The sequence below is a fragment of the Oncorhynchus nerka genome, unplaced genomic scaffold, assembly GCF_034236695.1.
Source record: "Oncorhynchus nerka isolate Pitt River unplaced genomic scaffold, Oner_Uvic_2.0 unplaced_scaffold_7___fragment_2___debris, whole genome shotgun sequence".
Classification (NCBI taxonomy): domain Eukaryota; kingdom Metazoa; phylum Chordata; class Actinopteri; order Salmoniformes; family Salmonidae; genus Oncorhynchus; species Oncorhynchus nerka.
The window spans coordinates 66,944-139,032 of NW_027040330.1; the positions used below are offsets into that span (position 1 = coordinate 66,944).

At 42.5% G+C, this 72,089-nt stretch overlaps 2 protein-coding genes and 2 long non-coding RNA genes across 5 annotated transcripts in view; 2 read left to right on the forward strand and 2 right to left on the reverse strand.

Annotated features, from left to right (window-relative positions):
• LOC135570481 (uncharacterized) overlaps positions 1–4,912 on the reverse strand; it is a 6,663-nt gene extending 1,751 nt beyond the window's left edge. Inside the window, exon 1 of the long non-coding RNA XR_010463542.1 lies at positions 1,176–4,912. This is a non-coding gene — a long non-coding RNA (uncharacterized LOC135570481). The remainder of the gene's footprint in view (positions 1–1,175) is intronic.
• Positions 1–5,766, reverse strand: part of LOC115112895 (rho GTPase-activating protein 17-like) — a 30,930-nt gene extending 25,164 nt beyond the window's left edge. The window contains exon 1 of the mRNA XM_065016514.1: positions 4,922–5,766. Coding sequence (XP_064872586.1) covers positions 4,922–4,974 — 53 coding nt within the window. The 5' untranslated portion in view covers positions 4,975–5,766. The remainder of the gene's footprint in view (positions 1–4,921) is intronic.
• Positions 5,767–9,325: 3,559 nt separating this feature from the next.
• LOC115112639 (uncharacterized) lies at positions 9,326–12,776 on the forward strand. The gene is made up of 5 exons (XR_003860984.2): positions 9,326–9,890; positions 10,240–10,331; positions 10,453–10,571; positions 10,683–10,746; positions 11,128–12,776. It is a non-coding gene; the product is annotated as an uncharacterized LOC115112639 (long non-coding RNA).
• A 5,599-nt stretch (positions 12,777–18,375) lies between these two features.
• Positions 18,376–56,693, forward strand: LOC115112896 (aquaporin-8-like). 2 transcript variants are annotated; one of them, XM_029639931.2, is made up of 5 exons: positions 18,376–18,757; positions 19,330–19,456; positions 43,678–43,892; positions 44,183–44,317; positions 44,540–56,693. In XM_029639931.2, the coding sequence occupies exons 1-5, from the start codon at positions 18,480–18,482 to the stop codon at positions 44,580–44,582; spliced, it is 798 nt and encodes a 265-aa protein (XP_029495791.1). In that variant the 5' UTR covers positions 18,376–18,479; the 3' UTR covers positions 44,583–56,693. The 2 variants fall into 2 exon arrangements, with proteins under 2 accessions (XP_029495791.1, XP_029495792.1); XM_029639932.2 differs by having other exon boundaries at positions 51,608–56,693.
• Positions 56,694–72,089: the final 15,396 nt, after the last annotated feature.

A 72,089-nucleotide genomic window follows, 5' to 3' on the forward strand; every position in this document is an offset into this window, starting at 1 on the left:
GGTAAAATAGTGTGCTATAGCATGCAACAAAGAAATGTGCATCTGGGTGAAAACACAAGGCTGTTAATCATCATTAGGACTGTTTTCCTCAAGACATTGAGTTTGCTTCATATTTTGTTTCCTTTGCTTCCTTATTTCCTAGTATCGTGATACTGATATCATGACAACACTACCTAGAGAAGAGTCCCCTCACCAGCTGGTTCTGGGGCTCTGTTCACACACACACACACACACACTCCACCAAGCCCCTGGAAGCAACACAATTAGAATCAAACAACTATTTGACACTGGAAATAATCAACAAAAAAAAAAAAAAACAGAGCAAACTAAAATGTTATTTGGCCCTAAACAGAGAATACACAGTAGCAGAATAACTGACCACTATCACCACCATTTGACCCAAAATGAAGAAAACCCTTGACTGTGTACAGACCGAGTGAGCATAGCCTTGCTATTAAGAGAGGCCGCCATAGGCAGACATGGCTCTCGAGAGAAGACTGTGCCCACTGCCCACAAAATGTGGAAACTGAGCTGCCCTTCCTTACCTCCAGCCAAAGGTATGACCATATTAGAGACATTTTTCACACAGGTCACACAGACCCAAAGAATTTGAAAATTGTTTACATTGTTAAAAACACTGTAAATTGAGGATAATAACATTTGAAATATTTTTATCCTTTTGAAAATGTAATGTTAAACAAAATTGAGAAAAACATTATTTCACTTGCTTTGGCAATGGGTAAACATATGTTTACCCATGCCAATAACAACCCTTTAAATTGTATTAGATAGAGAGGGAGGCAGAGCAAGAGACAGATAAGGAGGCAGAGAGAGAGAGAGCGCGAGAGAGAGAGAACGCGAGAGAGAGAGAACGCGCGAGAGAGAGAGAGAACGCGAGAGAGAGAGAGAACGCGCGAGAGAGAACGAGAGAGAACGAGAGAGAGAGAGAACACGAGAGAGAGAGAGAGAGAGAGAGAGAGCGAGAGGCTGCAAGCCAGGCCCCAAAACCAAATCCAGGGGAGATTAGAGTCAAGAGACGTTTTCTGGAACCTGAAGCCTAGCTGCCTGGTGAGGCCAGATGGACATTCAACCTCCGAAACCAGAAGACATGGTCTGTGTTCCAAATAGCAAAAGTAGTGCACTATAAAGGGAGTAGGGTGCCATTTGGGACAGACCTGGTTCCAGCGGCAGCAGGCAGCCAGGGCCTGGGGGGACATATGAGACATTACTCACCACATCTATAGGACTACAGAGAGAAACACACTTTAAAACATATTACTAAACCACAGGACAGTTATTTGGTGTATAAACAAAGATGAGTTGCCCATTTTCAATAACAAATGCCACATTCACTCACTCAACCATACTCAAACTAAACTGCATCACTAAAAATAGACCTACTATGATGTCCCAGCCCAGGAGCAACAAAACAACAATTGTTTAGCCTCTGTCAGCTGACCTGGGCTAGCAGAGTGAATGGAGCTGACTGACAACACTAGGCTCTGTAGAACTGTGTCACTGACTAACCACGAGGTAGCTTTGTGACCTAGCTAGCTGGCTACAACAGAACAGGGTTACTTGGATCACTGAACAACATAAGTTAGGCTACACCCTGCCACCAGCCAGAGAATGGTCTCCATGGCAACGTGCTATCGAGAGGGTAAATTAATACTTTATAGGGGGTGTTGCTGGCCTTCTCAACACTCAATCAGCTTGGAGAGGAGGTTGAGTTTGTTATGTTAGCAACAGTTGGCCGCTCAGGGCTCACAAGATAATGGATATCGAATAGAGATGAAAGGATAGGACTTGTGCACAACTGAGTAGCTATAATGCCTATTGGTGTGAAGTAGCCTACTGTTCCTGTCTGGTTTTACAAGATGTTGTGCAAAGATGAGCTGAGCCCACTTCTGATCTGTCAATTTCAGTGTCAAATGGATCTACCACAGAGTTCCACAAAGCAAATTATTACAAGAACAGACAAACGCATACTTCACTGACACCCAACCCTTTGGGAAACTAAGGAACTGAAGAATGTCTTGTGGTTTTAAACAACTCTGCTGAGATGTGCAACCTGTCTGTGACAAGCTGTGGCTAGACTCCTTACTCAATCATCTCACCACTCCGCTTGAAAAGGCCCCATCTTATCATCACTAATGTACAGATCTAATCCCACTATCACCACAGAGGTACCTCACCAGCTTCTATCTGTCTGAGGCGTTCAAGAACTTGGGAGCTCAAATCAAGAAACGAGAGCAGGTAAGGATCCACATGGTCTTTGACACAGTTACTGCCCTTGCGTTGGTCACGCCAGTGTTTTTTCACCCATTCTCTCTTCTTAGAAACAGCACTTCTCTGGGGGGCCATTTCCTGTTTGGTGAAGAATGAGAGATTTCCTCAGAGTAGCTGACTGCTGAACACAGTGTTCTGCTCCGGCACAATCACAGGAACAGGCTAAGGGCCCTCGTCTATCACACACATTCACATGCACGCTTGTAGCTTGCACACAAACAGATCCTCTCACACACACACACACACGTCTGCTTTCCGCATCACACACACACTCCTGATTTACTGTTAGTCAAATACAGTGAAGAGATGTTGAGTATTCCAGCGGTCCTGTCTGTGGACCCTGAGCCAGCGGCACAGCGCTGAAGGAACATTAATGGGATACTCTGTGAGCACTCTCAGGATACGGTTACACAAAACAACATGCCAGGATTAGTCCTAATTGGAGATGGCAACTTGGATGTTTCTCAGTGCTAAATTGCCAATCAAATGATGCCAGTGGGACAAAAAGTACAGAGTAGCTTAGCCTTGCAGATATTTTATAGAATTAGAGCTAGATCCTTTGAACATTGTTTCTCCCCATAGAATTATAAATTGTAGAATGGACATTCAGATTCAAATCTATGTTCCAATCCACGTATTTGTGGCATTTCCACAGATTATTTCTAGGTGACTTTTTTATACTTTAACGAGAGCAGAGCAAAACGTCCCAGTCTGAGATGTTATCTTTGCTGTTTTTCAAAACTCTTCAATTGCTTTCTTTCCTAGTCACCTTTCCTCCATTACTCAAGGCGGGGCAACGCAGGGCAGGCCTCTCCTTTTCAAGGGTACTGTTACATGGAGGTTCTATATCTCCCGCCATGGAAAAAAACCTATGGAATTAGAGATCCGATGCCAAGATATTCCCAAAGATTGCACTTCTTTAAAGGGCTGTTCTCTCAAGGGTGGTTCCACTACTGGCAAATAGGCCAGGGTGCCTAGGCTATGGTTGGTCAGGCTCTAATACACAATTAATTGGTATATACAACCTGCAACTACTGCCTGATCAATTTTGTAATTGTTTCTTACAAGTCAGAATGTAGAAAAAATAATAATAATAAACTTACTCTACCAGTTGTCTGTCCTTCAGCTGCTCGAAATGAGAAAATATTGTTCATCTTAAAAATACATATCTACAATTCAAAACAACAAAAGGTATGGATTCTTCTCCATCCTCCCCTGATTGAGAATATAAATGTTTTATTGTCATGGCATGCTTAGTTCAACAGCTATTTACGAGAGAAAACGGAAAACATAAAACTAACTTCACCTCGTGACAAACCAAACCAAATGCTACCGGCTCTCTAAGTCAGGTAAACAATACTTTCCTGTGGATATTTTGCCTCAAATTGAGCAGCTGAAGGACAAACCACACAGACAACCGGTAGAGTAGGCCTTCAACATTCTGGGTTGTACAATACATTTACACGATTTACAGGCATTAATTGCAGATGGTATATACCAATTAATTGTGTATTACAGACTGATTAATCAGACTATATTGTGCCATACTTATCTTTTTTATTTGACCTTTATTTAACTAGGCAAGTCAGTTAAGAACAAATTCTTATTTTCAATGACGGCCTAAGATCAGTGGGTTAACTGAACGACAGATTTGTACCTTGTCAGCTCGGGGATTCCGGTTACTAGTCCAACGCTCTAACCACTAGGCTACCCTGCCGCCCCATCTCAAGCATTATGTAGCTTGTTTAATGCGTTATGCGTTAAATCTTGCGGACTGTCATTTTGTGTGCCAAATGCAACTCCAGAGGGTTTGAATCGGCAGTTTTGTGTTTAGCCTGAGTGAAAGTGGAATGCAAGAGCATAAATACTAGAGGTGGAACTGTTCTGGGGGCCTTTAACACACCTGTGCTGTCTTGAGCCACACAAATGTAAATAAGGATGTTAGCTCTTGGTCGTCAGCATCAGTTGATCGAACTTGATTGTCCTGGCTGCCTCAGCAGATTAGGCTGACATGGCATTGAATTGACATGGCCTGGCAGAGTTGGAGGACTGGTGACTCCCTGATCTACTGGAATCTGTGCACACACACAAACACCAGGAAAAATAGCCTGAATCTCTTCTTTAAATGTCAGTTAGATTGGGGACAATAAGTTGAATAACAGCTGTTGCAGGGCATGCACTTTCCTATACCATGTAGCTCCAGCATCTGCCATCATGTGAAGTAGTGCATCGCCACAGTGCTTGGATAAGAGCTGTCAAATATCTTCAGCTTGCTCAGCAGTAGGAGTTGCAAATCTGCCTGTTACCGATGTAAAATGTGCGGAATGCATCCTGGAGATTAGATGTGATGCTAAATTCACCATGAAACTAACTGGAAACGTTTAGACTTACAGTCATGTAACAAAACCGTTATACAGAAACGTGTGAAGAGTTTAGGAAACCTCAGCACTCTTTCCTTGATGAATAATACTCCAGATAAAATGGGACAATAACATTAGATCTAGGATTAAAGCCTTGACGTTACCAGCTGTTTTTTATTCATACACAACGATGTAGAAAATCAAAAGACAGAACTTGCTAGCTAACAAATTGCTAGATTGTTAACAATTTAGCAACAGCTAATGTTACTTGCCTGCCAACTGTTTGGTTGGCGAGTTGTTTCATCCGATTGAACTGTTTCTTCATTTTGCGTCCTTCTCCAGTGGAGTCGTGCTACTTTTTAGAACTGGAAAAGTAAATCCTGTGATGTGCTTCATCAGACAAGAGTCCTTTTGTTGGCCATGAAGTTCACAATATAGCCAACTAACAGTCAGTAGCTTTGTGTCGAAGATTAGCTTGCAGCTAGCTAAAGCTATGAACCAATTAAAATAACTAGTCACTTTTTAGCTAGCTAGTTTAGGTTAGTCTTCAAGTGGTTGTTTCAGAAAAAAGTTATTCCGTCGCGTGCTGACGACATCATTAAAGCCATGTATTTTATCAAAAAGCTAGAAAACCATCCAGAGTTCCGCTGACTGCTTGCAGCCTTTATGCTGAATATCTATCTGGCTAACCACCGTCGAACACTTTTCCCAACCAGCTAGCTAGCAGCACACCTCTCTCTTTGCCAGCACAAGCTGATGATGGCGTTGAATGGGTGGCAGGAAGAATAGGTTGCAAAAGCATCCATATACCGCCATCCCCAGCACTGTTAAATGTGCTGCTGACTGTGGGGCTTGGGACAGTTTACGAAAGTCATCTTGCTCGCTCCAGTGACACAATTCAGTACTGCAGAATTTGCACTGACCTCTGGATGAGTTTTTTTATCATGAAGATGTTGAATATGCCAACATTACGCAGCAAAATGTACACATAGCTATTAAAACAATCAGTTTAGTTGAAATATCAAACTGTTGTTCAATGACATACATAATCAGTTGTTGACATCAGGCCTCGTCTTCATCAACAACAATTTATCATCAACTTTCACTCCCTAATCGCCTACCAGTGACGTCTCATTGCGGTACGCGCGCCTACCAGTGACGTCTCAATACACGTCTACTTACGTGACATGTGTCGTCATCTGATTCTCATGATTAATGTCGTGGATGCAAGGTCCGATCACTTCTGACACCAATGTAATGAAACAGGCAGGGAGCAGGTCACGAGCCCTCGACCTTCTAGCCTGGACGGCTCTGACTTAGAATACGTGGACAACTACAAATACTTAGGTGTCTGGTTAGACTGTAAACTCTCCTTCCAGACCCATATCAAACATCTCCAATCCAAAGTTAAATCTAGAATTGGCTTCCTATTTCGCAACAAAGCATCCTTCACTCATGCTGCCAAACATACCCTTGTAAAATTGACCATCCTACCAATAATGGTCATTTACAAAATGTTTTGGATGCAGTCTATCACAGTGATAGATGGACATGTGTCGTCATCTGATTCTCATGATTAATGTAAAACAATTTAATTAATTTAAATAATCTTAAAGTAGATCAAATAAGATAAGATAAAATAGAAGAGAGAAGGTTTTACTGATAAAGTTGCACCCCATTATTTTTATTTCACTTTGCACATTCTTCGCAATACTACCATTCCAGGATGCAAGGTCCGATCACTTCTGACACCAATGTAATGAAACAGGCAGGGAGCAGGTCACGAGCCCTCGACCTTCTAGCCCGAGGTCCGGCGCGCTATCGACTGTGCCGCAAAAGCATGCTGAACCGCAGAGTCGATTTCCGCGCTTATAAACCCAGGGTCGTTACAATATAAATAAAGGGGGCATATAAACCATACATAAAGAACCATAAATAAAGGACACCATAAATAAAGGATAAATAAAGGGAGCATATAAGCAGACAATGAAAACTCTTACAATATTCAATGATTACATTTCTCAAAATCAGGTTATAGGCTACATGTGCACCACCAAATCAGAACAGTAGGTGGAATTAAGAGATGAAAATAGACCAAATTATTAGGGTGAAGCACATACAGTTTGCTACACCACATCCACTTAGTCAGTGGTAGAAAAAGTGCCCAATTGCCATACTTGAGTAAATGTAATGATACCTTAATAGAAAATGACTCAAGTAAAAGTCATCCAGTAAAATACTACTTGAGTAAAAGTTTAAATGTATTTGGTTTCAAATATACTTAAGTATCAAAAGTAAATGTAATCGCTAAAATATACTTAAGTATAAAAAAAAAGTATAAATAATTTAAAATGTCTTATATTACGCAAACCAGACGGCATCATTTTCTTGTTTTTTTATTTACGGATAGCCAGAGGCACAATTCAACACTCAGACATAATTTACAGACAAAGCATGTGTTTAGTGAGTCCACCAGATCAGAGGCAGCAGGGATGACCAGGGATGTTCTCTTGATAAGCACATGAATTAGACAATTTTCCTGTCCTGCTAATGTAAAGAAATGCTATTTCTTATGCAGGTGACCAGCCTACTGCTAATACATGGCTACAACTCACAGTAAAGCCTGTGGGGTCCCCTACAGGATAGCTCCCACATTACACACTAACTGCCAAACCAGCGCACACACATAATCTCCTTTCTAGCCGAACATTGTGTGCCCGAAGAGGATTCTACGATGACGGACAGACAACTGAGCCAATGGCGGAAGACTACAGACTACACCCAGCCTGAACCAATCCAAAGATCCGATCTTCTAGAATCAACCTACTTTCTGTTCCACATATAAGGGGTGTGCTGACTGTTAACGGCCTCTTTTCCTGCTGTTCTGTGCGAGCTAACGGGAGAGCCGTAATTACGCGGTACCAGATATCTTCACTCTGAATAAACTGTCGCTTGTCATACAATTTACCACTTTGTCTGAATCGATCCTTGACCGGCTCACCCTTCTACATATTTAATTACTAACACTAATCATTCAAAATGAAACGAGTACTTTTGGGTGTCAGGGAAAATGTGTGGAGTAAAAAGTACACTTTTCTTTAGGAATGTAGTGTAAAAGTAAAAGTTGTCAAAAATATAAATAGTAAAGTAAAGTACAGATACCTTAAAAAACTACTTAAGTAGTACTTTAAAGTATTTTTACCTAAGTACTTTACACTACTGCACTTAGTATTACTTTCTTAGCTACAGTATACATATCTTCCTGGCATATTACATAATTTATGCAGCAGCATTCACGACATGTTTGGACTCACCGTTGTGCTCTGCTCAGTTGAACAGGAAGGTGGCGCGGTGGACCTTAGTGGGCAAATTTTGTCATCAAAGTCTGGCATTCTCTAGATTTATTGTGCTTTCAAGACAACCGGGAACTGGGGGAAAAAAGATCAAATCATGATGACGTCAGTGATCTTCAGTTCGTAGCTCTAGAAAGAGGCCAGAGTTCTCGATTTACAAGTTGGATGAAAGTTCAAAACGTATTTTCCCAGTCGTAGCTCGTTTTTCCAGTTGTCTTGAACTCACTTTGCAGTTCTGAGTTAACAGTTGTTATGTGCGCGGCAAAATCATGCTTCATTGACAGCATATGTCCAATGTTAAATGTTTATAACTTGAAACTAGGAAAAGAGAACCTTAATCTTAGATTTGGGACCTCACAGCCACTCCACTGAATAGCAGGCTAATGATTGATTTTGCAATGCTTGCCGTTAGCCACTGATTCCTTCCAAACCACTCATTGTTGAATTTACGATTTCAAACTTGTTGTGTAATATTTATGTCCAATGAGCACCGATACGTTTAATCTAAAATGTATCTTCGTTATTTATCTTCATATGACAAGGATTAAAAATGATTTTCCAGTAGATTGTCAACTTCATTCATGATGATGACTGCTAGCTAGGATTTTGAAAGTATGATGTTGACATTATCATTCCAATCAAAGCTACTGTAGATATAACGTGATTTGATGTCATTTTATCTCGGGCCAATGACCTTGAGCCTACTTGGATGGGCACTTCTAATGTAACTCTATGGCAGCACCCAAGGAGCTTGAATTTTTTCGAGCTCTACCCTTGGCAGTGACGTAGTGTCCTTATGAGTGACAGAACACTGAGCCAATCATTGCGCAAAGCTCCGTATTTTCTGCTGGCTTGCCCCAACACCACAGAAAGTACTGTTCTAGGCTGAAACACCTGCATTTTGGAGCTCCCTTACTCAAGAAAACAAAAAAGAGACCATGTTTGCATGCGGCTTTATTAACTTATTATTTTTTTTTAAACATTTTTTGAAAACTGATATGTGACATGCCAAAATAATATGTGATAAGTGATATACCAAAATAACATGCAAAACAGACAAGCCTAAAAAAAAATGAATGACGGGTCGCCGCTGGACATAGAATATGCTTGATAGTGTAGCGACCCGCACAGAGACAGCTGTGTGTTATGTATTATGCTATTAATTGGTTGTGTTGTACTTACCAGCACCCAGTGTTCGCGGGGTCCGACATGCCAATCAACCTGCTATCTGCCAATCACGAGAATGCCTGGAATGTTCTGAAGCCGGGCATCCTGGTGGTTGGTGGAGTGGCGTGGGGGCTTGGCAGGGGGATGGAGCGTTGCATGTTAAGACCATGTTTAGCCATTGTTCTCTCTCTTACGTCTGGTCTTCGCAAGAGAAGGTCACGGTTGTTTTATAGGGTGTCTTTCATTTATTTGGCGTGGGCTGCGGCCAAACTGTAGCCTGTGTGGAGTTTGGTTAATAAACCGTAAATTCGTAAACTCAATTTTCTGTCTGGACAATTGTTCCTTTATGAGCTAGCCAGGACATTACAATACATTATAACAATCCCAAGTACATTTGATGCGTCTCTAAAATTACACATTGTAACAATCCCAGATCTGTTGAGATGTAACCTAACGTAGCAGACGTAAAATAGATATCTAATATCGTTTTAATGCATTTCGTGTATTGGTTGTGGTGGATAGAGACTAGGCCAATGAAAACGTAGGAAAATGAATTGAGCGTTGCATTATGGGTAAATATACTGTATATGCCGGAAGTTGAAGACAGGCTACATCAGCTTAGCTCAGAATTTCTTGCATAAATTGTGACAGACAGTACATTATTTAACTGTTGCTAATTATATCTACCTCGTCCATCTACTTGAGTTTGACCACCTGCCCGGTAAAGATTTTTGCTCGGCTGCGAAGCAACGGTCAAAGCTAACCAATGTTAGCCACATTGGAACAGCTGATGCATGTGGTGTTGTAGAAGTTGTTTTTCAAATGTACAAGCTGCTGCTTACCTAGGTGATCCGAATTGCAACATTGTATGCGAATGCAACAAGTCAATTGCCTCCCTTCGGAGAAGCAACCAGCCTGCCTTTAGTATTTATTCAGATTGTGCCCAGTAAATGACACGCCCATATTTAATCATTCAATGTTACTTTGATCTTATCCCGTCATAAATGGGAGCATATTATTTTGTATGCTGCATTTGGGCATGTTATACTTACCATTTGTTTGATTTTCAGATATGCAACCAGTAAAGGCTACTGGACAGACCCCTATGTCCAGTATTTTGTGAGGCCAGTAGGAGAACGAAGGGCTCCAGAAATCAACTGAGGCAAGTCCATGTATATATCGGCCAGAGCCAAAAACACATTTGTAACATTTTTTTTTTTTTAAATAGCTTGAAGAAGGTCTGCTTCATACTATGTTACTAAATCTCTGTTGTCTTCTGTTAGGTTAATATGCCTGTTTGCGGGGAATGAACCACCTGGATGCCTTCCTCAGGAAGATGGTGTGTAACTGTCAGATAGTGAACCTGGGGGCAGGGCTGGACACCACTTTCTGGAGGTTAAAGGTACTGGTCTAATAATCCCATTAAACAAATGCATTTATTTTACAGTACAATCCATGCTTGTCCTTGGTTTGTACTTTCATTGTCATTTGTTTGTCATATTTGTGTTTTTAGGATGAAAACCTCGAAACCATGTCGACTTTCCGATGATTGCTGGCAGGAAAATACACAACAAAAAGTAAGCCGTTTTTATTTTTCCTCTTTAGAAAACTTCATATAGATCACAGTTTTATTGGTTTTGACATAATTGTGGTCTCAGTAATGTCAGAAATTGACCTGTAGAGGGAGGCAGAGCCTGTCCAGCTAAACGTGTAGTGAGATCATCTCTAATAAGAAACACACCTTAATGTGTAGTTATAATGTTGTGCACCTCTTCGGGACAAAACCACTGCTGTCAAAACCTCTCATTGAGACCTATTCCACAGATTCATTATTACTAAGTCATGATTTTAAAGACATTGACTGATACAAATCAACATGATAACTGAATGGGATTGTCTCTTATGGTGACATTTGATTTTCACTTAGTCTTCATTTGTATTGTCTGTGTGTGTTTCAGATAGCCACAGCCTAGACTCAAACAGGCACTGCATCATCGGTGCTGACCTCAGGGACATCCCAGGCCTAGATGACAAATTGAAGAAGTTCCACCTCAACCCAGAGTCAGTGAAAATAACATATTGAATACGTTTTAATATTTTGTTGGACAGCTTTGCAAGAGTCTAGCCAATTGAAGTAGCAGTATACGGCTGTATCAGTGGAACAGCAGTTGTGCTGTAGCAATACAATACAATATGTTTGGTATGGGATTGATGTTTTGGGCTGGTAGTGTTCTTTCACTGTACCTAACTCGTATTTATGGTCCTGGCCAACGAGGCCGAATGTTCCGCAGTCAGTTCCTGATCACGACAATCATATACAGTTCAGTCAGAAGTAGAGGTCGACCGATTATGATTTTTCAATGTCGATACCGATTATTGGAGGACCCAAAAAAAAAAAGACAATACCGATTAATCGGCCAATTTATTTATTTGTAATGACAATTACAACAATACCGAATGAACACTTTTATTTTAACTTAATATAATACATCAATAAAAACAATTTAGCCTCAAATAAATAATGGAACATGTTCAATTTGTTTTAAATAATGCAAAAACAAAAGTGTTAGGGAAAAAAGTAAAAGTGCAATATGTGCCATGTACAAAAGCTAACGTTTAAGTTCCTTGCTCAGAACATGAGAACATATGAAAACTGGTGGTTCCTTTCAACATGAGTCTTCAATATTTCCATGTAAGAAGTTTCAGGTTGTAGTTATTATAGGAATATTTCTCTATACCATTTGTATTTCATATACCTTTGACTATTGGATGTTCTTATAGGCACTATAGTATTGCCAGTGTAACAGTATAGCTTCCGTCCCTTTCCTCGCCCTTACCTAGGCTCAAACCAGGGACACATCGACAACAGCCACCTTCGAAGCATCGTTACCCATCGCTCCATAAAAGCCACGGCCCTTGCAGAGCAAGGGGAACAACTACTCAGAGCGAGTGACGTCACCGATTGAAACGCTATTAGCGCGCACCCCGCTAACTAGCTAGCCATTTCACATCAGTTACACTAGCCTAATCTCGGGAGTTGATAGGCTTGAAGTCATAAACGGCTCAATGCTAAAAGCACACCGAAAAGCTGCTGGCAAATGCACAGAAGTCCTGTTTGAATGAATGCTTACGAGCCTGCTGCTGCCTACCACCGCTCAGTCAGACTGCTCTATCAAATATCAAATCATAGACTTAATTATAACATAATAACACACAGAAATATGAGCCTTAGGTCATTAAACTCAGTTTTTCACAATTCCTGACATTTAATTCAAGTAAAAATTCCCTGTTTTAGGTCAGTTAGGATCACTACTTTATGTTAAGAATGTGAAATGTCAGAATAATAGAGAGAATTATTTCTTTCAGCTTTTATTTCTTTCATCACATTCCCAGTGGGTCAGAAGTTTACATACACTCAATTAGTATTTGATAGCATTGCCTTTCAATTGTTTAACTTGGGGAAAAACATTTTGGGTAGCCTTCCACAAGCTTCCCACAATTAGTTGAGTGAATTTAGCCCATTCATCCTGACAGAGCTGGTGTAACTGAGTCAGGTTTGTAGGCCTCTTTGCTCACGCACACTTTTTAAGTTCTGCCCACAAATTTTCTATTGTTGTCCTTTGTGATGGCCACCATTTTGTCCTTAAGCCATTTTGCCACAACTTTGGAAGTATGCTTGGGGTCATTGTCCATTTGGAAGACCCATTTGCGACCAAGCTTTAACTTCCTGACTGATGTTTTGAGATGTTGCTTCAAGATATCCACATAATTTTCCCCCTCATGATGTCATCTGTTTTGTGAAGTGCACCAGTCCCTCCTGCAGCAAAGCACCCCCACAACATGATGCTGCCACCCCGTGCTTCACGGTTGGGATGTTGTTCTTTGTCTTGCAAGCCTCCCCCTTTTCCTCCAAATGTAACAAGGGTCATTATGGCCAAACAGTTCTATTTTTGTTTCATTAGACTGGAGGACATTTCTCCAAAAAGTCCCCATGTGCAGTTGCAAGCCGTAGTCTGTTTTTTTTATGGCGGTTTTGGAGCTGTGGCTTCTTCCTTGCTGAGCGGCCTTTCAGGTTATGTTGATATAGGACTCGTTTTACTGTGGATATAGACACTTTTGTACCCGTTTACTCCAGCATCTTCACAAGGTCCTTTGCTGTTGTTCTGGGATTGATTTGCACTTTTTGCACCAAAGTGCGTTTATCTCTTGTAGACAGAACGCGCCTCCTTCCTGAGTGGTATGACGGCTGCGTGGTCCCATGGTGTTTATACTTGCGTACTATTGTTTGTACAGATGAGCGTGGTACCTTCAGGCGTTTGGAAATTGCTCCCACGGATGAACCAGACTTGTGGAAGTAAATCATTCTTTTTCTGAGGTCTTGGCTGATTTATTTGGATTTTCCCATGATGTCAAGCAAAGAGGCACTGAGTTTGAAGGTAGGCCTTGAAATACATCCACAGGTACACCTCCAATTGACTCAAATTATTAAATTAGCCTATCAGAATTTTCTAAAACAATGACATTTTCTGGAATTTTCCAAGCTGTTTAAAGGCACAGTCAACTTAGTGTATGTAAACTTCTGACCCACTGGAATTGTGATACAGTGAATTATATGTGAAATAATCTGTCTGTAAACAATTGTTGGGAAAATTACTTGTCATGCGCAAAGTAGATGTCCTAACCGACTTGCCACAACTATAGCTTGTTAACAAGACCCCATAATGACAAAGCAAAAACATGTTTTTAGAAATGTTTTCAAATTTATAAAAAACATAAATACCTTATTGACATAAGTATTCAGACCCTTCGTTATGGAATTGAAATTGAGCTCAGGTGCATTCCATTGATCATCCTTGAGATGTTTTACAACTTGGGAGTCCACCTGTGGTATATTCAATTGATTGGACATGATTTGGAAAGGCACACACCTGTCTATATAAGGTCCCACAGTTGACACTGCATGTCAGAGCAAAAACCAAGTCATGAGGTTGAATGAATTGTCTGTAGGACTCTGAGACAGGATTGTGTCGAGGCACAGATCTGGGGAAGGGTACCAAAAAGATTATTCCGCATTGAAAGTCCCCAAGAACAGTGACCTCCGTCATTCTTAAATGTAAGTTTGCAACCACCAAGACTCTTCCTAGAGCCAAACTGAGCAATCAGGAGAGAAGGTCAGGGAGGTGACCAAGAACATGATGGTCACTGACAGAGCTCCAGAGTTCATTTGTGGAGATGGGAGAACCTTCCAGAAGGACATCCATCTCTGCAGCACTCCACCAATCAGGCCTTTATGGTAGAGTGGCCAGACTGAAGCCACTCCTCAGTAAAAAGCACATGACAGCCCTCTTGGAGTTTGTCAAAAGTTACCTAAAGGACTCTGACCATGAGAAACAAGATTCTCTCATCTGATGAAACCAAGATTGAACTCAGGCCAGAATGCCAAGCGTCACGTCTGGAGGAAACCGAGCACCATCCCTATGGTGAAGCATGGTGGTGGCGGCATCATGCTGTGGGGATGTTTGTCAACGGCAGGGACTGGGAGACTAGTCAGGATCGAGGGAAAGATAAACATAGCAAAGTACAGAGAGATCATTGATGAAAACCTGCTCAAGACCTCAGACTGGGGCGGAGGTTCATCTTCCAACAAGACAACGCGCTAGTGGCTTCGGGAAAAGTCTTTGAATATCCTTGAGTGGCCCGGACTTGAACCCGATCGAACATCTCTGGAGAGACCTGAAAATAGCTGTGTCTAACCTAACAGGGCTTGAGAGGATCTGCAGAAAAGAATGGGAGAAACTCCCCAAATACAGGTGTGCCAAGCTTATAGCGTCATACCCAAGAAGACTCAAGGCTGTAATCGCTGCCAAAGGTACTTCAACAAAGTACTGAGTAAATGGTCTGGATACTTATGTAAATGTGATATTTCAGTTTTGGGGGGGGGGAATAAATTAGCATATTTAAAATAAAAACAGTTTTTGCTTTGTCATTATGTGGTATTGTGTGTAGATTGATGAGGGGGGAGAGGGGGGAGGGGGGGGGGTTATTTGATTTTAGAATAAGGGTGTAATGTAACAAAATGTGGAAAATGTCCAATGGGTGTGAATACTTTCCGAATGCACTGTATGAACGACAAGACACTGGTAGCTTAAGGACATAAGCCCTAGCCTTCATTTCATTTTATCCATCTGTCTGCTCTGCACTGTCTGTTTCTAATCTTCATTCAGACAACATAAAGCAGGTTTGCTGGATGTTAGAGAAAAGTAAAAGGAAGATTTATTTTTATTTGTCAAGTATTTAATGTGCCATTGTGTTGTGAACTGAAATATTTTGTTTATTTAGAAATGTATTGCTAAGACCGATATTTTCTTATGTATAGAAATTAGGAGTTAATACTTTGGATGCACTTTAACAGATCTGTTTGATTCAATTGCTGGATTTACAGTAGCAATAGATACATTTGCATGTAACTAGGATTCTTGTCTGAAAGAAATCAACAGGGCATTTTCACTCAGCAGAGCAATTTCAAGTCCTCGCAAGTGATACCACAGTACCAATGAAATGACAATGCACGTCTATGGCAGTTGAATAAAGGTGTTTAATATTTGTGTATGAAAACCTGACCACCATCATGTGGTCTACAAATTGTACATTTGATACCATGAAAGTCCAATGTCATTTCCACATGGATGACACATTATAGTTACAGGGCACAGAAAGGAAATGTTTGAGTTTCGCCTGTCGCCCTCTGTGAACTGTGTCCTGATGGTCAGACCTGTGTTATTACAGAGAAACATTAACCCAATATGACCTTGTGTACACTGAGCTAGAGATAGCAGCACTAGAGCACTGAAGACATGGTAAGGCTAGAGAGATGTTTATAACACTGAATTATAGTGCCTAGTAAAAATACATACCACTTGCACAGTCTTTGCATTATTTTGCTTATTTGAGCTCTTCTTGCCATAATATGGACTTGGTCTTTTATCTTCTGTATACCACCCCTACCTTGTCACAACTGATTGGCTCAAACTCATTAAGAAGGAAATAAATTCCACAAATTAACTTTTACCAAGGCACACCTGATAATAGAATTCCAGGTGACTTCATGAAGCTGATTGAGAGAGTGCAAAGCTGTCATCAAGGCTACTTTGAATTATGTAAAATAGATTCTGATTTCTTTAACACTTTTTTGGTTTCTACATGATTCCATGTGTTATTTCATAGTTGTTATGTCTTCACTATTATTCTACAATGTAGAAAATAGTAAAAATAAAGAAAAACCCTTGAATTGCTAGGTGTGTCCAAACTTTTGACTGGTACTGTATATTAATTTTAAAAATATATTCCAAAAGATATTTACAAGATTTCTAAAAAGTAGTGCACTGGGCCTTTACTAGTCCTGTATTAGCAGACCAATATAGCCATCTGTAGCGCAGACAAACATTTTATGTCTAGGGGTCTTATGCTTAGTTAACTGCACATCAGGTGCAGGAAATTAGGTGATCATCAGTCAGTGTCGCAGACGTTTTGAGTCTTTAGTTTGGGCATGCCTGTTTGTAGTTTTATTTTTTGTATATTTATTTTAGTCACCATCTGAACAAATAATAATCCGCTTGGCTGGCCGACCAAGAGGTCAAGAAGGAGCTGTGCCTGGACCCTGGTAAATTGGCCGTTTCCTGGGCACATGTACATTCAACACAGTCCTCATATGCTGATATTTCACATTGATGCACTCCTTAAATCAGGTTACAGACCAGTTAACTAAACATAAGACCCCTAGACATAAAGTGCATCAACATTAGGGGGATAAGTTTCGTAACATGTATAAACATCTGTGTTCCTCAAGGTTCTGTTTTAGGACCACTATTGTTTTCACTATACAGTGTATATTCTAACTCTTGGTGATGTCATTCGGAAACACAATGTCTACTTTCAATGCTATGTGGATGACACACATCTGTACATTTCGATGAAACATGGTGAAGGCCCAAAATTGCCAACCCTGGAAGCCTGTGTTTCAGACATAAGGAAGTGGATGGTGGCAAATGTTTACGTTTAAACCCGGACAAAACATAGTTGCTAGTTCTAGGTACCAAGAAACAAAGGGATCTGCTTTTTGATCTGGCAATTCATCTTGATGGTTGTACAGTCGTCTTAAAGTGCGTTCTGTCTGGTGCATATGTTGGATTTAACGAACGAATGGGTCAAACTGTATGTGTCAAACTATGCGTAGATGGCCTGACGGAAATGGCAGCAGAAGGTGAATGTTGATCTTTTGTTGCACACCTATCCAGATGATGCAGCGTACTCTTTTGCGCAATGACGCTATTGGTGAAATCCTTTATCCTGAAAATAATTTATACCAGCCCACTGGTTTTCCTATTTGCGATTAAACTTTTCCCATCACTGATAGCAAATCTATAATCCGGAATGGCCTTACCAGTAGGCTCGGGCAGTATACCGTATACAGGGGTATTTGGAAACGTTTTTCAATAAATATTAATATTTGTAGATACTTTTTAAGTAAATACCTGCAGCCAACTTGTGCAATACCTTAGGAGATTAAGCAGATTGTGTTCTTCATTTCACCTGTCACATTGTCACAGATGGATTGCCTGACCTTGCAATTAGTTTATTTTCATTTGCGCTCGTTAGCATATTTAGCTAGCAGCCTCTATGGCAATTCGCAATTATTTGTGCTAATTTTGTTAGTATACTGGTAATAGACACCCAATGGGCTTTTTGCGTTTTTAGCGCCCCCCTTGTGTACTAAAATGATAATACCATTAATCCCGGGATGAGTAAAGACGGTATGACGATATGAAAATATGGATACCATCCAACCCTACTTACCAGTTAGTACGGGCTATACAATGTGTGAAAATAAAGATTTATTTCCAACTTTTCCTGAGTTCACACCATATCTCCCTAAAGGTGCCCTGACATCTGGGATCACAAGGCAATCTGGTGTGGCAACTACTATGGAGTATGGGGACAAGGGAGCTCCAAAAAAATGTATTTCACACATTGTATAGCACGTACGACTGGTAAGGCATTCCATCATCAGTCTGTCATGCACTACAATAGCCACTTCCGCTACAGCTAAATACTATGGACATATGGGGATGTGTGCCAAAACATGCTATCATAGCAAAGGGAGGTGGCGTTGTGGCGATACTCCCACGCATATCCCGAGACCACCCTAATGTGACGGTCCTGTCTGCACTCTTATCAGTGCATGTGTCACACTCTGGCTGACCAGTTGACAGAGCAGGTGTAAGTGACACACTGAGCAGCAGTAGTCAGCAATATGTCTGTGATAGAGTCAAAGACGGAGCTCTTCACCGTGGCTGGGACTGACACTGGGGACTCAGGGCCAGGTTCAGGGGTAGTCAACTCCAGGAAAATAGTCACCACCTTTGAGAGATTTATCCAGCCGTGCTTGGCTGAGGTGTTAGGATGCACTCTCTTCATCTTCGTGGGATGCGGGTCTGTTATTGAGAATGCCGGCGTTCCGGGGAGCATCCAGCCCGCTCTGGCTCATGGGCTGGCGCTGGCGATTGTTATCGCTGTACTGGGAGAGATCAGGTAAGGACATGTTGGCACCTGGTAACATCTCACTCTGAGGTCAGAATGTTTTTGTCATGTTCTCATAACTTGAGATTTACTATAACTAGAGTCTGACCAATATATCGGTATTATCGGCTGATATTGGCCCTTTTACTGCTTTATCAGTATCAGCAATAACTCAACCAATAACCGATATTCAATAAATAGGATGAAAAGGGAATCTCATGCTGATCTGAACACTTGTGGCCATTCTTATGATGTGTCATTATTGTTACAATGTATGAAATCAACATTTGAAGCATATTTATTGGACAATTACTCTTTTGGATGCCAATTCATGATAATTCAGTGTGGACAATTACACTTTTTAATTCCCAGCTGTAAAACAGTATATCGGCACATATATCGCATATTTATGTAAGTTTAGTAAGTTTTCTCCCCCAAAAAATCGGAATCAATATCGGACCACAAAAAACATATCGGTAGGGCTGTAGTTATAACAAGTATATTAAACTCTTTTATCAGTGTGATTTTCCTAATGCATGAGTATCAGTAGCAAGTACTAAACATGTTATTCTGTCTGAATCCAGTGGTGGCCACTTCAACCCAGCTGTGTCTGTGAGTGTGTGCGTCAGTGGAGGACTGGACGTCATCCTACTGGGGCCATATATACTCTCACAGATAGTGGGGGGGGTGACTGGGGCTGGATTGGCAAAGGTAAGGGGGGTTTTCACATCAAGTTTGTTTAGAGCGGGGGATTTTTTTTAGCTCTGGAGTGATTACCCCCTAAATTTGTTTTTTTGGGACAGGAGTAAATATGAACCGCAGTGCACACCAAACAACCGCTGTGGTTCGCTCAAAAGTACAGTCTGTCTGATTCCATTTGTATGTGGTGTGCTTCACTGCAGGTGAGAATGCAGTAAGGGCCAAACAGATAAAAAATAACCAGAGGCCCGCAGTGTTGTTTGTTTGACGCAATGTCAAAACTTGATAGGTCTGAAATATTTTGTGAGTAGCAGTGCATTTATGAGCACATCCTGTGGAGCTGCAGGGGAGACTGGGACTGGTTGTCACACTTCTTACTGTGTATATTTCTCAACAACGGTATATCTATATCATAAGAACCTATTTTAAACAAGAAAGCAGGGTCTTGGGTAGCTGACTAAACTCCACTCCATGATGAAGGAAGTTTATGATGAACTCCACCAATGGAATGGAGCAGAGACCAGGCTTTGTGGAATTCAGCTCCTACTACATCGTTTCGCCCAAGGTCAATACTTTTAAAAAGTGTACTTATGAAATGTTTACCTTGTACCTGTTTGTCCTCTGTAGTTGCGTTACTTTGTTTGCTGAAATGAATACTTTTTCTAAAAACAAGAATCAAATACAACCACCGACTGTTTGCTCATTGCTGTTGCTCTACAATGGCAACTCAGCGTAAATGAGCATGTGCCAATTGAATCTCAACAAGTCAGTGGTATTTCCTTAACATGTTTTGAAAAAGTATGGATTTCAGCAAACAAAGAAAGGTGGAGTTAATCAGAAACTTCCTTCACCATGGAGTGGAGATTAGTCAGATAGGTCTTGGGGAAGAAATGGGCCTCCTCCTATTGGAGTTATTATTCATTAAACACACTGTCCGTTGGAAATGAAGACATTTAGCCTACATTCTTAGAAATAGTCATATTGATTTTGATAGAACAATATTCATAACACAATTCAACAGCTTAAACCTTGTAGGTAGATTTGTTATATAATCACTCCCAATTTAGCATAAAGGCTACTTTCACTTTGGACAGGGGGGTCATGTCCCCCCTACATTCTGAAATTGCACTTTTGTGCATCCCCTATCATTGCAATGTGATACCAAATAATGCAATTCTTTAGGACCTTTGGGGATGCCTCAGAGTGGTCGGGTAGGCTTTTTGGAGATTTCAGTCAGTTGGATTTAGGATCATGCAGACACCACAAAGCATGCAGACAGGATCTGTGAAAGGCAAAGCTTCTGGAAGGCTGGCTGGAGAGTTGAACAGAGTCAGCTGTCAGTGTGTTGAGCTTTTTCTCCGAGTTGTTAAAGCAAGCAGAGCAAAACTGTCTACTCTTTAGTTGACTGATGTAACTGCTGTTTAACCTTATGGGAAAAAAAGTTAACTAGTGGTTGTTTCCAGTGCTGAGATATTAACTAGTGTAACTGACATGTAACGTTAGATAATGTTTCATCCCCTCTCAACTGAGGTGAATCAAATAGCTAGCTAGTAGCTAACTAACCACAACCAGGTCAGCTCTGGACTCTAGTTATCTGGCAGATAGCGATATGAGGTGGTTACTATTATTATCTAACAGCTGTTGTGTGTCTGGAAATGTTTTGTAGCCTTAGATTTGTCCTGTTTCAACAGTAGTAAATTAACTTGGCTAGCTTTCGCCAGTTGATGTATCGTTAGAGAGAGAGCTGGCCAAATGTTGGCTAACGTTAGCTATTCTTTTTGCCTCAATCAGACTAGACCTGAATTAAATGATGAAACTAGCAGCCAAACGATTGAAGACCGATATTCTGATGTTTTTTCAGTGCAATGTGAGTTTTTATTAGTCAGTATAGCAATGTAATTAGTTATTGATCTGTCAGTTTCCCTAGCTAATCCCCTACTTTTCACATAAACACAGTAATAAACTGCCCTACATTTTTTTAAACATTTATTTAACTTGGCAAGTCAGTTAAGAACATTGACAGCCTAGGATCAGTGGGTTAACTACCTGTTCAGGGGCAGAACGACAGATTTGTACCTTGTCAGCTCGGGGATTTGAACTTGCAACCTTTCGGTTACTAGTCCAACACACTAACCACTAGGCTACTGTGCCGTGTACTAACTGGTGCACAGTCAGTACACAACACTATTCTCATATTGTCTTAGCAGGATCAGATGGTGACAGGTGTCCGAGCAGGTGTCAGACAGCCAAGTCTGTTCACACTGCTATGCTTTATCTTGGCCAGGTCGCAGTTGCAAATGAGAACTTGTTCTCAACTAGCCTACCTGGTTAAATAAAGGTGAAATAAAAATGTTTTTTTTTTAAAGTAAGACAAGTCTACAGAGCTCAGGTGAATTTTGCAGTATATTCAGTAAATGATCAAAGTTCCAACTTGAATTGATGAGTATACTTACAGTAGCTAAAGGACAGCAGTCTATCTTAGTGTCACGACTTCCGCCAAAGTCGGCCCCTCTCCTTGTTTGGGTGGTGTTCGGCGGTCGACGTCACCAACCTTCTAGCTATCATTGATCCATTTTTCATTTTCCATTGGTTTTGTCTTGTCTTCCTACACACCTGGTTCCAATACCATTCATTACATGTTGTGTGTTTAACTCTCTGTTTTCCCTCACGTCCTTGTCAGAGATTGTTTGTTGTATGTAGGTGTGTTATTTGTTCTGGTGTGCGATGGGTTTTGCACCCTATTATGTTATTTTTGTATACTTTGGTTTTCTGAGGTTTTTTGAATGTTTATTAAACAGCTCCGTTTTTACCAAGTTCATTCTCCTGCGCCTGACTTCCCTGCCACCAGAACGCACCACATTACAGAATCTCTGACCACACTATGAAGTCAGCAGGAGAGTATACCCCGGCCATTGAGATGGAGGAGCGCTTCCAGGAGCATGCAGCAATGCTTTGCCAATTTAGCACCGCCATGGATCGCGTTGTCAAAACTATGGACTGCTGGGAGAGACAGGGAGTTTTTCCAGCACCTCCACCAGCCCAACCGGGGTCTCTCTTGAGCGCTCCTTTCCAGCCTGAACCAAGTTGAATCCGTCTCTCCTTACCCCGACGGGAGGGCAGTTGAACCTTTGCAGTTGAACCTTTATCTGGCCACCGTCCACCTGGCTCTATCGGACCGTGAGAGAGTGTCTGCCCTCATCTCGTGCCTCACCGGGAGAGCCCTGGAATGGGCCAACACTGTGTGGAGAGGGAGATGCGGCGTTGGACCAGTTTGAGGAGTTCACCCGCCGTTTCCGGGAAGTCTTCAACCACCTGCCCGAGGGGAGAGCGGTGAGTGAACGCCTCTACCATCTGAGGCAGGAGACGAGGAGCGCCCAGGAGTTCGACCTGCAGTTTGCCCTGGAGTTTAGGACCCTGGCTGCCGACGCGGGATGGAACGTCAGGGCCCTGATCAACCAGTATTGTTTCAGTCTGCGCAAGGATGTCTGTTGGGAGCTGCAGAGACACCACCCTCACTTTCGACCAGCTGGTGGATCTGTCCATCCGGCTGGACAACCTGCTGGCTACTCGCGGATGTCCAGATCGGGGTCTGGTAGGTCCATCCTCCCGCACCCCCTCTCCAATACCTCTGGAGCTGGGAGGTGCAGTGCGCAGGGAGACCGGAGGGGGTTCCCACTCGTGCACCGTCTGTGGCTGCAGAGGTCACACTGTTGGTTCCTCTGGGAATCAAGGATTCTGGGAATCCCAAGAGTCATGTGTATCCCCTCTCACAGGCAGAGATGGAGGCTATGGAAACATATGTCTCCAAATCCCTGCGTCAGGGGTACATTCGCTCCTCCACTTCACCCGCCTCCTCAAGTTAATTTTTTGTGAAGAAGAAGGATGGGAGTCTGCGCCCGTGTATTGACTATCAGGGTCTGAATCAGATCACTGTGAGGTATAGTTACCCGCTACCGCTCATAGCTACAGCAATAGAGTCAAAGCGGGGTAGCAGGGTAGCCTAGTGGTTAGAGCGTTGGACTAGTAACCGGAAGGTTGCAAGTTCAAACCCCCGAGCTGACAAGGTACAAATCTGTCGTTCTGCTCCTGAACAGGCTGTTAACCCACTGTTCCTAGGCCGTCATTGAAAATAAGAATCTGTTCTTAACTGACTTGCCTGGTTAAATAAAGGTAAAATAAAAATGCACAGGGTGCACTTCTTCAGCAAACTAGATCTCAGGAGCGCGTATCCGAGAGGGAGACGAGTGGAATACGGCTTTCAGTACCAGCTCTGGGCACTATGAGTATCTCGTCATGCCGTACGGGTTGATGAATGCGACATCAGTCTTCCAAGCCTTTGTAGACGAGATTTTCAGGGACCTGCACGGGAAGGGTGTAGTAGTGTATATTGATGTACTCCGCTACACGCGCTGAGCATGTGTCCCTGGTGCGCTTGGTCGCCTGTTGGAGCATGACCTGTACGTCGAAGCTGAGAAATGGGGTCAGGCAGCCAGGGAAGACCAATGATGGAGCTGTGGTGAATTTTTGCAGATGCAACACTTTATTCTCTCTGTGCAGAAAACGTGGACAAGTCAGATACTTCAAAGATTGAAACTATTTTAAGGCAGTCTGACAAACATCCAAAAGTTGATTTCCAAACTGTATGACACAAAACATGTCAAACAAAAATGTGAGAAAGACCTGATGTAATTGATGATGAATGGATACAGATATGTTTGAATGCCATGTCATGTTCATATAATCTCAGACATGAATTACTGCAGTTTAACACCATCCATAGAACATACTATATTCCAGTGAAACTGAATTACATGCACTCAGAAATGTCATTCCTCTGCTGCAGGGGTAAAACACAAAAAAGGACATGTTTCAATATGTTATGGTCTTGTGAAGGCTGGCTGAATTCTGGCAAAGTATGTTATTTTATCTCAGCATGTCTACAGATTCTCCCTTCTCCCTGTTTATGTTTGCTTGGAAATGTTGATACTTGAGACTGTTATCAGAAGAAACTGTGTAATCAAGCATTTATAGCAGCTAAGAAATGCATTGCCATTATTTAGAAGGTTGGTTATCCTCCCACAATGTCACAATGGATGGTAGAAATGTCAAGTTATGTATCACTAGATTTTATGTATTACTATATTAATAGTATACTGGGCAACTTTCATAAGGTCTGGATAGCTTATATGGAATTCAGTACGACAAAAGGAATCTGTTTTGAAAACATGCCCACGTCAGAGGAGATATCTATTAAGGCAATCCCTAGCTGCTGGGCTGCTCAGTCCTGGAACTTGCCGTCCTGTGGGTTGTCACTCTGGCCTTGGCCTAACACACCCGAAAACCAATAATGAATGTTTCACTAAGATCCTAAAGCTGAGTTGGGTTGGGACGCTGCAGGGTGTTGGACCCTTAGGGACATATTGTGTGCAAGTAAAAAGAGCTCTACAGTACTATGAGGCCTATGACATGAATTATACTGAACAAAATATTTTGCTGAGTTACAGTTCATGAAGGGAAATAAGTTAATTTAAATAAATACATTAGGCCCTAATCTATGGATTTCACATGACTGGACAGGGGCGCAGCCATAGGTGGGTCTGGGAGGGCATTGGCCCACTCACTGGGGACGCAGGCCCACCCACTGGGGACGCAAGCCCAGCCAATCAGAATGAGGTGTGAGCCCCACAGTAGGGCTTTATTACAGACATACATACTCCTCAGCAGAGGTTGTCTTAATATGGACAATCAATCACTCAAACATGTTTAATAATGATCTCTAACCTAGCTTGATGACTGTGGGCATTGGTGCTTACTTTTTGTTCTAAATAGACACAACATATTGGATTGTGTAGAAATGCAGGAAATGAGCTTTAGATGGTCAAAAAAAAGTCCTACACAGACCCCCCCCCAACCAAAGTTTTGCCCCTGCCTATGATCCTAATTTCCATGTCTTGTCCAAGCAACAATTTAGAAATCAGTTTGAAATAGGCTACAGCTCTCCCTTTCCCCTTTTCAACAATATCAATTCATTGTTCACAGATAGCCTACTCCTAAAATTGAAACAATGAGAATACCAAGACTTGTTTTCAAAATCAATTAAATATATATGTTTACTCACCCATCTCACACAATATCCTATAATGACAAAGTGAAAACATGTTTTAGACATTGTGGCAATTTTATTGAAAATGAAATTCAGAAATAACCATTTACATAAGTATTCACCCCCTTTGCTATGACGCACCAAATTAAGCCAGGTGCTTCCAATTTCCTTTGATAACCCTTGAGACGTCACAACAACTTGATTGAAGTCCAACTGTGGCTAACATAAATTACAGAATGAAAAGAAGGAAGCCTGTACAGAATAAAATGATTCCCTTAAATGTGCACAAGGCATCATGAAATCAGCAGATTATCAAGGTTTATTATAGCCCAATGTTCAACCCAGTGTCTCCATTGAAGGTTGTGGGTCTTCCAGCAGGACAAGGCCCCAAAAAACATATCATAAGTATTATTATAATATTTGATTTAAACTTTATTTAACTAGGCAAGTCAGTTAAGAACAAATTATTATTTACAATGACAGCCAACACCAGACAAATTGTGCACTGCCCTATGGGGCTTCCAATTAAGGCCTGTGATTTGAACCAGGGTGTCTGTAGTGACACCTCTAGCACTAAGATGCAGTGCCTTAGACCGCTGCACCACGCAGGAGCCCCAAGGAATGTTTCAAGAAGAAATGCTGGACTGTCCTGGAGTGTCCAGTGAAGATTCCAGACGTTGTTGGAGGGCACCCATCAAACATTGAAGAATTAGAGCATTTTGCTGCTGAAGAGTGGGACAAATTGCCAGTAGAATGGTGCAGTAAGTTCAATGATGGCTACAAGAAGTGTTTGTCCACAGTTATCTTGGCCTACGGCTGTGCAACCAGGTACATTCGCCTTTATTTTGTCAATTAAAATTGTAAACTTAAGTTAAAAAAAATAAACTAGTTCTGCATTGTTGAAAATCCAATAACAGGGTGTTACAGGAAAGTGTTTAGTTATGTGTTCATATCCTCGTGGGTTTACAATATTAAAACACACAACCCCTGCTCGTCAATGTTTAGAGATGCTGCTAGAAATTGTCAAGATGGATGACCTCTTGCAAAGAAGTTGCACATATTAACCTTAAAATTACTAGGCTACACAGCACACTCCAGATTGGGAGAAATAGGCTAAATACTGTGACAACCAACCAATGATGAGAGAACCAGCCCCAGTATCCTAACTTCAACCAAACAGTGAAGAGAGAACCAGCCACAGTCTCCCCACTTCAACCAACCCATGATGAGAGAACCAGCCCCTGTCTCCCATATTCAACCAACCCATGATGAGAGAACCAGCCCCAGTATCCTAACTTCAACCAAACAGTGAAGAGAGAACCAGCCCCAGTCTCCCCACTTCAACCAACCCATGATGAGAGAACCAGCCCCAGTCTCCCATATTCAACCAACCCATGATGAGAGAACCAGCCCCAGTCTCCCCACTTCAACCAACCCATGATGAGAGAACCAGCCCCTGTCTCCCGTATTCAACCAACCCATGATGAGAACCAGCCCCAGTCTACCGTATTCAACCAACCAATGATGAGAGAACCAGCCCCAGTCTACCGTATTCAACCAACCAATGATGAGAGAACCAGCCCCAGTCTACCGTATTCAACCAACCAATGATGAGAGAACCAGCCCCAGTCTCCCATATTCAACCAACCCATGATGAGAGAACCAGCCCCAGTCTCCCGTATTCAACCAACCCATGATGAGAGAACCAGCCCCTGTCTCCCATATTCAACCAACCCATGATGAGAGAACCAGCCCCAGTCTCCCATATTCAACCAACCCATGATGAGAGAACCAGCCCCAGTCTCCCCACTTCAACCAACCCATGATGAGAGAACCAGCCCCTGTCTCCGTATTCAACCAACCCATGATGAGAACCAGCCCCAGTCTACCGTATTCAACCAACCAATGATGAGAGGACCAGCACCTGTCTCCCATATTCAACCAACCCATGATGAGAGAACCAGCCCCAGTCTCCCCACTTCAACCAACCCATGATGAGAGAACCAGCCCCAGTCTCCCGTATTCAACCAACCAATGATGAGAACCAGCCCCAGTCTCCCCACTTCAACCAACCAAGGATGAGAGAACCAGCCCCTGTCTCCCATATTCAACCAACCCATGATGAGCGAACCAGCCCCAGTGTCCCCACTTCAACCAACCCATGATGAGAGAACCAGCCCCAGTCTCCCCACTTCAACCAACCAAGGATGAGAGAACCAGCCCCTGTCTCCCATATTCAACCAACCCATGATGAGAGAACCAGCCCCAGTCTCCCCACTTCAACCAACCCATGATGAGAGAACCAGCCATAGTCTCCCCACTTCAACCAACCCATGATGAGAGAACCAGCCCCAGTCTCCCCATTTCAACAAACCAATGATGAGAGAACCAGCCCCAGTCTCCCGTATTCAACCAACCCATGATGAGAGAACCAGCCCCAGTCTACCGTATTCAACCAACCCATGATGAGAGAACCAGCCCCAGTCTCCCGTATTCAACCAACCCATGATGAGAACCAGCCCCAGTCTCCCGTATTCAACCAACCCATGATGAGAGAACCAGCCCCAGTCTCCCGTATTCAACCAACCAATGATGAGAGAACCAGCCCCAGTCTACCGTATTCAACCAACCCATGATGAGAACCAGCCCCAGTCTACCGTATTCAACCAACCAATGATGAGAGAACCAGCCCCAGTCTCCCGTATTCAACCAACCCATGATGAGAGAACCAGCCCCAGTCTACCGTATTCAACCAACCCATGATGAAAGAACCAGCCCCAGTCTCCCGTATTCAACCAACCCATGATGAGAGAACCAGCCCCAGTCTCCCGTATTCAACCAACCCATGATGAGAGAACCAGCCCCAGTCTCCCGTATTCAACCAACCCATGATGAGAACCAGCCTCAGTCTACCGTATTCAACCAACCAATGTTGAGAGAACCAGGCCCAGTCTGCTGTTTTCAACCAACCCATGATGAGAGAACCGCCCCCAGTCTCCCCTTTTAACAGCACCTTGCAGTTATTACAGAGCGACTATTGTGTTATTTCCTACCGCATGTTGCAAAGCAAGTGCAATATGACGATAGGTACACACAAGTGTTGCTCCATATGATCATAGATGTATTTAACATGAGAATGTTCGTTCATTAAACAAATTACTTGCATCACACATAGTTTTGCGTAGTCTACGCATTTGAGTTAATTTGACGTTTGGCAATATGTAACCAACTAGACCAAGTTACCATAACGCAATGTAACAAACTATCAAACTGATTCGAATGATAGCTAACAAATTTATGTGAGAAAATGTCAATAGCTTGGATATTAGAATAGGTCTAAAAACAAATCACAAGCATTTGGATCCAAACAAAGAACATTAATAAATGGCAATATAATCCCAATGTAATCCCAATATAATCCCAATAAAACCCCAATAAAACCCCACTTCAACCAACCCATGATGAGAGAACCAGCCATAGTCTCCCACTTCAACCAACCCATGATGAGAGAACCAGCCCCAGTCTCCCGTATTCAAACAACCCATGATGAGAGAACCAGCCCCAGTCTACCGTATTCAACCAACCAATGATGAGAGAACCAGCCCCAGTCTACCGTATTCAACCAACCCATGATGAGAACCAGCCCCAGTCTACCGTATTCAACCAACCCATGATGAGAGAACCAGCCCCAGTCTCCCGTATTCAACCAACCCATGATGAGAACCAGCCCCAGTCTACCGTATTCAACCAACCCATGATGAGAGAACCAGCCCCAGTCTACCGTATTCAACCAACCAATGATGAGAGAACCAGCCCCAGTCTACCGTATTCAACCAACCCATGATGAGAACCAGCCCCAGTCTACCGTATTCAACCAACCAATGATGAGAGAACCAGCCCCAGTCTCCCGTATTCAACCAACCCATGATGAGAGAACCAGCCCCAGTCTACCGTATTCAACCAACCCATGATGAAAGAACCAGCCCCAGTCTCCCCATTTCAACAAACCCATGATGAGAACCAGACCATCATCCCATTTCAACCAACCCATGTTGAGAGAACCAGCTCCAGTCTCCCGTATTCAACCAACCCATGATGAGAGAACCAGCCCCAGTCTCCCGTATTCAACCAACCCATGATGAGAGAACCAGCCCCAGTCTCCCGTATTCAACCAACCCATGATGAGAGAACCAGCCCCAGTCTCCCGTATTCAACCAACCCATGATGAGAGAACCAGCCCCAGTCTCCCGTATTCAACCAACCCATGATGAGAGAACCAGCCCCAGTCTCCCGTATTCAACCAACCCAGGATGAGAGAACCAGCCCCAGTCTACCGTATTCAACCAACCAATGATGAGAGAACCAGCCCCAGTCTACCGTATTCAACCAACCCATGATGAGAACCAGCCCCAGTCTACCGTATTCAACCAACCAATGATGAGAGAACCAGCCCCAGTCTCCCGTATTCAACCAACCCATGATGAGAGAACCAGCCCCAGTCTACCGTATTCAACCAACCCATGATGAGAGAACCAGCCCCAGTCTCCCGTATTCAACCAACCCATGATGAGAGAACCAGCCCCAGTCTCCCGTATTCAACCAACCCATGATGAGAGAACCAGCCCCAGTCTCCCGTATTCAACCAACCCATGATGAGAACCAGCCTCAGTCTACCGTATTCAACCAACCAATGTTGAGAGAACCAGGCCCAGTCTGCTGTTTTCAACCAACCCATGATGAGAGAACCGCCCCAGTCTCCCCTTTTAACAGCACCTTGCAGTTATTACAGAGCGACTATTGTGTTATTTCCTACCGCATGTTGCAAAGCAAGTGCAATATGACGATAGGTACACACAAGTGTTGCTCCATATGATCATAGATGTATTTAACATGAGAATGTTCGTTCATTAAACAAATTACTTGCATCACACATAGTTTTGCGTAGTCTCACGCATTTGAGTTAATTTGACGTTTGGCAATATGTAACCAACTAGACCAAGTTACCATAACGCAATGTAACAAACTATCAAACTGATTCGAATGATAGCTAACAAATTTATGTGAGAAAATGTCAATAGCTTGGATATTAGAATAGGTCTAAAAACAAATCACAAGCATTTGGATCCAAACAAAGAACATTAATAAATGGCAATATAATCCCAATGTAATCCCAATATAATCCCAATAAAACCCCAATAAAACCCCACTTCAACCAACCCATGATGAGAGAACCAGCCATAGTCTCCCCACTTCAACCAACCCATGATGAGAGAACCAGCCCCAGTCTCCCGTATTCAAACAACCCATGATGAGAGAACCAGCCCCAGTCTACCGTATTCAACCAACCAATGATGAGAGAACCAGCCCCAGTCTACCGTATTCAACCAACCCATGATGAGAACCAGCCCCAGTCTACCGTATTCAACCAACCCATGATGAGAGAACCAGCCCCAGTCTCCCGTATTCAACCAACCCATGATGAGAACCAGCCCCAGTCTACCGTATTCAACCAACCCATGATGAGAGAACCAGCCCCAGTCTACCGTATTCAACCAACCAATGATGAGAGAACCAGCCCCAGTCTACCGTATTCAACCAACCCATGATGAGAACCAGCCCCAGTCTACCGTATTCAACCAACCAATGATGAGAGAACCAGCCCCAGTCTCCCGTATTCAACCAACCCATGATGAGAGAACCAGCCCCAGTCTACCGTATTCAACCAACCCATGATGAAAGAACCAGCCCCAGTCTCCCCATTTCAACAAACCCATGATGAGAACCAGACCATCATCCCATTTCAACCAACCCATGTTGAGAGAACCAGCTCCAGTCTCCCGTATTCAACCAACCCATGATGAGAGAACCAGCCCCAGTCTCCCGTATTCAACCAACCCATGATGAGAGAACCAGCCCCAGTCTCCCGTATTCAACCAACCCATGATGAGAGAACCAGCCCCAGTCTCCCGTATTCAACCAACCCATGATGAGAGAACCGGCCCCAGTCTCCCGTATTCAACCAACCCATGATGAGAGAACCAGCCCCAGTCTCCCGTATTCAACCAACCCAGGATGAGAGAACCAGCCCCAGTCTCCCATATTCAACCAACCCATGATGAGAGAACCAGCCCCAGTCTCCCGTATTCAACCAACCCATGATGAGAGAACCAGCCCCAGTCTACCGTATTCAACCAACCCATGATGAGAGAACCAGCCCCAGTCTCCCGTATTCAACCAACCCATGATGAGAACCAGCCCCAGTCTACCGTATTCAACCAACCCATGATGAGAGAACCAGCCCCAGTCTACCGTATTCAACCAACCAATGATGAGAGAACCAGCCCCAGTCTACCGTATTCAACCAACCCATGATGAGAACCAGCCCCAGTCTACCGTATTCAACCAACCAATGATGAGAGAACCAGCCCCAGTCTCCCGTATTCAACCAACCCATGATGAGAGAACCAGCCCCAGTCTACCGTATTCAACCAACCCATGATGAAAGAACCAGCCCCAGTCTCCCCATTTCAACAAACCCATGATGAGAACCAGACCATCATCCCATTTCAACCAACCCATGTTGAGAGAACCAGCTCCAGTCTCCCGTATTCAACCAACCCATGATGAGAGAACCAGCCCCAGTCTCCCGTATTCAACCAACCCATGATGAGAGAACCAGCCCCAGTCTCCCGTATTCAACCAACCCATGATGAGAGAACCAGCCCCAGTCTCCCGTATTCAACCAACCCATGATGAGAGAACCAGCCCCAGTCTCCCGTATTCAACCAACCCATGATGAGAGAACCAGCCCCAGTCTCCCGTATTCAACCAACCCAGGATGAGAGAACCAGCCCCAGTCTCCCATATTCAACCAACCCATGATGAGAGAACCAGCCCCAGTCTCCCGTATTCAACCAACCCATGATGAGAGAACCAGCCCCAGTCTCCCGTATTCAACCAACCCATGATGAGAGAACCAGCCCCAGTCTCCCGTATTCAACCAACCCATGATGAGAGAACCAGCCCCAGTCTCCCGTATTCAACCAACCCATGATGAGAGAACCAGCCCCAGTCTCCCGTATTCAACCAACCCATGATGAGAGAACCAGCCCCAGTCTCCCGTATTCAACCAACCCATGATGAGAACCAGCCTCAGTCTACCGTATTCAACCAACCAATGATGAGAGAACCAGGCCCAGTCTGCTGTTTTCAACCAACCCATGATGAGAGAACCAGCCATAGTCTCCCCACTTCAACCAACCCATGATGAGAGAACCAGCCCCAGTCTCCCGTATTCAACCAACCAATGATGAGAGAACCAGCCCCAGTATCCTAACTTCAACCAAACAGTGAAGAGAGAACCAGCCACAGTCTCCCCACTTCAACCAACCCATGATGAGAGAACCAGCCCCTGTCTCCCATATTCAACCAACCCATGATGAGAGAACCAGCCCCAGTATCCTAACTTCAACCAAACAGTGAAGAGAGAACCAGCCCCAGTCTCCCCACTTCAACCAACCCATGATGAGAGAACCAGCCCCAGTCTCCCATATTCAACCAACCCATGATGAGAGAACCAGCCCCAGTCTCCCCACTTCAACCAACCCATGATGAGAGAACCAGCCCCTGTCTCCCGTATTCAACCAACCCATGATGAGAACCAGCCCCAGTCTACCGTATTCAACCAACCAATGATGAGAGAACCAGCCCCAGTCTACCGTATTCAACCAACCAATGATGAGAGAACCAGCCCCAGTCTACCGTATTCAACCAACCAATGATGAGAGAACCAGCCCCAGTCTCCCATATTCAACCAACCCATGATGAGAGAACCAGCCCCAGTCTCCCGTATTCAACCAACCCATGATGAGAGAACCAGCCCCTGTCTCCCATATTCAACCAACCCATGATGAGAGAACCAGCCCCAGTCTCCCATATTCAACCAACCCATGATGAGAGAACCAGCCCCAGTCTCCCCACTTCAACCAACCCATGATGAGAGAACCAGCCCCTGTCTCCCGTATTCAACCAACCCATGATGAGAACCAGCCCCAGTCTACCGTATTCAACCAACCAATGATGAGAGGACCAGCACCTGTCTCCCATATTCAACCAACCCATGATGAGAGAACCAGCCCCAGTCTCCCCACTTCAACCAACCCATGATGAGAGAACCAGCCCCAGTCTCCCGTATTCAACCAACCCATGATGAGAACCAGCCCCAGTCTCCCCACTTCAACCAACCAAGGATGAGAGAACCAGCCCCTGTCTCCCATATTCAACCAACCCATGATGAGCGAACCAGCCCCAGTGTCCCCACTTCAACCAACCCATGATGAGAGAACCAGCCCCAGTCTCCCCACTTCAACCAACCAAGGATGAGAGAACCAGCCCCTGTCTCCCATATTCAACCAACCCATGATGAGAGAACCAGCCCCAGTCTCCCCACTTCAACCAACCCATGATGAGAGAACCAGCCCCAGTCTCCCGTATTCAAACAACCCATGATGAGAGAACCAGCCCCAGTCTACCGTATTCAACCAACCAATGATGAGAGAACCAGCCCCAGTCTACCGTATTCAACCAACCCATGATGAGAACCAGCCCCAGTCTACCGTATTCAACCAACCCATGATGAGAGAACCAGCCCCAGTCTCCCGTATTCAACCAACCCATGATGAGAACCAGCCCCAGTCTACCGTATTCAACCAACCCATGATGAGAGAACCAGCCCCAGTCTACCGTATTCAACCAACCAATGATGAGAGAACCAGCCCCAGTCTACCGTATTCAACCAACCCATGATGAGAACCAGCCCCAGTCTACCGTATTCAACCAACCAATGATGAGAGAACCAGCCCCAGTCTCCCGTATTCAACCAACCCATGATGAGAGAACCAGCCCCAGTCTACCGTATTCAACCAACCCATGATGAAAGAACCAGCCCCAGTCTCCCGTATTCAACCAACCCATGATGAGAGAACCAGCCCCAGTCTCCGTATTCAACCAACCCATGATGAGAGAACCAGCCCCAGTCTCCCGTATTCAACCAACCCATGATGAGAACCAGCCTCAGTCTACCGTATTCAACCAACCAATGTTGAGAGAACCAGGCCCAGTCTGCTGTTTTCAACCAACCCATGATGAGAGAACCGCCCCCAGTCTCCCCTTTTAACAGCACCTTGCAGTTATTACAGAGCGACTATTGTGTTATTTCCTACCGCATGTTGCAAAGCAAGTGCAATATGACGATAGGTACACACAAGTGTTGCTCCATATGATCATAGATGTATTTAACATGAGAATGTTCGTTCATTAAACAAATTACTTGCATCACACATAGTTTTGCGTAGTCTACGCATTTGAGTTAATTTGACGTTTGGCAATATGTAACCAACTAGACCAAGTTACCATAACGCAATGTAACAAACTATCAAACTGATTCGAATGATAGCTAACAAATTTATGTGAGAAAATGTCAATAGCTTGGATATTAGAATAGGTCTAAAAACAAATCACAAGCATTTGGATCCAAACAAAGAACATTAATAAATGGCAATATAATCCCAATGTAATCCCAATATAATCCCAATAAAACCCCAATAAAACCCCACTTCAACCAACCCATGATGAGAGAACCAGCCATAGTCTCCCCACTTCAACCAACCCATGATGAGAGAACCAGCCCCAGTCTCCGTATTCAAACAACCCATGATGAGAGAACCAGCCCCAGTCTACCGTATTCAACCAACCAATGATGAGAGAACCAGCCCCAGTCTACCGTATTCAACCAACCCATGATGAGAACCAGCCCCAGTCTACCGTATTCAACCAACCCATGATGAGAGAACCAGCCCCAGTCTCCCGTATTCAACCAACCCATGATGAGAACCAGCCCCAGTCTACCGTATTCAACCAACCCATGATGAGAGAACCAGCCCCAGTCTACCGTATTCAACCAACCAATGATGAGAGAACCAGCCCCAGTCTACCGTATTCAACCAACCCATGATGAGAACCAGCCCCAGTCTACCGTATTCAACCAACCAATGATGAGAGAACCAGCCCCAGTCTCCCGTATTCAACCAACCCATGATGAGAGAACCAGCCCCAGTCTACCGTATTCAACCAACCCATGATGAAAGAACCAGCCCCAGTCTCCCCATTTCAACAAACCCATGATGAGAACCAGACCATCATCCCATTTCAACCAACCCATGTTGAGAGAACCAGCTCCAGTCTCCCGTATTCAACCAACCCATGATGAGAGAACCAGCCCCAGTCTCCCGTATTCAACCAACCCATGATGAGAGAACCAGCCCCAGTCTCCCGTATTCAACCAACCCATGATGAGAGAACCAGCCCCAGTCTCCGTATTCAACCAACCCATGATGAGAGAACCAGCCCCAGTCTCCCGTATTCAACCAACCCATGATGAGAGAACCAGCCCCAGTCTCCCGTATTCAACCAACCCAGGATGAGAGAACCAGCCCCAGTCTCCCATATTCAACCAACCCATGATGAGAGAACCAGCCCCAGTCTCCCGTATTCAACCAACCCATGATGAGAGAACCAGCCCCAGTCTACCGTATTCAACCAACCCATGATGAGAGAACCAGCCCCAGTCTCCCGTATTCAACCAACCCATGATGAGAACCAGCCCCAGTCTACCGTATTCAACCAACCCATGATGAGAGAACCAGCCCCAGTCTACCGTATTCAACCAACCAATGATGAGAGAACCAGCCCCAGTCTACCGTATTCAACCAACCCATGATGAGAACCAGCCCCAGTCTACCGTATTCAACCAACCAATGATGAGAGAACCAGCCCCAGTCTCCCGTATTCAACCAACCCATGATGAGAGAACCAGCCCCAGTCTACCGTATTCAACCAACCCATGATGAAAGAACCAGCCCCAGTCTCCCCATTTCAACAAACCCATGATGAGAACCAGACCATCATCCCATTTCAACCAACCCATGTTGAGAGAACCAGCTCCAGTCTCCCGTATTCAACCAGCCCCACCCATGATGAGAGAACCAGCCCCAGTCTCCCGTATTCAACCAACCCATGATGAGAGAACCAGCCCCAGTCTCCCGTATTCAACCAACCCATGATGAGAGAACCAGCCCCAGTCTCCGTATTCAACCAACCCATGATGAGAGAACCAGCCCCAGTCTCCCGTATTCAACCAACCCATGATGAGAGAACCAGCCCCAGTCTCCCGTATTCAACCAACCCAGGATGAGAGAACCAGCCCCAGTCTCCCATATTCAACCAACCCATGATGAGAGAACCAGCCCCAGTCTCCCGTATTCAACCAACCCATGATGAGAGAACCAGCCCCAGTCTCCCGTATTCAACCAACCCATGATGAGAGAACCAGCCCCAGTCTCCCGTATTCAACCAACCCATGATGAGAGAACCAGCCCCAGTCTCCGTATTCAACCAACCCATGATGAGAGAACCAGCCCCAGTCTCCCGTATTCAACCAACCCATGATGAGAACCAGCCCCAGTCTCCCGTATTCAACCAACCCATGATGAGAACCACCAGGCCAACCAATGATGAGAGAACCAGGCCCAGTCTGCTGTTTCAACCAACCCATGATGAGAGAACCAGCCATAGTCTCTCAACCAACCCCCCACGTATTCAACCAACCCATGATGAGAGAACCAGCCCCAGTCTCCCGTATTCAACCAACCCAGGATGAGAGAACCAGCCCCAGTCTCCCATATTCAACCAACCCAGGATGAGAGAACCAGCCCCAGTCTCCCGTATTCAACCAACCCATGATGAGAGAACCAGCCCCAGTCTCCCGTATTCAACCAACCCATGATGAGAGAACCAGCCCCAGTCTCCCGTATTCAACCAACCCATGATGAGAGAACCAGCCCCAGTCTCCGTATTCAACCAACCCATGATGAGAGAACCAGCCCCAGTCTCCCGTATTCAACCAACCCATGATGAGAGAACCAGCCCCAGTCTCCGTATTCAACCAACCCATGATGAGAGAACCAGCCCCAGTCTCCCGTATTCAACCAACCCATGATGAGAACCAGCCTCAGTCTACCGTATTCAACCAACCAATGATGAGAGAACCAGGCCCAGTCTGCTGTTTTCAACCAACCCATGATGAGAGAACCGCCCCCAGTCTCCCCTTTTAACAGCACCTTGCAGTTATTACAGAGCGACTATTGTGTTATTTCCTACCGCATGTTGCAAAGCAAGTGCAATATGACGATAGGTACACACAAGTGTTGCTCCATATGATCATAGATGTATTTAACATGAGAATGTTCGTTCATTAAACAAATTACTTGCATCACACATAGTTTTGCGTAGTCTACGCATTTGAGTTAATTTGACGTTTGGCAATATGTAACCAACTAGACCAAGTTACCATAACGCAATGTAACAAACTATCAAACTGATTCGAATGATAGCTAACAAATTTATGTGAGAAAATGTCAATAGCTTGGATATTAGAATAGGTCTAAAAACAAATCACAAGCATTTGGATCCAAACAAAGAACATTAATAAATGGCAATATAATCCCAATGTAATCCCAATATAATCCCAATAAAACCCCAATAAAACCCCACTTCAACCAACCCATGATGAGAGAACCAGCCATAGTCTCCCCACTTCAACCAACCCATGATGAGAGAACCAGCCCCAGTCTCCCGTATTCAAACAACCCATGATGAGAGAACCAGCCCCAGTCTACCGTATTCAACCAACCAATGATGAGAGAACCAGCCCCAGTCTACCGTATTCAACCAACCCATGATGAGAACCAGCCCCAGTCTACCGTATTCAACCAACCCATGATGAGAGAACCAGCCCCAGTCTCCCGTATTCAACCAACCCATGATGAGAACCAGCCCCAGTCTACCGTATTCAACCAACCCATGATGAGAGAACCAGCCCCAGTCTACCGTATTCAACCAACCAATGATGAGAGAACCAGCCCCAGTCTACCGTATTCAACCAACCCATGATGAGAACCAGCCCCAGTCTACCGTATTCAACCAACCAATGATGAGAGAACCAGCCCCAGTCTCCCGTATTCAACCAACCCATGATGAGAGAACCAGCCCCAGTCTACCATATTCAACCAACCCATGATGAAAGAACCAGCCCCAGTCTCCCCATTTCAACAAACCCATGATGAGAACCAGACCATCATCCCATTTCAACCAACCCATGTTGAGAGAACCAGCTCCAGTCTCCGTATTCAACCAACCCATGATGAGAGAACCAGCCCCAGTCTCCCGTATTCAACCAACCCATGATGAGAGAACCAGCCCCAGTCTCCCGTATTCAACCAACCCATGATGAGAGAACCAGCCCCAGTCTCCCGTATTCAACCAACCCATGATGAGAGAACCAGCCCCAGTCTCCGTATTCAACCAACCCATGATGAGAGAACCAGCCCCAGTCTCCCGTATTCAACCAACCCAGGATGAGAGAACCAGCCCCAGTCTCCCATATTCAACCAACCCATGATGAGAGAACCAGCCCCAGTCTCCGTATTCAACCAACCCATGATGAGAGAACCAGCCCCAGTCTACCGTATTCAACCAACCCATGATGAGAGAACCAGCCCCAGTCTCCGTATTCAACCAACCCATGATGAGAACCAGCCCCAGTCTACCGTATTCAACCAACCCATGATGAGAGAACCAGCCCCAGTCTACCGTATTCAACCAACCAATGATGAGAGAACCAGCCCCAGTCTACCGTATTCAACCAACCCATGATGAGAACCAGCCCCAGTCTACCGTATTCAACCAACCAATGATGAGAGAACCAGCCCCAGTCTCCCGTATTCAACCAACCCATGATGAGAGAACCAGCCCCAGTCTACCGTATTCAACCAACCCATGATGAAAGAACCAGCCCCAGTCTCCCCCATTTCAACAAACCCATGATGAGAACAGACCATCATCCCATTTCAACCAACCCATGTTGAGAGAACCAGCTCCAGTCTCCGTATTCAACCAACCCATGATGAGAGAACCAGCCCCAGTCTCCCGTATTCAACCAACCCATGATGAGAGAACCAGCCCCAGTCTCCGTATTCAACCAACCCATGATGAGAGAACCAGCCCCAGTCTCCCGTATTCAACCAACCCATGATGAGAGAACCAGCCCCAGTCTCCCGTATTCAACCAACCCATGATGAGAGAACCAGCCCCAGTCTCCCGTATTCAACCAACCCAGGATGAGAGAACCAGCCCCAGTCTCCCATATTCAACCAACCCATGATGAGAGAACCAGCCCCAGTCTCCCGTATTCAACCAACCCATGATGAGAGAACCAGCCCCAGTCTCCCGTATTCAACCAACCCATGATGAGAGAACCAGCCCCAGTCTCCCGTATTCAACCAACCCATGATGAGAGAACCAGCCCCAGTCTCCGTATTCAACCAACCCATGATCAGTCCCGTATTCAACCAACCCATGATGAGAGAACCAGCCCCAGTCTCCCGTATTCAACCAACCCATGATGAGAACCAGCCTCAGTCTACCGTATTCAACCAACCAATGATGAGAGAACCAGGCCCAGTCTGCTGTTTTCAACCAACCCATGATGAGAGAACCAGCCATAGTCTCCCACTTCAACCAACCCATGATGAGAGAACCAGCCCCAGTCTCCCGTATTCAACCAACCCATGATGAGAGAACCAGCCCCAGTCTCCGTATTCAACCAACCCAGGATGAGAGAACCAGCCCCAGTCTCCCATATTCAACCAACCCATGATGAGAGAACCAGCCCCAGTCTCCCGTATTCAACCAACCCATGATGAGAGAACCAGCCCCAGTCTCCGTATTCAACCAACCCATGATGAGAGAACCAGCCCCAGTCTCCGTATTCAACCAACCCATGATGAGAGAACCAGCCCCAGTCTCCCGTATTCAACCAACCCATGATGAGAGAACCAGCCCCAGTCTCCCGTATTCAACCAACCCATGATGAGAGAACCAGCCCCAGTCTCCCGTATTCAACCAACCCATGATGAGAGAACCAGCCCCAGTCTCCCGTATTCAACCAACCCATGATGAGAACCAGCCTCAGTCTACCGTATTCAACCAACCAATGATGAGAGAACCAGGCCCAGTCTGCTGTTTTCAACCAACCCATGATGAGAGAACCGCCCCCAGTCTCCCTTTTAACAGCACCTTGCAGTTATTACAGAGCGACTATTGTGTTATTTCCTACCGCATGTTGCAAAGCAAGTGCAATATGACGATAGGTACACACAAGTGTTGCTCCATATGATCATAGATGTATTTAACATGAGAATGTTCGTTCATTAAACAAATTACTTGCATCACATAGTTTTGCGTAACGCATTTGAGTTAATTTGACGTTTGGCAATATGTAACCAACTAGACCAAGTTACCATAACGCAATGTAACAAACTATCAAACTGATTCGAATGATAGCTAACAAATTTATGTGAGAAAATGTCAATAGCTTGGATATTAGAATAGGTCTAAAAACAAATCACCATTTGGATCCAAACAAAGAACATTAATAAATGGCAATATAATCCCAATGTAATCCCAATATAATCCCAATAAAACCCCAATAAAACCCCACTTCAACCAACCCATGATGAGAGAACCAGCCATAGTCTCCCACTTCAACCAACCCATGATGAGAGAACCAGCCCCAGTCTCCCGTATTCAAACAACCCATGATGAGAGAACCAGCCCCAGTCTGAGAGAACCAGCCCCCGTATTCAACCAACCAATGATGAGAGAACCAGCCCCAGTCTACCGTATTCAACCAACCCATGATGAGAACCAGCCCCAGTCTCCGTATTCAACCAACCCATGATGAGAGAACCAGCCCCAGTCTCCCGTATTCAACCAACCCATGATGAGAACCAGCCCCAGTCTACCGTATTCAACCAACCCATGATGAGAGAACCAGCCCCAGTCTACCGTATTCAACCAACCAATGATGAGAGAACCAGCCCCAGTCTACCGTATTCAACCAACCCATGATGAGAACCAGCCCCAGTCTACCGTATTCAACCAACCAATGATGAGAGAACCAGCCCCAGTCTCCCGTATTCAACCAACCCATGATGAGAGAACCAGCCCCAGTCTACCGTATTCAACCAACCCATGATGAAAGAACCAGCCCCAGTCTCCCCATTTCAACAAACCCATGATGAGAACCAGACCATCATCCCATTTCAACCAACCCATGTTGAGAGAACCAGCTCCAGTCTCCCGTATTCAACCAACCCATGATGAGAGAACCAGCCCCAGTCTCCCGTATTCAACCAACCCATGATGAGAGAACCAGCCCCAGTCTCCCGTATTCAACCAACCCATGATGAGAGAACCAGCCCCAGTCTCCCGTATTCAACCAACCCATGATGAGAGAACCAGCCCCAGTCTCCCGTATTCAACCAACCCATGATGAGAGAACCAGCCCCAGTCTCCCGTATTCAACCAACCCAGGATGAGAGAACCAGCCCCAGTCTCCCATATTCAACCAACCCATGATGAGAGAACCAGCCCCAGTCTCCCGTATTCAACCAACCCATGATGAGAGAACCAGCCCCAGTCTCCCGTATTCAACCAACCCATGATGAGAGAACCAGCCCCAGTCTCCCGTATTCAACCAACCCATGATGAGAGAACCAGCCCCAGTCTCCCGTATTCAACCAACCCATGATGAGAGAACCAGCCCCAGTCTCCCGTATTCAACCAACCCATGATGAGAGAACCAGCCCCAGTCTCCCGTATTCAACCAACCCATGATGAGAACCAGCCTCAGTCTACCGTATTCAACCAACCAATGATGAGAGAACCAGGCCCAGTCTGCTGTTTTCAACCAACCCATGATGAGAGAACCAGCCATAGTCTCCCCACTTCAACCAACCCATGATGAGAGAACCAGCCCCAGTCTCCCGTATTCAACCAACCCATGATGAGAGAACCAGCCCCAGTCTCCCGTATTCAACCAACCCAGGATGAGAGAACCAGCCCCAGTCTCCCATATTCAACCAACCCATGATGAGAGAACCAGCCCCAGTCTCCCGTATTCAACCAACCCATGATGAGAGAACCAGCCCCAGTCTCCCGTATTCAACCAACCCATGATGAGAGAACCAGCCCCAGTCTCCCGTATTCAACCAACCCATGATGAGAGAACCAGCCCCAGTCTCCCGTATTCAACCAACCCATGATGAGAGAACCAGCCCCAGTCTCCCGTATTCAACCAACCCATGATGAGAGAACCAGCCCCAGTCTCCCGTATTCAACCAACCCATTCCCCGATGAGAACCAGCCTCAGTCTACCGTATTCAACCAACCAATGATGAGAGAACCAGGCCCAGTCTGCTGTTTTCAACCAACCCATGATGAGAGAACCGCCCCCAGTCTCCCCTTTTAACAGCACCTTGCAGTTATTACAGAGCGACTATTGTGTTATTTCCTACCGCATGTTGCAAAGCAAGTGCAATATGACGATAGGTACACACAAGTGTTGCTCCATATGATCATAGATGTATTTAACATGAGAATGTTCGTTCATTAAACAAATTACTTGCATCACACATAGTTTTGCGTAGTCTACGCATTTGAGTTAATTTGACGTTTGGCAATATGTAACCAACTAGACCAAGTTACCATAACGCAATGTAACAAACTATCAAACTGATTCGAATGATAGCTAACAAATTTATGTGAGAAAATGTCAATAGCTTGGATATTAGAATAGGTCTAAAAACAAATCACAAGCATTTGGATCCAAACAAAGAACATTAATAAATGGCAATATAATCCCAATGTAATCCCAATATAATCCCAATAAAACCCCAATAAAACCCCAATATAATCTCAATAAAACTCCAGTCGAATCCCAATAGATTCCCAATTTAATCCCAATAAAATCCCAATAAAACCCCAATATAATCCCAATAAAACCCTAATTTAATCCCAATAAAACCCCAATATAATCTCAATTAACCCCCAGTCTAATCCCAATAGAATCTCAATCTAATCCCAATCTAATCCCAATAAAACCACAATCTAATCCTAATAAAAAAACAATAAAAACCCAATCTAATCGTACAGATGTTGTGATATTCCACAGGCAGTTTACTCCAGCATCAGCTATGACAGTGCAGCAGGGGGAGCATTCAACGTGGTTAAAACCAGTGGCAACATCGGCAGTGCCGCTGTAGCAGAGATGGTCATGACCCTCTTCCTGTCCCTTGTGGTCTGTATGGGGGCCGTCAACGGCAGGACCCGTACCCCACTGGCCCCACTTTGCATTGGGCTCACTGTGACTGCTAATATACTGGCTGGGTAAGGGCTGAGCAAATCTATGGAGACCTGTCATGGTAGACGGTGTATTGAAATGACAAGGGTTCACGGCAGAACAGGTTCAATACTATTCCTGCTTTGCCATTATCGAAAATAACAAGAAATGACACAGCAGGAATAAAGAGAACATTGGCATTGACATCACTGCCTGCCTGATGACATCACTGCCTGTCTGATAACCATTAATTCTACTAACTACGTGTATTGATCTGATGTAATGCATTGTTCGATCAATATAGAAACCAGATGTGTTTGTCCCATTGGTCTTTTAGCGGGTCAGTGTCTGGAGGGTGTATGAACCCAGCGCGGGCGTTTGGCCCTGCAGTGATGGCTAACTACTGGGAGTACCACTGGATCTACTGGGTGGGACCGGTTGCAGGGGCCCTTATCACTGGCAGCTTGGTCAGGTAGGATACAGCACACCTAGCCTTCATTACTCACCTATTTATAGATAGTATTACCCTGCTACCATAGATTGTGACCTTAGAGGCAATAAAATGGCACAGTATTTCCATACTGTTTCAGCCTGTCATAGATCATACTCTATACAGTCAGTAGGAGAGTATTGCGTCATCGCATTGTAATTCATGTATTGTTTACTATCATTGAATTCCTATTTTTGTACCAAGGTTGTTGTTTGGAGACCAGAAGACACGTCTTGTTCTGAAGTAAAAATGTTATCTTGGAGACACAGGGCATTGTCTTCCAAAATATTGTATTTCCCTTTATAGCTTGCAGAACTTTTGTATTTCACATCTTGTCGTACACGTCATATTGTTTTGAACTGTACTGTATAACAAAAACAATTTGCATAAGTACAGTACATTCAAACCTATGGTCACGTCTGGCCATTCAACCCGTCAATCATTGTTTATGTTTGGTTCAAAGGTCTTTAATGGAAAACATGAATCGTTTTTACTATTTTATTACACTATAGGTGGTGTAATAACTTTTTGAACTCAACAGACGCATTGAACTCACTGACTGATTAAATAAATTCTAAATCATACTTCAACTGGCATGCATAAATTATTTTTATTTTTTTTATTTCACCTTTATTTAACCAGGTGAGCTAGTTGAGAAAAAGTTCTCATTTACAACTGCGGCCTGGCCAAGATAAAGCAAAGCAGTGCGACACAAACAACAACACATGGAATAAACAAGCGTACAGTCAATAACATAATAGAAAAATAATAAAGTCTATATACAGTGTGTGCAAATGGCGTGAGGAGGTAAGGCAATCAATAGGCCACAGTAGCAAAGTTATTACAATTTAGCAGATTAACACGGGAGTGATAGATGAGCAGATGATGGTGTGAAAGTAGTGATACTGGTGTGCAAAAGAGCATAAATTGACAAGATTTATTGACAAAATAACTATTTATTTTATTTTATGTTTTCACATTTGCCATGCATCCCTGACATTAACATTGTCTCAAACATAAAATACACAGGACCAGTCAAAAGTTTGGACACATCTATTCATTCAAGGGTTTTTCTTTATTTTGACTATTTTATACATTGTAGAAGAACAGTGAAGACAAAAACTATGAAATAACACATATGGAATCATGTAGTAACCAAAAAAGTGTTAAATAAATAAAAATGATTCAAAGTAGCCACTCTTTGCCTTGATGACAGGTTTGCACACTCTTGGCATTCTCTCAACCAGCTTCATGAGGTAGTCACCTGAAATGCTTTTCCAAAAGTCTTGAAGGAGTTTCTACATATGCTGAGCACTTGTTGGTTGCTTTTCCTTCACTCTGTTGTCCAACTAATCCCATACCATCTCAATTGGGTTGAGGTTGGGTGATTGTGGAGGCCAGGTCATCTGATGCAGCATTCCGTCACTCTTCTTTCTGGTCAAATAGCCCTTACACAGCCTGGAGGTGTGTTTTGAGTCATTGTCCTGTTGATAAACAAATTATGGTCCCCACTAAGCGCAAACCAGATGGGATGGCATATCGCTGCAGAATGCTGTGATAGCCATGCTGGTTAAGTGTGTCTTGAATTCTAAATAAATCACTGACAGTGTCACCAGCAAAGCCACCATCACACCCCCTCCTCCATGCTTCATGGTGGGAACCGCACATGTAGAGATCATCCGTTTACCTAGTCTGCGTCTCACAAAGACACTGCGGTTGGAACCAAAAATCTCAAAGTAAAGAACAGGTTTATACCGGTCTAATGTCCATTGCTCATGTTTCTTGGCCCAAGCAAGTATCTTCCTCTTATTGGTGTCCTTTAGTAGTGGTTTCTTTGCAGCAATTCGACTATGAAGTCCTGATTCAAGCAGTCTCCTCTGAACAGTTGATGTTGAGATGTGTTTGTTACTTGAACTCTGTGAAGCATTTATTTGGGCTGCAATCTGAGGTGCAGGTAATTGCCCATTTCTGAGGCTGGTAACTTTAATGAACTTATCCTCTGCAGCAGAGGTAACTCTGGGTCTTCCTTTCCTGTGGCGGTCCTCATGACAGCCAGTTTCATCACATTGCTTGATGGTTCTTGACATTTTCCGGATTGACTGACCTTCATGTCTTAAAGTAATGATGGACAGTTTTTTCTCTTTGCTTATTTGAGCTGTTCTTGACATAATATGGACTTGGTCTTTTACCAAATAGGGCTATCTTCTGTATACCAACCCTACCTTATCACTACTTAACTGATTGGCTCAAACGCGTTAAGAAGGAAAGGAATTCCATAATTGAACTTTTAACAAGGCACACCTGTTAATTGAAATGCATTCCTGGTGAATCCCTCATGAAGCTGGTTGAGAGAATGCCAAGAGTGTGCAAAGCTGTCATCAAGGCGAAGGGTGGCTACTTTGAAGATTCTCAAATATAAAATTTGTTTAACACTTTTTTGGTTACTACATGATTCCATGTGTGTTATTTCATAGTGTTGATGTCTTCACTAGTATTATACAATGTAGAAAATAGTTTAAAAAAATAGAAAAACCCTTGAATGAGTTGGTGTGTCCAAATTTTGACTGGTACTGTACAGTGGGGCAAAAAGTATTTAGTCAGCCACCAATTGTGCAAGTTCTCCCACTTAAAAATATGAGAGAGGCCTGTAATTTTCATCATAGGTACACTACACTAACTATGACAGACAAAATGAGAAAGTGGAGGGAGTTGAAAGTTCGTGTTGCCCAGCAACAGCCCCAAAACATCACTGCTCTAGAGGAGATCTGCATGGAGGAATGGACCAAAATACCAGCAACAGTGTGTGAAAACCTTGTGAAGACTTACAGAAAACGTTTGACCTCTGTCATTGCCAACAAAGGGTATATAACAAAGTATTGAGATAAACTTTGGTTATTGACCAAATACTTATTTTCCACCATAATTTGCAAATAAATTCATAAAAAGTCCTACAATGTGATTTTCAGGATTTGTTTTTCATTTTGTCTGTCATAGTTGAAGTGTACCTATGATGAAAATTACAGCCCTCTCTCATCTTTTTAAGTGGGAGAACTTGCACAATTGGTGGCTGACTAAATACTTTTTTGCCCCACTGTATATGTGGACACCCTTTCAAATAAGTGGATTCAGTTATTTCAGTCACACCCGTTGCTGACAGGTGTATAAAATCGAGCACACAGCCATGCAATGTCCATAGATAACCCTTGGCAGTAGAATGGCCTTTCTGAAGAGGTCAGTGACTTTCAACGTGGCACTCTCATTGGATGCCACCTTTCCAACAAGTCAGTTTGTCAAATTTCTGCCCTGCTAGAGCTGCCCTGCTCAAATGTAAGTGCTGTGGTAGGTCACAAAAGCTCACAGAACTGGACCACTGAGTGCTGAAGTGTGTGTGTAAAACGTAGTGTGTAAAAAATAGTCTGTTCTTGGTTGCAGCACTTACTACCAAGTTCCAAACTGCATTTGAAGAAGCATTGCGCATGCCTCAAGAACTGTTTTGTCGGGAGCTTCATTAAAATGTGTTTCCATGGCCGAGCAGCCGCACACAAGCCTAGATCCCCATGTGCAATGCCAAGCGTTGGCTGGAGTGGTGTAAAGCTCACCACCATTGGACTCTGGAGCAGTGGAAACACATTCTCTGGAGTGATGAATCACGCTTCACCATCTGGGTTTGATGGATGCCAGGAGAATGCTACCTGAGCGAATGAATAGTGCCAACTGTAAAGTTTGGTGGATGAATAATGGTCTACTGGTGTTTTTCATGGTTTGGGCTAGGCCCCATAGTTCCAGTGAAGGGAAATGTTAACGCTACAGCATACAATGACATTCTTGACAATTCTGTACGTCCAACTTTGTGGCAACAGTTTGGGGAAGGCTCTTTCCTGTTTCAGCATGGCAATGCCAACGTGCACAAAGCGAGGTCCGTACAGAAATGGTTTGTCGAGAATGGTGTGGAAGAACTTCACAGAGCCCTGACGTCAACCCCATCGAATACCTTTGGGATGAATTGGAATGCCGACTGCGAGCCAGGCCTAATCGCCCAACATCTGTGCCCAACCTCACTGATGCTTTTGTGGCTTAATGGAAGCAAGTCCCTGCAGCAAATGTTTCAAGATCTAGTGGAAATTCTAGCAGCAAATGGGGGACCAACTCCACATTAATGCCTATGATTTTGTAATGAGATGTTCGATGATCAGGTGTCCAAATACTTTTCGTCATGTAGTGCATGTCAATATAGAAAACATTGTGAGTAGACAACCTTGACAATGTCCTCCCATTTAACTGTGAGATAGTGCTAAAATTACCTTGATCAATACACGTCTAAACTCTGTTCGCCTTAGCTTTGCCAATTTAGCAATTGAAGTTTACTTCAGGCTAAGAGGTCCTTTGTTGAACTAGTATGAACAGCCTCTGTCAGAAAGACATTAAAGTGCTGACTAGAATATGGCTCAAATATCCAAGGTTTATTGTCAGTGGGGCAATAAGACAATATCACCAGTGATTATACATTTCAAGACACTATCATAAGTTGTTCACTTGTATCCCAGACACTCAGTCAGACTCTTGAGGTCCAGTCAGACCAGACATCGTGTGTGTGTCAGTGATCGAGAACGTTGAGTCTGCAGGCATGGTACAGCCGGCGCTGGTCCATGGCCTGGCAGTTGTCGTCATGGTGACATGCATGGATCAGATCACGTAGGACTCACCTGTACTGACCTGGTTGATCTTTCCTGTGTGATCTTACCTCACCTGGCTTTTTCTTGCAACTTGAAGCTTTGGTTGCAGAAGCTAATGGTATGCTGTGCAGATAACCATTTTTTGTTCTCTCAAAATATAAATTGGAATATATTTTGGAATTGAAATTTTCAGAAAAAATGTATGTATGAAAAATAGTTTGTTATAGACAGAAATAATTTAATATAATTTAATTTGAATAACTAAATCAGTGTTCAGGCTTTTATTTTTGTTGGGTTCTGAGAGTATGAAATATACTTATTCATGTCACTGATGGAGTGCTGAGGTTTAAAGGGTCTACACCAGAAGTTATAGGAGGAAGGTATGTAGTGTGTGCAACTAAGCTTGGAATGTGTTAACTTTTGGTCTGAATGCAGCTGTATTGATCCTTTGGGCAGAATAAACTTTGTTCAGCTTTCATAAGGTCCGTTGAGTTTTTTACTCTGAGAATTGGAACCTAACATTTTCATGCAACTGAATGGGTCCCATTTAAACCCTCCCTTCACCATCTAATTGTGTGGCGGCATGCAACTGTTCATGGTTATGCCATACCTTATCAGCCAGTTAATAGGAGGGGTGCTGGGAGCTGCCATGTCAAAGGTCAGTTGGGTTATTAATGTTCACCTGCGGTAACCTCTAATGAACAGTTGCAGTGGTATAAAGGGAGAACAAATTATAATTCTATAGCGGAAAGGACATTCTCTTCCACCAGCTGGTTCTCTTTGAGCCTGGATACAAGGTTAGGGAAAGGCATGCTTATAAAGTTAAGAAAATCAATCAATTAATCAATTCATTATATGTGTAGGCCTAGCACTTTTTCTGAATAGATTTGTCACTAATGTGAAGTAGTGTCCTGCTGTGCTTAGCACCTGCAACATGTAGGTCAGCAGTTGACAGTTGTATACTGTCCTTCAGATGATATCAAAGGAGAACTACACCAATGCCACTGGAGTGGCGTTTACCATCCTCCAATCAGAGGACCAGCTGGTGGGGGCAAATCTTTGGAGAGATTGCCATTATGTGCCTGGTTTCCATGGTAGTGTTGCTAGTGGCAGTTAACTCAAAGAGCAAAAGTCCCATGGTGCCTTTCCTGGTAGGCTTTACGGTCATCATCAACATTCTAGCAGGGTGAGCTGAAAGAATATATTAATTAAATTGTACAATATTTAAGAATATAACATTACATTTTTAAATCTGCCCTATTAAATAGGGCTGGTTTCACAGACAAGGCTTAAGCCTAGTCCCAGAATAAAATGCCTGTTTGAGCTGTCTTAACTCAAAGCGACTTGCACAGTCTTATCTTAAAATAGTCATAGATTTAGCCTGTTTTGGATTAAACAAAGCCGATTGCAAGAGGGAGGATTAGAGCTACTCCAGGACTAAATTGAAGCGGAAATGAATCCTTCAAAGAGGCAGGTTTTACTTCTGCTTAGTATTGTTTGTGAGGGGCGGCAGGGTAGCCTAGTGGTTAGAGTGGAATGTTGCAAGTTCAAAACTCCCGAGCTGGCAAGTCTGTCGTTCTGCCCCTGAACAGGCAGTTAACCCACTGTGCCTAGGCCGTCATTGAAAATAAGAATTTGTTCTTCACTGACTTGCCTAGTTAAATAAAGGTAAAATAAAAAAATAAAAAGGGAGCATGGATGATTTGGAATATCTAAATGAAGACCAACATGCACTGAAAAACTGAGTTGAAATGTATTTGGCTAAGGTGTATGTAAGCTTCCGACTTCAACTGTATCTTTGCTTGAACCTAGACTTTCCTCGCTGTCTCAAAGAGGAAGGTCTTCACCCAAGTTCTGATCGCTTTGAGGTTTTTGGCATCTGGAATCTTTCATTGTGAAACTGGTGATTTGTGTGCTGCCAGTGAAGCAACTGTGTGTAGAATGATAAAGACTCCTGAACTGAGGAGTCTTTACATCAAGTTTCCTGATGCTGCCAACTATAAAGTGCAATTCTATGAATATGGTCACTTCCCGGGAGTGATTGGCTGTATAGATGGATGTCATGTTCCCATCAAGTGTCCATCAACTCCTGATGCTGAAGAGTACAGGAAGTGACAGGAATCCTCCAATGGAAGATCAGGATCAAGCAGATGTGCTAATAGCTGAGGCAGGCAATGACCAATGAGGACTTGCACACAGAGTTGCTTTCACATTGCAGCACTTCAACTAGATGAGATGCATTTGAATATGGAATGTATTCATTATGGCTTATTTTTGCTTTGATAATGTTTGTTCTGTACAAAATTAAAATAGTGACTAAACCAAGGCTGGTTTAAAATGTAGTTTGTGGTGATTAAAATGACAAAACCTTTTTTATTTTTTTACATATCATATTGTTCACCATGGCTGGTAATCACAACTGTCTCATTACTGTATATTTTTTGGATCATAACTCTCTCTTCCAACTCCATATTCAATTCAACCTGTAAGATTCCTCATTTTCCTTTCATGTTCTTCCTTCAGATATTTAATTTTATGCTCATGAAATTCTCTGGCTAACTTTTCATGCATGGTCATCTTTTTTGTTCTCTGCTGAAAGGTGGTGGCAGCGTCTTCTCTCCGGGATGCTATAGCAGATGTGGAGGGTACACACACACTGTGCACTGGCTCTTCCAACCTGTTCACATTCCTTTCCTCTGTAAAAAGAACACTGTTAGAAGCACAAATAAACGCATATGGTCCTTAGAATAAAATTAAAATAAAGATTGACACAGACATTCGAATATATTTACCAAAGGAAGTAACCAATTTTATTTCTTTGGTATATGTACCATTTTTGCTGAGTTCTTCATCTGAACTGTCCAAATGGTCATCGTCTGGTATACCATCCAGAGGTTGGTCATCGTCTGGTATACCATCCAGAGGTTGGTCATCGTCTGGTATACCATCCAGAGGTTGGTCATCATCTGGTATATATCTGGTGCTCTATTATTACAGACAGCAAATCACTCAATTCATCAGTCTTGTCTTTTTTGGGTGGTCCACCAGCAGTAGTAAATTACTCTCTTCTGATCTCTGCATTCTCTCTTTTTAAAGCCAGTTTAATGTCATTCCACAGAGTATTTGAAGGCAGATATAATTCAATATAAGTGATGTCACAAAAATATGAATATGAGAAATGTGAAATTCTGATAATAAGGAAGATATCTTGTGGCGAAATCTGCTCGGAGCCTTCACCGTGCGCTGCCACTTTAAGAGCGCATGAGCAGTAAGGAAGGAGGAAATAAAGAGAGCTCGTTCAGCTCTTTGGGGAGGAACTCTTGGGTGGCGCAACAGTTTGATTGTGTGTGCTGTGCTGCAGAAGTTTTGTTTGTTTTCAGCGTTTGTAGTTTATAATGTAGTTAACTCAATCATCGGTGTGATCGCTTTAGATCGTGGTTGTTTTTGTTTGGGACCGCGCCCGTTATGGATCGCATGGATTAGTAGCAACATTGTTGCGAAGCTTTAACAAACAAACCAACAAACCATCGGACAGTCAGACACCGGCAGGCCTGAAGACCACAGCTAAGATTGATCTTTTTCTCTCTCTTTCTCTTCCCTCTCATTCCAGTGCTTTACCCTGCAACAGACTCTCTATTTTTTAAATGCACTTCGCATTGAAGTTCATTAGAGCTGGACTATTATTTCCCTGCCAGAAGTATTTGGATGGACATTTTAGTAGGTTACTTACAAGTTGTATATTATGTGAACTGTATTGAGGTGGGGTGTACTAATGACATGTGGCCGAGAAGACTGTGGACATTTTTAAGGCCTTTGTTGTGTCGATGAACACCCCCCACATTCATACCCTCTGCACTCATCCACTAGAAAATAATACAGATTATTGTAAATCCTATGTTGATGACTGGGTTCGTTCTTGTATGAAGTTGCTGTTGAATTGCTCTGCCATTATTATTAGTATTATTGTATGAGGTATTCTTGTTTGGGTTACCCCTGTGCTGTGATGTGGGTTTTATATGGTGTGTATTCTCTTTTCTCTCCACTGGCTATCTGGTAAACAGGCTACACTCTAGGCAGTCTCTTCTGCTGATGTGTGTGGGTCTGGTAGTGGTACTCTCTCTATTCTACTCTTTTCCTTTCGGCATGGTTAATACCTGCCTGGTGCCCGAAAAAAATCTTTACAATCTCACCTGACGTTGTTGTACTCTTCTGGTGGTTACATTTTCATTTGCATTGAATTAACTGCAAATTGCAGCCCAACCATTCTTTCTTCTGCTCAATAGCAGCAGTATTATTTTTACCTTCAATAACTGGATGGATCCACAAAAGTAGTTTTAGTATCTTTTTCATACTCACTATAGTTTTTTGAACAAATTATTTTTTCCTCTGCCATTGTTTTGTCTCAAGATTCACACCAGTAACTGTGTTTTCTATTCCATTCCGGGTTTTTATGAGCACCATTAGACCAACAGCATGTGCTCATACTTAACCTAATCATGCTTAGCCTAGGTGTTCTCATTTAGGCTTACTTACCTTATTACTCCATAGTCTCCAACTAACTAAGCCAAATTTAATGAAAGATACTTAAATGTCCTAGTTTAATTAAGGCCTACTCTTGGCTTAATCTAAGCCCTGTCTCTGTAACTGGCCCTAGCTAGACTATTACAATAACCACATGCTCAAAAATCACCAATAGTCCGTTTCATTAACATTGCCAAGTTTGTATCATGTGCCTGAGAATGTCCCCTTTACCAAACAGCCTCTCTGTGTAGACTGTAATCCTAGATATGAGTGTGTGCAGCAGTTAACCAGTCTGTGTGCTGGTGCAGAAGGGATGTGTCTGGGACCTGTCTGAAGCCAGCCAGGGCTCTGGTGCCAGCGGTGATGGCCAACTACTGGACCTACCATTGGGTTTACTGGGCTGGTACTATCGCAGGAGGTCTACTGGCGTGTTTTTTTTTTCTTTATTCAAATTCCATTTTGAAGGTAACAAGTTCAAATATATTACAAACATATGTAGATCCTTCAACAGTGTGGTTGATATACTGTATACTGAAGACCGAATTTAGCAAGTTGACTGTGTAAAGGTAAATGAGGAGACGTAAAAGGTACAAATGCAGCGGCTAATAGCACCAAAGGCTAAAAGGCCAATAGCCTGGTGGCTAAAGAGCATTGCTAATAGGCAAACGTCCAAAAAGGGCAATTATGCTGTGCCTTAAACACCATGTGCGAATTGATTGCCCCCCCTCTATCTTCAGAGCTCGTGCTGTTAGGTGACCTAAACTGGGACACGCTTAACACCCCGGCCATCCTACAATCTAAGCTTGATGCGCTCAATCTCACACAAATTATCAATCAACCCACCAGGTACAACCCCAAATCCGTTAACACGGGCACCCTCATAGATATCATCCTAACCAACCTGCCCTCCAAATACACCTCTGCTGTCTTCAACCAGGATCTCAGCAATCACTGCCTCATTGCCTGAGTCCGTAATGGGTCTGTGGTCAAGCGACCACCCCCGTCACTGTCAAACGCTCCCTAAAACACTTCAGTGGGCAGGCCTTTCTAATCGACCTGGCCCGGTTACCTTGGAATGATAATGACCTCATTCTGTCAGTAGGGGATGCCTGGTTATTCTTTAAAAGTGCTTTCCTAACCATCTTAAATAAGCATGCCGCATTCAAAAAAAATTGAACCAGGAACAGATATAGCCCATGGATCACTCCAGACCTGACTGCCCTTGACCAGCACAAAAACATCCTGTGGCGTACTGCATTAGCATCGAGTAGCCCCCGCAATATACAACTTTTCAGGGAAGTTAGGAACCAATATACAAAGGCAGTTAGGAAAGCAAAGGCTAGCTTTTTCAAACATAAATTTGCAGCCTGCAGCACCAGCTCCGAAAAGTTCTGGGACAATGTAAAGTCCACGGAGAATAAGAGCACCTCCTCCCAGCTTCCCACTGCACTGAGGCTAGGTAACACTGTCACCACCGATAAATCCGCAATAATTGAGAATTTCAACAAGCATTTTTCTATGGCTGGCCATGCTTTCCACCTGGCCTCCCCTACCCCGGTCAACAGCCCTGCACCCCTCTCTGCAACTTGCCCAAGCCTCCCCCATTTCTCCTTCACCCAAATCCAGATAGCTGATGTTCTGGAGGAGCTGCAAAATCTGGACCCCTACAAATCAGCAGGGCTAGACAATCTGGACCCTCTCTTCCTAGAATTATCAGCTGAAATTGTTGCACCCCCTATTACTAGCTTGTTCAACCTCTCTTTCGTATCATCTGAGATCCCCAAAGATTGGAAAGCTGCCGCGGTCATCCCTCTTGAAGAGGGGGAGACACTCTAGCCCCAAACTGCTACAGATCTATATCTATCCTACCCTGCCTTTCTAAGGTCTTCGAAAGCCAAGTTAACAAATAGATCACCCGACCATTTCGGATCCCACCGTACCTTCTCCGCTATGTAATCTGGTTTCCGAGCTGGTCATGGGTGCACCTCAGCCACGCTCAAGATCCTAAACGATATCATAACCACCATTGATAAAAGACAATACTGTGCAGCTGTATTCATCAACCTGGCCAAGGCTTTCGACTCTGTCAATCACCACATTCTTGTCGGCAGACTCAACAGCCTTGGTTTCTCTAATGACTGCCTTGCCTGGTTCACCAACTACTTCTCAGACAGGCATAGCCCATCTGTAAATAGCCCATCCAACTATCTCATCACCATATTGTTATTTTATTTATTTTGCTCCTTTGCACCCCAGTATCGTTACTTTCACACTCATCCTTTGCACATCTATCACCCCATTGTTTAATTTGCCATACTGTAATAATTTCACCACTGTGGCCTATTTATTACCTCACCCCCCTTATCCTATATCATTTGCACACACTGTATATAGACTTTCTCTATTGTATTGTTGACTGTATGTTTGTTTACTCCATGTGTAACTCTGTTGTTGTTTGTGTCCCACTGCTTTGCTTTATATTGGCCAGGTCGCAGTTGTCAATGAGAACTTGTTCTCAACTAGCCTACCTGGTTAGATAAAGGTGAAATAAAAATATAGATTACAAAAATGCTTCTGGGCCTCAAGACTATATAGTCATTCTGATTTATGTAAACATCATTAGACGTTGGTAGATATGAAACTGATAGAACTTGCAGATGAACAATGATAACAGTTAAACTTCTGCTACTTTATCATGTTATGTGGAACAGAGTGGCGTTTTAGCAAGTTCAAGGTTGTTAGTTCCTGAGGCCTAGAATTATGTCCTAGTCGTCACTAGTTACCACAGCCACAAAGTCGTAATTATGGCTAAACCCCGCCTTTTTCTACAAGTTTCTTAAAATCAGATTTTAACTCTAACTTTAACCCTAACCACACAGCACATTTTTGTTTTCTTGAATTTTTACTATACAGCCAATTTTGAATTTGTGGTAACTAGTGACAACATCTGAGTCAAAGAGATGTATAGAAAACCACTTTTATACATTAGGCCATTTGACGTTAAGTTTAGTCAGTTAGACAGTCAGGCAGGCAGGCTAATTATATTAGGCAGGCGAGTTATATTAGGCAGGCAGGCTAATTACACTGAACATAAATGTAAACGCAACATGTAAAGTTTTTGTTCCTTGTTTCACGAGTTGAAATAAAATATCTCCAGAAATGTTCCATACCGCATGAAGCTTATTTCTCTCACATTCTGTGCACAAATGTGTTTATATCTCTGAGAATTTCTCCTTTGCCAAGATATCCATCAACCTGACAGGTGTGGCATATCAAGAAGCTGATTGAACAGCACGATCATTACACAGACCGATTAACGTGTACCAAGAACATGCGCGGTCGGACCCACTGGCAAGTGTCTTCATTTACATTTTCAAACTTTCCCTGACCGGGTCTGTAATACCTACATGTTTCAAGCAGACCACCATAATCCCTGTGCCCAAGAAAGTGAAGGTAACCTGCCTAAATGACCACTGCCCCGTAGCACTCACATCGGTAGCCATGAAGTGCTTTAAAAGGCTGGTCATGGCTCACATCCACACCATCATCCCGGAAACCCTAGGCCAACTCCAATTCACATTGCCGCCCAACAGATCCACAGATAACATAATCTCCTCTCCTCTGCCCATTCCCACATTGACAAAAGGAACACCTATATGAGAATGCTGTTCATTGACGACACGGGTGTGGCTGAAATAGACAAATCCACATATTTGAAGGGGAGTCCACATACTTTTGTATATATAGTGTAGTTCCTGCATGATAGAACGCTTGCTTTGTTGTCTAACTGATCTTGTGTCCTTTCTGTCATCCTATGAACCCATTCTCGCCACTATATTATTTGGTACTTTTAAAGTGTTATACATGGTGCCAACGTCCAGGGACAGCATGACCACCACCGTTCAAGAATTAGCCACGTGAACCAAATTACACAGTAAGCAAGAATCACCTGCCTTCAACCAAATTCTGAATAATTTGGTTCAGGACATTTTTTTTAACCTCGATGTGGAATATCTAAATTATTAATATGACTGTATTGGACAGGCATGTAATACTGGCTACAAAAGTATAAATAACCCGTATATCCTTTCTTGTCACCGTGTTTTATTCACCGCTGATTTAAATGTTGATTCTTGGCACTTTCAATGAATCAATATCCTATCAATTTTTAAAAAAATGAACACGGAGGCATGTTTATCACCGCACGAATGACGAATGACGAAGTTTCCAGATATAAAGGAGCTTCATTTGGAGTCACTAATGGGTGGAGTCTTGTTGTAGGAGATTACACAGAAGCGTGTTTGTTGCAGATAACACGTCAGAGGGTGGGAAAACATGGTCCCGATGTTTTGATTGTAACTAAAAGTTTATTTCTCACGCTTTTAATTAGGCCTAAGAAAATCTCAAACGAGGGCGTCAAATTGATCTGAAATTACAGCCCATCAACTACCGCACAGGTGCACTCTCAGGAGGCAGGGTTGGAATGAAACTAATGCCATGCCAATGCCATACATTTTAGAGTAGTCAAAAGTTTAGTGTTTGGTCCCATATTCCCTAGCACGCAATGTGACAACAAACGTGTTGGATACATTTGCAGTTTGTTTTGGTTGTGTTTTGGATTATGTGTTGCCAACACAATCTCACATTCAATTCGTGCATTATGTACATAATGCATTTCAGCAAATTTTGTGCGGCTTAATTCGTGCGAAAAGACACACATTTAACCAGTAGGCTACACACAAGCCCTTGCAACAACCAAAGACAGGATAGCCTATATTTTATTTGTGTTCCTCTTTATGGCTAATTCAACGTTATGAATATGCAGAAAGTGTGTCTTTATTTAACCCTGTTTTAAAATGTGTAGTTGTATGCTTATATATAGTGTTTTAAACTTGAACAGAATTTGTGAGAAAATAAACACATTTACGTGCGACTTAATTCGTGGGAAAAATTGTTTTAATGTCAATGCTGTTTTCCATGCTTGATTTCGCTTAATACTTTGGGATACTGGTGCACTTGTAATCAGAAAGGCTCTTTTTTTCGTGTAGGCAACAGTAAACACTTTTCTTCATAACGCATTTATTACGTTACACAGGTTATTGTAAAATAATGAATTATGTTGGCTTACACTTATGGCACTTCCAAGGCCTTTCCGTGATGATTATTACGGTCATGTCAATCATGTTATATACTTAAGCTACTTTAACGCGTTCAATCAGTTAGCAAGTCAGAAATGTAATTTTCCCAGTACCGACTAGGATTTGAATGATGTCTTATGCTGGCTTCACATTCTCGTGAGAAATAAGAAACTGGGCAGTTGAGACTCCGACATGATTGTATTCAAGTGCTTTTGAAGTCGGAACCATTCTTAAACCAATAAGATTGGCAACATATTTTTCTCATTTCCCACTTGTAATTCCTATTTGGAGGGTCATTCAAGTGAATCTTCCCAGTCGGAACTAGGAATTTCCGAAAACTCCGATAGCACCTGAACGAAGCATTAGTATGTGTAATAGACAACAGTAGGGTCTGGGTGGCGGCGTGTCCAGCACTCATGCCCATTCACGACCACGGCGGAGTGAGTGTCTGTGCAGTCAACTAGTAGAATTATTGTTTGTGAAGTAAGTAGGGTGATTATTATTAAGGTTATGGTCGTCTGAGATACAGGCTATTACAACAAACAATATAACTATAGAATTAAGAAACTAAAGTAAATAAAGTATTAATGAAATAGATGCAAAAAAATAAAATATAACATTAACAAATGTTTGGTTGCTTTAAGACCAAGTCATGTCTACACAATAGTATTTTTCAATGAGCGGTTCCAATGTTTAGCCTACATACATACATCTGTCTTCAGATTTATTTTATTGGTGATTTTTCCATTAAATAAATTTCTTTCAATCTACCACGCCACACTTCCGTAGTATGAATGTCCTCATTTAACCAATGCTTTTTGATACATTCATTTGCTGCAGACAATAGGATATTCAACATGTAGGCATTTTGAACCCGTTCAGAGAACACTCCTAGTAATGGCACTCTTTGGGTTCTTTGCCAGGGAACATCTAAATACATTATCAATGGCAAATGCTGTTTTCTATGCTTGATTTCACTTAATATTTGTGTGTGTTGCACTCATTGCAGTCAGAAAACATATTTTGGCCGATCGAAACCCTTGCAGGTTGTTGCTTTCTCTCCCCAAGTCGTACGAGACAATAACGGAAAACTGACCCAAGATCAGTACTGTAAATTGGCAACTTAAAGGTGAAAAAAAAAAAAAAAAAAACTTCAAGCCAATGTATTGCAGCACAATCTGCTGCAGGGGACGTTACTTTCTGCGTTGTTCGGTTTATAGAAGAATATTAAATACATCTAAGAAACGCATTTACAGGCAGTTTGAATGTATATTCTTATTCTGTGTATGTTGACCTACAACACAAATGCGCATCATGACTTCAACCAAGGCAACTTGGAACGTACCCGATCCTCCCATGCGATCATCCTCTTTCCCGGTAAGTGAAGTATGCAATGAAACAATGTGGTTGTAATCGCTAGTATGTAATGGAGATTGATTTATAGCTTTTTACGACATTTCTCAACCCACTATGCATTTTTCACTGATCTGTCAATGTTTTCAATTAAAATCTTAGCTATAGGCCTACTCAGTTTCAGATAGCTAGGCGACAGTCTATGGAGTTTCATGGTGGGCGCAGGGTTTTGTTCTGGGCAACATCTACACACCTGATTAGACTATCTTGAGTGGTTAATTACTTTAATCCACGTGTCAAACTCCTACCATGAGAGGTCCGAGTGTTTGCAGGTTTTTGTTCCACACTTGATTGATAAATTAAGGTCACACTTTACTAAGGAACTCCCTTCACCTGGTTAAGTTGTCTAGCTGTTAATTGAAATGAAAAACCTGCAGACACTCGGCCTTCTGTGGAATGAGTTTGACACCCCTGCCTAATAGAGCTAGGTTCAGTTTGTCCTGCCCTGTTCAACTTGCCTTTCTAAAGACAGTTTTAGATCTTGTGGAGCAAACAATTCCAAACAATGGATGAGTTGTGACAACAAGACAGCACTGCTCCCATCCACAGTGAATGTGTATCTATCCAATGATCATATTGTAGTGTTTGATGTAATCCACTAACAAATTAAGTACATTGTCACAAATTGGCTCAAAGTCCAGTAACAAAAAGGGAGACATGGTGGAGATGAGGAATAACAGATATGTATTAACTGAGGTAATGTAAATACAATTAACAATGGTGTGTGTAAGTGAGTGGTTGCATAAGTTTGATAATGAGGGGTGCCGAAAGTAAACTAACAAAATGTCTCCTCAATTAATGGGGAAGAGGTGTATTTATCCCGGGACACACCCGTGCCCAAATAGAATCCATGATGCGTTGATGTTTGTTTTTATGGTCCAGGTTTTCTTATTAGTTAAAAGAAAATACAGTGGTCACTTCATAGTTTTGTTTTTGTACATTGTATATGTTAATAAACACATTGTGTGTCACGTGTTTTACAGCCAGCAACAATATACAATTCAGCCGGTCCAAATCTGTAAGCTTTTAGGCAATGCGCTTGCATTCGCGAACTTGTTCATCTTGGCTAATGTATTATTTATAATGTGTAGATCTAACATCTATATATGAAAACATTAAAACTTTAAAGTTTGTCTTATTCTATTATCCATGCTTAAAAGTGCAATTTGTCGAGGTATACAATTAACGCAAGAGTAAAATAAACATACAAAATCAACAAACAGATGTTTCTATGCTTCTTTTGTTTTTCATTGAGGAGTGAAACACGTCTCCTCTGTCAGGTATAGAGGACTGACTCTAGTGGTACTGCCTGCCCAGAGCGGACACCACCATGGACAAGAACTTCTGGAAGGATGCCTGATACTCGGGGGTGAAGGCGGTGCCCATCTTCGCAGCGATGACGATGGTCAGACAGTCAGACAGTCAGACAACAGCTGTAAAAGAGAACAAACCAAAGCAGAAGTGAGATGTTTAGAATGTCTTTGGGGGTAGCTTGATCGAGTGGTGTAATGACATATGCTATACTTTGCACGCGCAAAAAAAGTGCACTTCAATGTTCTTTTGTATCTTACCTTGAAGTTGTCTAAAAACATAGCTTGTCTAAAAAAAAGTGGTTTATTGGCATAATTTACCCCGGGTATGGGACATGATTAATAAAGCCACCTTCACATTTCTGTACTGAATGAAATGTTACCAATACCTTTAAAAAAATCTTTATTTCCCAAAGACAATCAAAATAACTTTTTTTGTTTTTTGTCTTTGAATAATTTTAAGCATATTTTAACACAGGCTTAACACATAACAAACACCCTGAGGTTAAAAAACAAACACTTTTAACATGTATTGCATTATGCCTGGGAAGAAAACACTTACATTTGCTTAGCTAGCCATTGGCTCAACCTTTGGCTCAACTTACCCCATGGCCATTGACTCACCTTACCCCAAGGCAAACAATTCAACTATATAGGGTCCCCTGTGGCTCAATTGGTAGAGCATGGTGCTTGCAACACCAGGGTTGTGCGTTTGATTCCCATGGGGGACCAGTACAGATAGAAGGTATGGAAATATATACACTGACTTCTGTAACTCTCTCTGAATAACAGTGTCTATTAAAATGTTTAGTAGCCCACACAGCTACAAGAATGCACTATCATGCTAGGTTTAGGACCTCATATTGAAGCTTACAGAAACCCCAATTGATGTATAGAACAATCTTTACATTTTCTACTTTGGTTTCGATTCAAGCATCATGAAACCTCTAACACAATAAATGAATTGGACTTGTGCGAGAATCATTTTTTGGACCTAACTTTGCTTACCACTTTTTAGATGTGTTTCTTCCTTCAAATCCAATCAAATTTCATTTGTCACATGCGCCAAATGCAACATCTGTAGACTTTACCGTGAAATGCTTACTTTACAAGCCCTTTTGTCCTCGACAATGCAGTTCAATAAATATGGTTAATAAAACATTTGCTAAATATACTGACGTAAAAAATGTAATTAAAAGTAAGACAATAAAAGAACCATAACGAGTCTATATACAAGGAGTACCGGTACCGAGTCAACGTGCAGGGTACATGTAGGTAGGGGTAAAGTGACTGTGCGTAGATAATAAACAGCGAGTAGCAGCAGGGTGTCAATGTAAATAGTCCGGGTGACCATTTGATTCATTGTTCAGCAGTCTTATGGCTTGGGGGTAGAAGCTGTTAAAGACCTTTTGGACCTAGACTTGGCGCTCTGGTACCACTTGCCAGTCTATGACTTGGGTGACTGGAGTCTTTGACCAATTTTTGGGCCTTCCTCTGACACCGCCTGGTATATAGGTCCTGGATGGCAGGAAGCTTGGCCCCAGTGATGTACAGGGCCGGACGCATTACTCTCTGTAGCGCCTTACTGTCGGATGCCAAGCAGTTGCCATACCAGGCGGTGATGCAACCGGTCAGGATGCTCTCTATGGTGCCGTTGTAGAATATTCTGAGGATCTGGGGACCCATGCCAAATATTTTCAGTCTCCTGAGGGGGAAAAGGTATTGTCGTGCCCTCCACGACTGCCTTGGTGTGTTTGGACCATGACAGTTTGTTGGTGATGTGTACACCAAGGAACTTGAAACTCGATGTGAATGGGGGCCTGTTCGGCCGTCCTTTTCATGTAGTCCACGATCAGCTCCTTTGTCTTGCTCACCTTGATGGAGAGGTTGTTGTCCTGGCACCACACCACACTCAGACTCCATGAAATGATTACCTCTTCATAAATACCCTGTATGTGGTTAAATTATTAACAAACGTCATTCGTGCCATGATAAACATGCGTGCATGTTCATTTACCCCCTAAATTGATGACATTAAATCAATTTATGTCCTATCAAAATTTAAATAAAATTTAAATCAATATCAAATAATTGGTTAATCAAAATATTTGCTGGAGACACAAAATTATAACAAATGTATTTATACTTTAATATACTTACTATTGCAGGATAATAAAAACGTCACTCTACCAATGATAGCCAACTTTAAAAAGCCTACTTTAGGCACAGTGCCAATTGCTCTCTGCCAGGCGCTAACCCTGAGGTTAAAGCCTGCACTTTCACCTCTTTCCGAAATATCCATACGCAATAGCATATTTATTCATATACTTTTCATTACTTTCGCCATCATGTTGGGGTTGTGAATAATGTAATATGTTGAATTGCATTTGAATGATTTTGCGTTGCTAATCTGGTATACTGATCTAGTCAAGGGCATGGGCTGTACTTTCAGATCAATTTGATGCCATCGTTTGAGATTTATTGAAACATTTACAAACAAACCTTTAGTTACAATCCTCAAATTGGGACCAAGTTTCCCATCCTCTGACGTGTCAGTAGTGACAGACTTGTTTAGTAAAAACCTAATTGAAAAACATTTTTAACACACTTTATATTTAATTCTTCTCTGTATACATCAATGAGGTCGCTCTTGCTGCTGGTGAGTCTCTGATCCACCTCTACGCAGACGACACCATTCTGTATACTTCCGGCCCTTCTTTGGACACTGTGTTAACAACCCTCCAGGCAAGCTTCAATGCCATACAACTCTCCTTCCGTGGCCTCCAATTGCTCTTAAATACAAGTAAAACTAAATGCATGCTCTTCAACCGATCGCTACCTGCACCTACCCGCCTGTCCAACATCACTACTCTGGACGGCTCTGACTTAGAATACGTGGACAACTACAAATACTTAGGTGTCTGGTTAGACTGTAAACTCTCCTTCCAGACCCATATCAAACATCTCCAATCCAAAGTTAAATCTAGAATTGGCTTCCTATTTTGCAACAAAGCATCCTTCACTCATGCTGCCAAACATACCCTTGTAAAATTGACCATCCTACCAATCCTCGACTTTGGCGATGTCATTTACAAAATAGCCTCCAATACCCTACTCAACAAATTGGATGCAGTCTATCACAGTGCAATCCATTTTGTCACCAAAGCCCCATATACTACCCACCATTGCGACCTGTACGCTCTCGTTGGCTGGCCCTCGCTTCATACTCGTCGCCAAACCCACTGGCTCCATGTCATCTACAAGACCCTGCTAGGTAAAGTCCCCCCTTAGCTCGCTGGTCACCATAGCATCTCCCACCTGTAGCACACGCTCCAGCAGGTATATCTCTCTAGTCACCCCCAAAACCAATTCTTTCTTTGGCCGCCTCTCCTTCCAGTTCTCTGCTGCCAATGACTGGAACAAACTACAAAAATCTCTTAAATTGGAAACACTTATCTCCCTCACTAGCTTTAAGCACCAACTGTCAGAGCATCTTACAGATTACTGCACCTGTACATAGCCCACCTATAATTTAGCCCAAACAACTACCTCTTTCCCAACTGTATTTAATTAATTTATTTATTTTGCTCCTTTGCACCCCATTATTTTTATTTCTACTTTGCACATTCTTCCATTGCAAAACTACCATTCCAGTGTTTTACTTGCTATATTGTATTTACTTTGCCACCATGGCCTTTTTTGCCTTTACCTCCCTTCTCACCTAATTTGCTCACATTGTATATAGACTTGTTTTTTTACTGTATTATTGACTGTATGTTTGTTTTACTCCATGTGTAACTCTGTGTCGTTGTATGTGTCGAACTGCTTTGCTTTATCTTGGCCAGGTCGCAATTGTAAATGATAACTTGTTCTCAACTTGCTTACCTGGTTAAATAAAGGTGAAATAAAATAAATAAATAAAAATAATTGTGGCTTCAACAAATGATATCCATTAGTTGCCAATTAGAAATGTATGGCCCACCGCAGACGGTTTAGTTTATATCAGTTCTGTCACTACTGTTCGACAGAACAGCTAATACAGCTGAACAAGTAACGATTTCCTCCACATTTTAGTGTTAATGACACAAGATAACTCATTAGGGGTTTTGTCATGTTTTATTACAAAATAAAAGCACATTCATTAATAAAATACTGTATGTATAATAAGTTAATGGAACAGTGTTACAAGAACCTCCATTTCGTTGATCTATGTGCGTGCGTGCACATGGGCGGAGTGGGATTTTTTGGAGTAGCAGACACCATTTGGTAACACAATATCCTCACAGTCCCACTCCCATTCACAGGGGGCTTAAACAAAAGTTTTTTATTTTTGTATTTTAATTTAGTGTTAACAAGGAAGAGTCGCCTTCCCTTGGTAGTAGTAGCTAGCTGGCAGCCTGACTAAAAACATAGCAAGCTATAGCTAGCCTTTTTTTAGCTTCCCACATTGCCATGTGAAATAATCAGCCTGCAAATATTATTCTGCTTGCCGGCGTAACCTAAAACATTATCCCAGTTTGATATACTGCTTGTGTATTCATTTCCATATCAGCTAAAATAGAACGTCATGGAGAACAAAGCACATGGCTAGCTAGTTGACTACAGCAGGTTCTACTATTTCACTATAGCCTATAATCACTAGTTATTACTTCTAAACAAAATACCTTTTTGGGTGGATTCTTGGGTTTTGTTGTTGCCTTCTCATTTGTTGTGAAAGAAAAAGAAGAGTCTTGTCTTGTCTTGCTAGCTAGTTGGCTAAACACTGCAAGCTAGCCTTTAAGCTTCTGACATTTTCACATTAAATAATCAGATTTATTATTAAATAATATGCCCTGGCAAATGTTATTATATTTGCCAGTGTAACCTACAACATCATCCTAATATAACCTACAACATTATCCTAGTGTAACCTACAACATTATCATAATTTGAAATGCTGCTTCAATGTATTGCTCCCATATCAGCTAAAAATAGAATGTCATAATTTTTGTCAGGGAGAAAAAGAGCACATGGCTATCTGTTTTAGCCTAGAACAACATTATCACTTCTAAACAAAATCATTTTGGGGGGGATTCTATAAGGCTACAATGTTGCTTGGTTTATTGTTAGAACAGTCCCTGAGATTATATTTGGTTATCAATGCAAAATAGGCTGCTTATTTAATGCCAAGCTAAACCAAGACAGCAATTTGGAAGTTGAATTGATTTTGTGAAGTTGATTAGCTTCCCAGATACCATGTGAAATAATCAGATGTATAATTAAATAATATGCCATGGCAAATATTGTTATACTTACGGGTATAACCTACACAAACCTATCCCAGTTTGTTATGCTGCGTCAATGTATTGCTCCCATATTCGCCAAAAATAGAATGTCATCAAGTTTTGGTCATGGAGAGAAAGCAGTCAATTGCAAAAGTATTCAGACCACTTATATGTCTTCACATTTTATTGTGTTACAAAGTGGGATTAATATTTATTTAATTGTCTTTTTAAATGTATTTTATAACTCAAATATAGTCGTTGCGTAAGTATTCAGCTCCTTTGTTTAGGCAAGCCTAAATTAGTTCAGGAGTACAATTTGGCTTAACAAATTACATAATAAATTACATGGACTTACTCAGTGTGAAATATAGGGATTGACATGATTTTTGAATGACTAACCCTTCCTCTGTCACCCATCAAACGCACGAAATTTCCTGAAATGCATTTTGTACATATATGCACGAATTGATTGTGAGACTGTGTTGCACCCATACATAACATTTGTAAGGTCCCCCAGTCAAGTATTGAATTTCAAGCACAGATTCAACTACAAAGACCAGGGATTCAAAGAGCAGCTTCAGGTAGACTAGTGGGGCAGCAGGTTGATGGATCGAATCCCCGAGCTGACAAGGTAAAAATCATTCTGCCCCTGAACAAGGCAGTTCTTAATTGACGTGTCTAGTTACATTTTTTTATTTTAAAAAATAAGGGCCATGATGGGTAACAATAACAAATCAGACATTGAATATCTCATTTAGCATGGTCAAGTTAATAATTATGCTGTGGGTTATATATTAAACCACCCAGTCACATCAAAGATACAGTTGACCTTCTGAACTGAGCTGCAGGACAGGATTATAACTTCTCAGGGATGTTACCATGAGGCCATTGGTGATTTTAAAACAGCTACAGAGTTCAATGTCTGTGATGGTAGAACACTAGGGATGGATCAACAACATTGTAGTGACTCCACAATAATGACCTAAATGACAGAGTGAAAAGAAGAATACACATTTACAGAATACAAATATTCCAAAACGTGCATCTTGTATGCAACAAGACAGTAAAGTAATAAGCAAAGCAAAGGAATACACGTTTTGGCCTTAATGCAAAGCCTTATGTTTTGGGCAAATCCAACAAAACACATCACTGAGTAACTACCTGCTTATTTTCAAACATGGTGGTGGCTGCATCATGGTATGTATGGTATGCTTGACATCGGCAAATACTGGGGAATTTATCAGTATAAAAATATATGGGATTTGCACAGGCAAAAGCCCAGAGGAAAACCTGTTTCAGTCTGCTTTCCACCAGAGACTGGGAAGGAATTCACCTTTCAGCAGGACAATAACCTAAAACACAAGGCCAAATCTACATTGGAGTTGTTACTAAGACAGTGAATTTTCCCGAGTGGCCAAGTTACAGTTTTGATTTAAATCTGCTTGAAAATATATGGATTTGATTTAAATCCACTTGAAAATCTATGGCAAGACTTGAAAATCGCTGTCTAGTCATGATCCCCAACATCTTGACAGAGCTTGAATAATTTTGAAAAGAATAATGTGTAAATATTGCACAATCCAGGTATGGAAAGCTCTTATAGACTTACCCAAGATAACTCACTGCTGTAATCGATGCCAAAGGTGTTTCTAACATGTATTGACTCAGGGAGCTGAATACTTATGCAATGACTACATTTTCGTTATGTAATTTGAATCATTTTTATATGTAGTTTTTTTATTCCACTTTGACATTATTTTGTGTAGATTGTTGATAAAAAAATATAAATGAAATCAAGTTTAACCCCACTTTGTAACACAATAAAATGTGGGGAAAAAATCCAAGGGGTCTGAATACCTCTGCAAGGCACTATATTTCGCAGCTGTTTTTAACAGTAACCTGGAATCACTAAATATGACTTCGAAACAAAATACATATTGGAAGGGATTCTAATAAGGCTACAATGTTGTTTGGTTTATTGTTTGAACATTCGCTGAGATTACATTTGCTTATCAATGCAAAATAGGCTACTTTGATGCATAGCGTATAGATCAGATCAAGGAACAAAGCAAGCTTCATTGTCTGCACAGCACTGTCCCCACCGCTACGGAAGGTAAGACACAGTGCGTTACAATTTTCATGTGACACGGGAAAAGTCGAATTTCGGACCGCACTACAAGCAGCAGAACATTTCGTAACGAAAAACGGCATTGCGACACTGCGTTATACACTCTGTCGCTCCGTTTGCGTATTCTTTGTAGATGCCTTTATCTGCAACAAATAAAAACACGCATCTCCAATAGCAAGACCTCCACCCATTATTTGACTCCAAATGAAGCTCAAAAAGGAAAACTCTCGAACTTCTTTCTTGCCATGATAAACATGCCTACGTGTTCATTTTTTAAACTGATAGAACATTAATTTAATAAATGTGGCAATAATCTAAATTTAAATCAGTGACGAATAAAACATTTGCCAAAAGGAGACACAAATGATAACATTGTTATTTATAGCTTCAGATGGTATATGTTTACATACGTGATGGGCCTCACATAGGCCCGATGTGCCTCACTTAGGCCTAGTTGCGCTATAATATATTGGCCCCCATGCACGATTCACTATTTATTTTCAGGTAAGTTGACGTTGAAAAAACGTTTGGTGTTCACGCATGTATTTGTTTGATTTACAACAGCACAGGACAACAACAAAAAATACTTAGATTGAGATTTTCACTTCAAGTTTTAAGAAAATGTCCCGGACTAGGTGATTCTCCTTTACTGTATAATTTCTCAACTGTGGTAAATTGCAGGGGCATATAGGGTAAAAAATAGCCATTCACACAGAACATTATGGTCCATTGCAATACATTGTAGAGTGCAAGGGTGCCAATATATTAAAGAGCAACTGTATGTAGCTGCAGGATAATCAAAACATTACGCAACGATAGTCCACTTTGAAACGTCGCCTTTACGCACTGTGCCATTTGGCTTTCTACCTGGGGCATTGAGTGCCCTTGCGCCACAATGATGTCAATAATGACTCGTTTAGTAAAAACATAATTAAAATACATTTTTACAACACTTTATACTTAATTTTGCCTTCAACAAATTATATCCATCTGTTGTCAGTTAGAAATGTATGGTCCACCGCAGACGGTTTAATTGATATCAAATCAGTATTGTTGGCAACTCTGTGACTACTGAACGACAGAACATAATACAGCTGAACAAGTAACGATTTCCTCCACATTGTAGTGTTAATCACACAAGATAACTCATGAGGGGTTTTGTCATGTTTTATTACAAAATAAAAACACACGAATAAAACATGTATACTAAGTTAATGAAACAGCAACATTTGGTTTCTATTAATCTCCTTATCTGTATTTCTCTGCCAGGAGGGCTGCAAAGACCGAGAGGTATTTGTCCATGGCTGCGTGCGCGACAGGATTGAACTCATCACCCATACAGTGACAAAGAAGCTGTGCGAAAAATAAACAAAACACAAAGGAACAAATAACAAACTGCATGATGTAGGCCTGTGATTGAGCTATAAGAAGGAGGAGGAGCTATGAACATTTTGGCTCAACATGTGAAAACCGTTATCTTCACTTTTTTTGTAAGGGAAGTACTGAAATTGTATGTATGTTGGTTTTAAGGTAAGTGGTATGCTGTTCGGCTAAAATAGTGTGCAAATGTTGAATCAATAACAATATGATTACATTTGACATGACCTCTGGATTTGGGGTAACTGAACTTTCTACTGCATCAATAAGTCTGAAGCATTCTCAGAAGTCCCCTAACCATTCATGACCTATAATAGATATCTCCACTGAGCAACAGAATGCCATCTGACTGCTATTTTAGTTATCAGTTAATCTGACTATTCTCTCATCAATGCTTTAATTAACTTATTTAATCAATTTGAGGGTTTTCTGTATAGTTGTCTAATGTTGGTGGGGCATTTTATTCTGTTTTAATGATACTCCCGAATCACCACTATACAAAGATGAGATTTACTTTTAAGTCCAAAGTGTAGGAATACAGGTGAATTTATGGTGGAGTAGCAGGAAAATCGGAATGCTGTGAACCAAGAGTTTGAGAGTTCAAATCCCAGATGAGGACATGTTGAATAATAATTACTGTAGAAATGAACACACACAAAGTAATCATGGGTGTCAAATATGTACATTAAATTTCTAATATATGTTGGAACAGTACATCAAAAGAAATAGGGGAGGCACCTTGAAGTTGCAGGGGTCTATTCTCAGTTGGTAGGCAGGGTGACCATCATGGAGCTGATGTCTTTGGAACACTCTGCTATTGCAAGAACGATCATCTTTCCGCGGGACCGGGGTCTGATGTCCAGATGGATGAAGTATTTTTTTATTTCACCTTTATTTAACCAGGTAGGCAAGTTGAGAACAAGTTCTCATTTACAACTGCGACCTGGACAAGATAAAGCAAAGCAGTTTGACACATAAAAAACAAGTCTATATACAATGTGTGCAAATGAGGTGAGATTAGGGAGGTAAGGCAATAAATAGGCCATGGTGGCAAAGTAAAGACAATATAGCAATTAAACACTGGAATGGTAGATGTGCAGTAGATGAATGTGCAAAGTAGAATGTACAGCTATGTACAGGTGCAGTGATCTGTGAGCTGCTCTGACAGCTCATGCTTAAAGCTGGTGAGGGAGATAAGTGTCTCCAGTTTCAGTGATTTTTGTAGTTCGTTCCAGTCATTTGCAGCAGAGAACTGTAAGGAGAGGCGGCCAAAGGAGGAATTGGCTTTGGGGGTGACCAGTGAGATACACCTGTTGTAAGTATGTCTTTGTCCCGGGAAAGTCGTCATCATCCTGTGATACAGTGATAAAGTAAAGGTCTGGATTTGGACGTCATATCATACTAGGGTTGCAAGATATGGGCAAATAATCGAATTGTGATTTTTTTTTTTAAATGTGCAATTACGATTTTACTATTTAGATCAAAACGCTTGGGTGAGCTGTTGGAATAATATAAATAACATCAGTATTCTGATTCTATGGTTGGTGGTGTTTGGCATAAGAACTAATAAAAGGTACAGTAGAAGTTGTTGTTACAGTGTTGATCAGAGTTTTCACGAGGGATTCTTATTACATTTGAACATTATTTTCAAATGTTTTACATTTTAAAAAATTGCAGCATGTTGAGATATAGCCTATGGATATATTTCACATGTCATAATTGCAATTTTGATTTTTTTTTAAATCAATGAATTGTACAGCCCTACTGACAACAGGTCCAAGAGAGACCTCTGATGTCAGCTTCATTCCCACCAAGTTTGGGTAAATAGACCATGAAACCATTGGAATTGCAAAATTATTGGAATAGGTTAACCATACAGTTGAAGTCGGAAGGTTACAAACACTTAGGTTGGAGTCATTAAAACTAGTTT

Coding starts and splice junctions, on each gene's coding strand:
- LOC115112896 (XM_029639931.2), top strand. CDS start 18,480: ATGTCTGTGATAGAGTCAAAGACGGAGCTCTTCACCGTGGCTGGGACT. Junction 19,457..43,677: donor CTGGGGCTGGATTGGCAAAG/GTAAGGGGGGTT, acceptor GATATTCCACAG/GCAGTTTACTCCAGCATCAG. Junction 44,318..44,539: donor ATCACTGGCAGCTTGGTCAG/GTAGGATACAGC, acceptor TTTTGTACCAAG/GTTGTTGTTTGGAGACCAGA.